This window comes from Nuphar pumila, chromosome 2 (genome assembly GCF_984573655.1).
Source record: "Nuphar pumila chromosome 2, dmNupPumi1.hap1.1, whole genome shotgun sequence".
Classification (NCBI taxonomy): domain Eukaryota; kingdom Viridiplantae; phylum Streptophyta; class Magnoliopsida; order Nymphaeales; family Nymphaeaceae; genus Nuphar; species Nuphar pumila.
In genome coordinates this window covers 112,489,830-112,561,918 of record NC_143250.1, presented here as the reverse complement: position 1 = coordinate 112,561,918, position 72,089 = coordinate 112,489,830, and the positions used below count along the sequence as shown (strand labels likewise).

The window sequence follows — 72,089 nt, the reverse complement described above, 5'->3', positions numbered from 1 at the left end:
AGATCCCACCTTCTCGTATTGAAACTCGTATACAGTGTCCTTCACACTTCTAGAAAGGATTTTAGTGAATCTGTATAAGTCCCTTCTTTCTTTATTCAAAAATTTGTTGTAAACAGTTATATATAGTATAATTCTGCCCATGGGTTTCCAAGGCTGATTTCCTACACCATGGGTTTCTGCCCATTGATATCATGATGCAAGAGTGGACCAGCAGGATCATCTGGGTCTGAAGGGTCCATTTGGATCCTGTTATAGTTTAGAGTTTTTATGTTTTGTATTTGGGTTTTTTTTATAAATAGATCTTTTTATGTAACAGATCTATCTCAAATCTAAAATATCACTAGGGTTTTATTTTGCTATAAATATTATGTAGGGGCGGTTAAGAGATGGATGATTGAACCTATTATTTTCTTTGAAATATTTCTTGCTTTCCTTCAATTTTCGTGTGAAGTAGTGTAATGTATAGATTTTCTGCATCTTTTGAAGGTGCATCATATTGTAAGGAAACAAAAAATATAATGACAAAATAAGAGGTTTGATTGTCTAATTTTTCTTTTTTTAGCCTACTGGTCTCGGAGTCACAAGTTTGTTAATGCCAACAAAAACTTTAAAGGTGTGTTTAGATACAAGGGAAATTGTGAAAAATTGAATTCAGATTATCTGCCACTTTAGATTCTTTTGTTTGGACCTATTTGTAGGTAGGATAATTAAAATTCTCAATCTCTTAGGCTCCATTTAGAAACTAGTAGATGGATGGAAATTATGCATTTGAAGAAGTGGCAACTGCCAAATCCTAGATTCGACAACCACCTCTTTGTGTAAATGCAAAGGTGAGAGGACCTCACTTCCCATCCCAAATACAAGAACACCCATCCCAGCTACCAGTTTCCAAATGCCAACCACCAAAAGTAGTTTGACCAAGTATTTGCCAATTGTGTTAATTCTCATCCCAGCTATTAGTTTTCAAATAGAGCCTTGAAATCTCTAATTAGAATTCCCACCTCTTCACATGGAACTCTAATTCTCAAAGCAGTTGGGTATGAAGATCTCTCTCTCTTTGTTTGATATCTACAGACAAGTGGCAGTGGAGGAACCACCATGAACACCTCCACCAGTGGAGGAGGCCCAAAGCTAGCAGTTCCCCACCACCAACAACAATAGTAGGGGTCCACCACCTCTCTCTATCTATGCCATGCAGAAGCGAGGTGAATGAGACCTCTTAACGAATGTGTGTAGTGATCATGCATACATTTTACATTTTATTCATCTTATTTTATGCATGATCCATGATAAAATCGCATTAACAACCTATCTTTATCGTTGTTTTCAAGGTTTTGTTTTCAATTGAATTTTTCGGGAAAACATTGTATTTTCTGATTCAGTCCTACATTTTGAGTATTTTTATTAGTTTTAAAATTTTCTTAATTGTAGTTTAGATAGATTAGGCTATAATTAATTAATTTTAGTTAGTTTATGAATTTTAATTTTAGAAAAAACATGTTTTAAGAAGAGCTCCTTTTTTGAAATTATTGAAAAATCATCACTCTTTTTGAAAATTAGTGTTTTAACCTAAATAAGGATTATAAATAGTTCTTTTTCAGCAAGAGAGGACATTTTTCCCTATTCTGAAAACACACCCTCTCTCTCTCTCTCTTTCTCTCTCTCTCTCTCTCTTGATTCCCTCTTCTCCACCTCCTCCTCCTCTTCTTCTTCTTCTTTTTCTTCTTGCTTCTAGCCCTTCTAATCGTCGGCAACATCTTCTTCTTCGTTGGAGAGGCATTCGTGCAGCCCAAGATCAACCATACTCTCTTTTCAACCCATCTGTTAGAAGCGGATCGTCCGGTTTGCTTCTTCTCCTCTGTTTTACCGTGGTTTTAGTTTTGCATAGCATAAATCATAGCATTTCATGTAGTTTTAGTTGATCCTTGCATATTTGGCATATTCATGTGATTTAATCTAGTTTAGTATAGTTTTCTTGCATCTAAAAATATAAAAAGAAAAATATATATATTGTTTGATATAGTGTAGATGTTTCATGAATTGTGCATAGAATCTAAGTAGATCGATAGTTTTAACATAGGATTTTCATATCTTTTCTTGATTTTCATATTAGTTTTTAGATTAGATCTAGTTTAGAATAGACTGCAACACATTTTTCTTTGGTGTTTTGTTTATAGATCACGTGAATAGTTTTTTTAATTTAGCCGATTTAGCTAATAGGTAATTATGTTTTAAATTGGTTAGTTTAAGTAATGTCAATTCTTGTTTTTGCTTTCAATAGACTAGTATTATATTCTGTTAATGTGGTTAGATTAATCAAATTAGTTTAAGTAAGATATTAGATTAGATTAATTAAATCAGATTTAGCCGAGCTATACTCTTTAGCTGATTTTTGTTTTCTTGATAAATAGTTTAGATTATAACTTTTTTATGCAGTCGTGTTTTGCTGTAGGTTAATATTAGTTTAGTTTAAGTATTTAATTTAGATTCATGTTAATTTATTAGTTTTGGTTTGTCAATTTAATCGTGCGAATCTTGCAAATTAGTTAGTTTGTTAAACATTAGTCGATTCTTTATTTCATCAATGATCAATTAGTTAGGTTAGCTATGATTATTGTTTCATGTTTTACATTTTGTCAATATCGTACAACTGAGTTAGATAGGTTAGTTTATTAAATATGTATTCTTGATTGTTAGTTAATTAGTTATTAGGTAGTTTAAATAATTAGTTCAAATCTTGTTATTCGGTTAGAGTGAATTCTTGATTTTTGTTTTTAGTGAGTTTCCCATTTAGTTAGTTTTGCTAATTCATCCTCTAGTGTAGTTAGTTTGTTTAGTTTACTTTAGTTCTTGCTGATTTAATTTAGTTTTAGATTTGGTTTAGTTCTATTCGTTCTGTTGTGTTTTGTTTTGATTTTTGCAGGGAAGCGATCAAACGTGCGATGAGCCCCATTTCGAGCCCCCAAAGTGCCCTCTGAGGTCCCCTCGAAAGGCCCCTCAAGCCCTCAGAAAGGCCCTTAGAGAGCCCTTAATCAAACCATGCAAAAGTGCTCAACATAGAAGATGTAACGCCCCAAATATTTAACTCAAAAATTCTGGAATAATTTTTTTTTTTAAAAAACCACAACAGAAATATTTTATTAATCCTTCGGTCAAATAATTTCGGCGGGTTACATGTGATAACACAAACACAATATCATTAGGCTCATTAAAACCTTGCCTTAAAATATTACAAGTGATAAATAATATAATTAATGAATTTAAAGTCAGAGTTCCTCAAGACATCCACATAATATATGGTCTCGTGGCAGTGTCTGCAGCAACGACCGCAATTGCCCCGATATCTTTATTTGTTTCTTTAAAAATAATAATTTAGATGGGATCAGACTACACCCCGTCTGAGTAAGAAGCATAATATCAATATGAATGTGCTCAGTGTCATATGTACAAGTATATGTGCAACACATTGATATAAGAAATGCCAAATATTCAAACAAGTTCTAAATATACAGTCTATCCAATACAAATATTTCATGATTTAATATGTAAAGGAAAAATATTAACGAGCGACACATCATATGAATGAATCACATTTTTGTTATAACAATTTTGAATGTAAAGGAAAGCATTACTAAGCTATGCATCACATGAACGAATCATAGTCATACTATAACAAATGCAATATCAAGCATTGTGTGTATACTTAAAAACTCTCAAATGTGTTTTGACTTTATGTTTCTCTTATTAATTACCCTGTGGGTATGCACAGGCATTTGACATCGTAGCAGACCAAGACCACACGGGGGTCTATTATGCTTTTCCAATTAATACCCCATGTGACTAGCCGTACGGAGGTCTAAAGGGGATGGTTCACGATCGAGAGAGTACTCCTCAATGGCTAAAACTAGAATTAGGATGCACCTTGATAACTTCTACAGAAGACTTGGATCTACCACCTAGAACGTATTGATAGTCTTGGTTCCCCAACTTTGAGGACTAGGGACCGAGTGAGACTCTTAGCTCTCACAAAAATATAACTGTTCCACGGAGTTTGTACCATCTACCCTCTCCAAGGTAGACCATGGGTTCGATAACATACACCATCTTTCAGGTGTACCCAGAACCCTGGAAAACCGGTAACATATACCATTTTTAGGTATACTTAGAATCTCAAAAAATTGGTAACATATACCGTCTTTCAGGTATACCCAGAATCTCATAGTTAGGTCATATATGCATATATTAAATCTTGTTTATTTCTTTTGTGTGAGTCATTGCACTACAAGAAATTTCTAAAATCCCAAACCCACACTCGGGGTGATCAAGTGTATGCACTTTACCAACCCAATGCACATTAGGCACCAACAACAATTCTCAGAATCATAAGCTCATATATGCGTCGAGCACCTATACATGAAATAATCAATTTTATAAGTTAGGGTGTACGTATCGTACCCCGTTGGTCTTTTTTGACCGCATGCCCAGTCATGGGTAAAACACATAGGTGCAAGTATCATATCATTGCATCATAACACATGCATAGCATGCCGCACATAGAAATCTCATAAGTGTTCGGGTGACACTATAAAGGTTCTGTGGAACAACATGCTTGGTTTCACGCTTTAGTATACTCATGACCCTGAAATTTTTATACTATGCAAATATTAAATACATGCATTTAACAATAGGCAGTTTAACCCCTGAATCACATACCAAATTTATAAGTGAAACAAATAGCATTACTGATTCCTCATTATTTCGCAAAGCTCAGTAATAGCATAACATTTTGTTCATGTGCATGTGATAAAAATTGCATTGGCGACAACATACACGGGCACAAACATACCAAAATAAAATGGACAAACAATAAAATAATGTTCTTATATCATTTTACCGGGTTTTTAAATGAAACAACCACCCTGTTGAGTACGCAAGACCCTCTTTTAAGGATTCCAATCCTATAACCCATTTTTATATTAAATGAATGTTTTATAACTAGAACCATGGTCATGCCCTTCACATGTGGAAGATACATAATCTCATGTGTTCAATGGATCAGAGTCCGTGAGACTCGATCCTGCTTGATAAACTTCTAAAGTAAATGCAATGGAACTATCCCTATAGTTCAAATGTTACGAGTTCCGAAAAACAAACATTCAATGAAATAATGCATTCTCTTGAAAATAGTAAATTGAACTAACTTTGCAAAGATCTTCTCACATTTATTATTTCGCATGAAATAATACTCAATACTATCATATTTTTTACCTTTATCTATGTCATGGTCAAGATCACGCATTCTTGACATGTATTTAGTGGAATTTATGCATATTCAATCATATGCAATAAATTAACAATCATTGTTTGTGCTAATTTAGAACTCGCCGTTTGAGACCTACATAATTCATTTTGAATATATGTACCCTTTTATATTCTGTATTTTACTTTCGTCTCCGGGCTAGGGTGTATGCTTTCGTACGCCCCCATGACATATGACTCTTCATAAGTGCTTCCATGGCACTATAACGGTCATGTGAAGCCGTAGCGACAAATTTTTTTTCTCTTAAAATATTTTACCATGAAAAATTTATCTTTTGACCGTACTCGGGCTGCAATGAGCCATTGACGAGCCAATATTTCATGGCTGCCACCCGAACAGAGGCGACCAACCGAGCATAGTCAATCCCAACGGTCTGCCCTTTTTTAAACTCATATATATATATATATATATATATATATATATATATATATATATATATATATATATATTCAACTTTTGTTGGCCATGGTAAACCCCTATCGGTCTTCAGCCTATCACAGGCGGTGAGCAACAACGCACCCACTGCACCAGCAGCACCAGCAGTGTGCAACACGCCCTGCCCTGCAAGCTGCGTCTAGTACATGGCCAGCCTAACTCGGGTCACACCGACGCAACTCAGATCAGGCTGGGAGCAGGTCGACCAACAGGGTCGGGTATGTCCATGGTTGAGAAGGCACCAAGAAACGAGGCTGGGGTCAAGCCGACCCCTGCCCATTCTCCATTTCCATCTCATCTCCCAATAGATACTCACATTTTTTTTGCAAAAATACGGTTGCAATTCATTGCACATCATGGAATATTGTAACAATAGCTTCATGGTCCACTTAACAAGAAATCATTACACCATAATTGGAAATGATGAGCATATTTATATGCACCGTTTTAAATCATATCAATACCATTCAGTGTACACAACATGAATGGTGTATCTATATTTTACACTCACAGAAATTAGAAATCATGTATACATAGTTTTGAAATCATACCAAAACAAATCAATATATGACATGAAAGGTTTATTAACTCATGAAATCAAAATTCAAAGAAATGAATCCCGAACAATAATTAGACTTACATCGTCCCACCATCTTGAACAAAATTTCTAAATAGCTAATAACATTGTTACTTATCTCCAGAAACATGCACAAGAGAGTTGCCAATTAACTTTATAATATCCCACACTCTTGAAACAGATTTTTTTCAATTAGCCATTAACATTGTTGTGTCTTGAGCAACATGCATAAGGCTGAGTATTCACATATTTATACTCACAATAATTTCTCTTTCTTTCAGTTGTATGCATTAATTACAGAATTGTCATGTGTGGGAAATATGGTCTATTCCATAAAAAGAAACATGGCAAAATTTATTACATGAGTCGATTAGGTAAGAACTCTTGTAGGATCAAATGAGACTATATATATTTTGCAGTTGCATAAATAAATACTGAATCGCCATATGCATGAATTTTGATATTTGCCAATGTAATTATATATATATATATATATATATATATATATATATATATATATATATATATATATATATATATATGAATAAATGAACTTGGCCATGAAATAAATATAGGACTACACTAGGCGTGAAATCCAACTTCATAAATTTAATCATCATTCAAACATATATGTACAATTTTTTTAAAAAAAATGAATCATACCAACATGAATATGGTTGGTGCCTCTTTCTTTTGGGGTCGGACAAAACTGCATTCAATCCAGATCATCATTGGTTACTAAATATATGTATCGAATGCATATGGTTATACATCGATCAATGTCCGAGAATACCTAACCTGCTACATAAACATACAGATCAAGGTACCAACATCGACTATGGCTAAAACCATGGCCATTTTACGCAGCTAGATGTATGCATTTTCATACATACCTTTGAGAGATGTGCAACATATATGTGCTACGAGGCACCAAACACACACACAAAGATACAAGGCCCCTTACCTCGATTTAAAGAACCGTGTCCCGAAAACAGTATTGCTTGTCTTCGTTTTCGGTTGGAGCTTTCTCTTAGTGTGAGAGGGCTAATGGTGGTTCTTGAAAGTTTAGGAGAGGGTTTAGGGAGTAGAAAGAAGAGAGAGAGAGAGAGAGATCAAAATCACATGTCACAATTTTGGTGTAGTGCCCCCCCCCTCTATTTTATCTCCCTTTTGTTAGGCCTTCAAAAATTTTTGAAAGAAAAAAGTGGAAACCGTCCAACGCATCACACGATTTCCCTTTTGTAACTCTAACTCAAATTTCCTATGTTTCTCTTCTCCCTTCATGAGCATTTGATTTCTCAACCGTTTTTTTTTTCTTTTGTGGTACCCTTCCTAATCTTGTGGTGCAAGACTCCACTAAAATCGTGGAGAGTGGGGGAGATATCTTATCTTCTTAAAAACTTTTAGCAAGTGGTAACTCTCCACGTTACCACTTACTTTTTGATATAGCAAAAATGTAGGAGTTTAGTCTCACATTTTTTTTTTGTAAAAAGGTTCAAAACTCCAAAGTGCAAAAAATTGTGTGCACTGGGGGTTTCAAACCATGGTCGGTCCTCAAAGGGGCAACGAACCCCACCACTACACTAAGTTTCATTTTGTTGCAATTTGTGTATCTTTTAAACTATTTATGCATGTCTAAGCCTCTATGTGTTTTTGTCGAAAAGAAAACATGTTTTTTTCAAAAATGTGTATGTGGGCATGGTGGGATTTGATCATGCGTCAAATTCCCAAGAGGTAATGAGCCTCTCCACTAAGCTACACTCCATTTCGTTGTAAGTTTTGTCTGAATTAATTTAGATAAACTCTTGTTTGACATTTTTTCCTAAACGGCTTCGCCTTTCTCAACTGAATTCTTTTGACTTTTCTTACACACCTACGAAACTCTGTTAATTGTTCTTCGGTTCTCGAATAGGGACCACAAGATATTTGGATGCATCAGGATCCAATTGCAATCACGTTGAGATTCGGATCTTAAGTTTGAGTTGGATCTATAATATACTTTAGATCTTCTGAACTCTCTAACTAGATTTTCGGATCTTGATTGAAATTCGACCATATTTGGATCCATTAAGGTCCAATTGAATTCTAATTGGATTTTGGATCCATCAAGGATCCGAATCCACTCATCCTAACTGAATCCAATTACTGGATTTATTTTATCTTATTCAGATTCAAGATCCATTTGGATCAAATCCATATCATACTTTGTATTTATTTTGAATAATTTTAACATTTATTTATTTCGATAATTACCAAAATTTTGCAGGTTTTACATCCTTTCTCCCTAAAAAGGAATTTCGCCCTCGAAATTCATTATAAGGATTCAACAAATAGATTGGGGTATCTCTTCTGCATTCTAGTTCTCGAGTTGTTCTTGTATGTTCTTTTATGAGAATCTTTTCGGGCAATGTTAAGAGTAAAAATACTATTTTTATTCGTTTTATATTTCTTTATCAATAGTTATATCACTACGATAAGAGAAACTTGACCCTTTTTTAATGAATAATGTTCTTACAAAAATATCAAAAATTCTTGGGGTTTACATCTTCTCCTCGTAAAAAGGAATTTTGTCCTCAAAATTCATTTCAAGTACTAGACAAATGGACCAGGGTATCATACTATGTGTTGATACTGACTAATAATTGCAGCCAATATCTAACTTTAAATCTCATGTCTTGTTTAGAGTGCATATAATTATATTCAAGATATCTAAAATCTTTTTCTGAATTTATCTAACAGGATGTTAAATATGACCTAAGGATATCAATTAGGCTTGGTATTATCACATCTCTAATCTTGATTCATCAAATCCTGTATTCCTGATAAAATTTAACTAAAGTTTGGTGTTGGTTTTAGGATTTATTTTTGCATGAGCGAATTCTACCTCCGACAAATCTTAGATATCAATGCATGAGATTATAAGAATTTAAATTAGTCAAATCTAAGTGTTAAGAATTATAATCATCCAATTGAAATTCAATTCCAAAATATTCACCTTTATTTCCAAAGAATATAAATAGCAAAAATTCTTGGATTATATTTTTATTGTAGTTCACTATTTAAAGATTCTTTGTTATTCATCCTAACTTGGCATTGTGGTTGCTTATTGTGTCACAGCCTTAATTAGGTTGTTTAGTGAATCAAGGAGATCATCACACCTAACTTTCCAAGACATCTACTCGAACAAACAACATAACATAAGTCTCTCGCCTATCTTAATTACAATGTATATCGAATGATGTTCCCAGCAATATATCTCGGTTCTCGATTTTTACACAATAAATCATTTTTTTCTAGCAATAAAAATATAATTCAAATACTATATACTTAATGAGCTCTTGGAGGGTCGCTGGAAGGCCATGAACCATATATTCTTTTTTTGCTCTGATACCATAGTTGTACCGCCCCAAATATTTAACTCGAAAATTTTGAAATAATTTTTTTTCTAAAACTACAGCAGAAATATTTTATTAATCCCTCGGTCAAATAATTTTGGCGGGTTACAGGTGATAATACAAACACAATATCATTAGGCGCGTTAAAGCCTTGCCTTAAAATATTACAAGTTATAAATAATATAATTAATGAATTTAAAGTCAGAGTTCCTTAGGACATCCACAGAATATATGGTATCGTGGCACTGTCCGCAGCGACGACAACAATTGCCCTGATATCTTTATCTGTTTACTGAAAAATAATAATTCATATAGGGTCAGACTACACCCCGTCTGAGTAAGAAGCATAATATCAATATGAATGTACTCAGTGTCATGTGTACAAGTATATGTGCAACACATTGATATAAGAAATGCCAAACATTCAAACAAGTTCTGAATGTATAGTTCATCCAATACAAATATTTCATGGTTTAATACATAAAGGAAAAATACTAATGAGCGACACATCATATGAATGAATCACATTTTTGTTATAACAATTTTGAATATAAAGGAAAGCATTACTAAGCTATGCATCACATGAACGAATCACAGTCATACTATAACAAATGCAATATCAAGCATTGTGTATATATACTTGAAGACTCTCAAATGTGTTTTGACTTTATGTTTCTCTTATAAATTACCCTGTGGGTACGCACAGACATTCGACATTGTAGCAGACCGAGACCACACGGGGGTTTGTTATGCTTTTTCAATTAATACCCCATGTGACTAGCAGTACGGAGGTCCAAAGGGGATGATTCACGATCGAGAGAGTACTCCTCAATGACTAAAACTAGAATTCGGATGCACCCTAGTAACTTCTACAAAAGACTTGGATCTACCACCTAGAATGTATTGATAGTCTTGCCCCCCCCCCCCCCCCCACTATGAGGATTGGGGACCGGGTGAGATGCCTAGCTCTCACAAAAATATAATTATCCCACAGAGTTTGTACCATCTACCCTCTCCAAGGTAGACCATGGGTTCAGTAACATACACTGTCTTTCAGGTGTACCCAGAACTCTGAGAAACCGGTAACATATACCATTTTTAGGTATACCCAGAATCTCGAGAAATCGATAACATATACCGTCTTTCAGGTATACCCAGAATCCCACAGTTAGGTTATATATGCATATATTAAATTTGGTTTATTTCTTTTGTGCGAGTCATTGCACCACACGAAATTTCCAAAATTCCAAACCCACACTCGGGGTGATCAAGTGTATGCACATTACCAACCCAGTGCACATTAGGTACCAACAACAATTCGCAGAACCATAGGTGTACGTATTGTACCCTATTGGTCTTTTTCGACTGCATGCCCAGTCATGGGTAAAATACACAGGTATAGGTATCACATCATTGTATCATAACACATGCATAACATGCCACACAGAGAAATCTCATAAGTGTTTGGGTGACACTACAAAGGTTCTGTGGAACCACATGCTTGGTTTTGCGCCTTACTATACTCATGACCCTAAAATTTTCATACTATACAAATATCAAATACATGCATTTAACAATAGGCAGTTTATCCTTTGAACATGGTCATGACATTCATATGCGAATCACATACCAAATTTAGAAGTGAAACAAATAGCATTATTGATTCCTCATTCTTTCGCAAAGCTCAGTAATAGCATAACATTTTGTTCATGCATGTGATAAAAATTGCATTGGCGACAACATACACTGGCACAACTATTCCAAAACCAAATGGACAAACAATAAAATAATGTTCTTGTATCATTTTACCAGGTTTTCAAATGAAACAACCACCCTCTTGAGTATGCAAGACCCTCTTTTAAGGATTCCAATCCGATAACCCATTTTTATATTTAATGAACGTTTTATAACTAGAACCATGGTCATTCCCTTCACATGTGGAAGATACTTAATCTTATGCCTTTGATGATCAGAGTCAGTGAGACTCGATCCTGCTTGATAAATTTTTAAAGTAAATGCAATGGAAATATCCTTATAGTTCATATGTTACGGGTTCCAGAAAACAAACATTTAATGAAATAATGCATTCTCTTGAAAATAGTAAATTGAACTAACTTTGCGAACATATTCTCGCATTTATTATTTTGCATGAAATGATACTCAATACTATCATATTTTCATGTTTATCTATGTCATGGTCAAGGTCACACATTCTTGATATGTATTTAGTGGAATTTATGCATATTCAATCATATGCGACAAATTAACAATCATTGTTCGTGTTAATTTAGAACTCGTCGTTTGAGACCTATATAATTCATTTTGAATATATGTACCCTTTTATTATTTGTATTTTATTTTCATCTCTGGGCTAGGATGCATGCTTTCGTACGTCCTCATGGCATATGACTCTTCATAAGTGCTTCCATGGCACTATAACGGTCATGAAAAGCCGTAGCGACAATTTTTTTTTCTCTTAAAATATTTTACCATGAAAAATTTATCTTTCAATCGTACTCGAGCTGCAATGAGCCATTGACGGGCCAATATTTCATGGTTGCCACCCGAACAGAGGCGACCAACCGAGCGTAGTTAGTCCTAGCAGTCTGGCCTTTTTTAAACTCATATATATATATATATATATTCAACTTCTGTTGGCCATGGCAAACCTCTGTCGGTCTGTCGCCTATCATAGGCGGTGACCAGCAGCACACCCGTTGCACCAGTAGCACCAGCAGGGTGCAACACGCCCTGTCGTGCAAGCTGTGTCCAGTACATGGCCAGCCTAACTCGGGTCACACTGAGGCAACCGAGATCAGACTGGGAGCAGGACGACCAACATGGTCGAGTATGTCCGTGGTCGTGAAGGCACCAAGAAACGAGGCTGGGGTCAAGCTCACCCCTGCCCATTCTTCATTTCCATCTCATCTCCCAATAGATACTCACATTTTTTTTTGCAAGAATACGGTTGCAATTCATTGCACATCATGGAATATTGTAACAATAGCTTCATGGTCCACTTAACAAGAAATCATTACACCATAACTGAAAATGATGGGCATATTTATATGCACCATTTTAGATCATATCAGTACCATTCAGTGTACACAACATGAAAGGTGTATCTATATTTTACACTCACAGGAATTAGAAATCATGTATACATAGTTTTGAAATCATACCAAAACAAATCGGTATATGACATGAACGGTTTACTAACTCATGAAATTGAAATTCAAAGAAATGAATCCCGAACAATAATTAGACTTACATCGTCCCACCATCTTGAACAAAATTTCCAAATAGCTAATAGCAGTGTTACTTATCTCCAGAAACATGCATAAGAGAGTTGCCAATTAACTTTATAATATCCCACACTCTTGAAACAGATTTTTTTCAATTAGCCATTAACATTGTTGTGTCTTGAGCAACATGCATAAGGCTGAGTATTCACATATTTATACTCACAATAATTTCTCTTTCTTTCAGCTGTATGCATTAAGTACAGAATTGTCATGTGTGGAAAATATGGTCTATTCCATAAAAAGAAACATGGCAAAATTTATTACATGTGTCGATTAGGTAAGAACTCTTGTAGGATCAAATGAGACTATATATGTTTTGCAGTTGCATAAATAAATACCGAATCTCCATATGCGTGAATTCTGATATTTGTCAATATATATATATATATAACAAATGAACTTAGCCATGAAATAAATATAGGACTACACTATGTGTGAAATCCAACTTCATAAATTTAATCATCACTCAAACATATACGTACAGTTAAAAAAAAAATGAATCACACCAACGTGAATTTTTGAAGGAGAAAGAAGAGAGAGAGAGAGAGAGAGAGAGAGAGAGAGAGAGAGAGAGCATGTTACCATTTTGGTGTAATGCCCCCCCCCCCATTTTATCTCCCTTTTGTTAGGCCTTCAAAAATTTTTGAAAGAGAAAAAAGTGGAAACCATCCAACCTATCACACGATTTCCCTTTTCTAACTCTAACTCAAAATTCCTATGTTGCCCTTCTCCCTTTATGAGCATTTAATTTCTCAACCATTTTTTTTCTTTTGTGGTACCCTTCCTAATCTTGTGGTGCAAGACTCCACTAAAATTGTGTAGAGTGGGGGAGAGATCTTACCTTCTTAAAAACTTTTATCAATGATAACTCCCCACGTTACCTCTTACTTTTTGATATAGCAAAAACGTAGGAGTTTAGTCTCACATTTTTTTTTGTAGAAAGGTTCAAAACTCCAAAGTGTGAAAAGTCGTGTGCACTGAGGGTTTCAAACTAGGGCTAGTCCTCAAAGGGGCAACGAACCCCACTACTACACTAAGTTTCATTTCGTTGCCATTTGTGTATCTTTTAAACTATTTATGCACATCTAAGCCTCTATGCGTTTTTGTCAAAAAGAAAACATGTTTTTCTCAAAAATGAGTATGTGAGAATGGTGGGATTTGATCCTACGTCAAATTTCCAAAAGGTAACGAGCCTCTCCACTACACTACACTCCATTTCGTTGTAAGTTTTGTCTGAATTAATTTAGATAAACTCTTGTTTGACATTTTTCCTTAAATGGCTTTGCCTTTCTCAAGTGGATTCTTTTGGCTTTTCTTACACACCTACGAAACTTCGTTAATTGTTCTTCGATTCTCGAATAGGGACCACAAGATATTTGGATGCATCGGGATCCAATTGTAGTCGGGTTGGGATTCGGATCTCAAATTTGAGTTGGATCTAAAATATACTTTAGATCTTTCGAACTCTCTAACTAGATTTTTGGATCTTGATTGAGATTCGACCATATTTGGATCCATTACCCATCAAAGATCTGAATCCACTCGGCCTAACTGAATCCAATTACTAGATTCATTTGATCTTATTCATATTCAAGATGCATTTGGATCAAATCCATATCATACTATCGTATTTATTTTGAATAATTTTAACTTTTATTTATTGCGATAATTATCGAAATTTTGCAGGTTTTACAGAAGAAGATCAAGGAGACTAAAGACTCAAGCACTGAGGACGTTTCTTTTCTTTTTAGCTTAGGGTTTTCTTTTATTTAATTTAATTAATTTGGGTTTGTAATAAGGTCACTTTATTTTTGTTTGTTTCAACCCTCCGCAGAGGGCCGCACTCTTAGACTATTTCATTAATTAATTCTTTTTATTTTTGACAATAAAGAGTAGTTAATTGTGTGCTTCAATACAGAGTATTTTATGTTCCCTGAGTTCGACCCGGACTCCACCACTAGTGTGAAGTGGTTTTTTTTATAATTTGATGCACAATTTGCACAAACGTTTTTATTGAAAATATATTTTTAAAATGCTTTATTGAAAAAAGTCGCGTCATGTGGCTCCATACCTTCATCATAAAATCTTCTTCATGACCATCTGTCTATATGTTGAACCAGATTTTAGAATGATACAACTTCATGAGTGATGCTCACCAATTGTTTGATGTAATGATACATCTGAATGTATAAGCTCAAAAGGTCTCTTAGACTCTCTGTCGATCATCAATTCTGGGTGATGCTATGTGAAATTTGTGATTGGTTAAACATATAAGGAGGTTATCATTCTCCCTAAGTTGGAGAAGACTTGCCGCGGGTCTGGCTCACTTTCATTTCTTCTAGTTTCGTGCAACTTCTACAAACCACTGATCTAATGCAAATTCACTCACATGCGGACCCGCTAGGAATAGATTTGGAAGACTTGTTAGTGGTAAGATCCGAACCATAGTAGCCCTAAGTTCGAAGAGTAAGATAGTATGATCCATTGGTGGTTGATTTAAGATGGTGTCAAAGGGATCTTCATATAAGATTTGGGTCAAACTAGAAAGGTCCATTTGAAAATGTTTTTGGATCCAATTATGTAAGATTGGGTCTAGATGTTCTTTAGTTGGGTTTGGGTGTATGACTGATTATGGGACAAGTCTTGATAGCGGCTTAATTGATTTGGGTTTTAGAATAGAGGATTCACAAGGCTTAACTTGGTTTTAGGTTAAGAGGGGGTCCGTTTTGAGGTTCAAGTATGGTTTGGGATCCAAATTTGTTTCATTTGGATCTAGGCACCTAATAGGATTTGGTATAGGTTCCAAATGAGATTTATTTGGAATGAGTTTCTGTAAGGTCACATCTATTTGGTTCGGGATAAGGTTGGGAATGGGATCATACAATGGACCATCAATGAACCTAGTCCTTATTAGTTGCTTGAATTTATCCCATGTTCAAATTTTTTTTTCTTGTGCTTGACCTTCATAAGTGATCATCCACCAAACTTTGGTTGCGCCATGGAGTCGAGCAGATGCCAAGATGACTCTAGGATGATCGCAAATCTGATGCCACTCGAATATGGTTTCTAGTGCATGGATCCCAACTAAAAACAAATTTTGCATCACATTTACCTGTGAACTCTAGAAGGCCCAAATTGATGGCATAAGCTTCATATGGATCTAGACAAGTTGGATCTGCCATGTGCTTGCCTTAGGGACAGGCAGGAATTGGAATATATAAACGGACCTATGGGATGTTTTGGGTCTGCGGTATGGTTTGGATCAATTTTGCACCTTGGGTTTGGTTGAGGTTAGAATATGTAGGATGATGGGTTGATTTAGATGTTGGAGCTTGAGGTTATGTTGGATCGGGTTTATAGGGTTTCGAGGCTGATTTGGGTCTAACCTAGGGGGGGTTTGGGTATGTATTTTGGTGGAATTGGGTTGGGTTTGAGGGATTATTGAGTCGATTTGGGTCAAATTCATGGATTAAAGGAGGATGTGGCCTGAAGAACTGGTTTTGGATATAAGAATTGGTTTGGTAGGTCATGGAAAGGGGAAGAACCAGGTTTTGAGATGAATACTGATCCAAAACAAGGTTATGATAAGACAATGTCATTTTTGGATAAGGTTTTGGGTCAAATGGGGTAGAATTGGGGTCAAAATAGGGGTTTAAACAGGTTAAAGGGGCTTCGAACCGGCTCTGGAACTCTGAACCGATTCCAGAAGTTAGGTTACATGGAAGGAAGGGACAGTGTAGAGATTGAACTGTCATACACCATCTCACAATGGGAGGGGGGATGGTGATAGTTAGAAGTGGGCAATGCGTTGGGTGGCCTGTGGGCCGGGCCAGCCCAACCAACCATGGTTGGGCTTTTGGCCCAGCACGACCCAATTGGGTTGCATCCCTGCTTGGCTTGTATATATATATATATATATATATATATATATATATATATATATATATATATATATATATATATATATAGGCTCGGCCCAACTAGGCCTAACAGGCAGGCGGGTTTTCTCAGTGAGCTGACCCAAACTGGGTTTTTGGCCCGGCCCAATCGTCTTGGTCCATTACCAGGCTGGGCGGCCCGTTGTCCACCACTAGTGATGGTGAGGGCTAGGGTTTTGGAACACACCCTCACTCACCTTCCTTGGGATAGTCATAAGACATATGATTGATTGATGCCATTCTTCCGGTTCTATAGGATAGTCCCTCAAACAAATTGAAAGGTATTGATACCAGCTGATGCAATTGGATTGCCCGATTCACAAAGATCTATGCTACAATCTACAAACTACTTCTGGGTTCCACTAAAGAAAATTGAGAGCTAATGAAAATATGTGCAAACTGAAAAAAAAAATACTCAACTCATTCATTTATTTCTGAAAATAAAAACATCTACAAGAAGAATTTATAGAAAAAGCATAAAACCCTAATCTAATACAGATCCACAATGGATCCAAGCCACAACTATAATCCAAACACAAAATGGATCCACTTATGGATCCTGGACCCGGGTATACCGTGCTTCAGCCCTGCGTCAAAGTGTCATCTATGCAATGGTTGCAGCATACTTTTGATATAGTGAACTGCATCGTGGTCTCAAACTTTTCCAAGTGGACGTTTGTCGTGCTGTCTCATGTAATTCTCAAAGGAATTCTTGGGTATGCTTGAGTTATCCAAACAAGAGAATTTTAATGATTTAGATTTGTCTTTCTTAATATTTTTGTAGAATGAGAATTCACTTTCCATGAGAATTCAAGTCCAAAGTATCCAAACACACCCTAAAACAAAAAATTGGATTCCTCCCTTATTGCTACAAACCTAAGCATTATATATTATCCAAATTGACTCTGAAATAATATTATAAACCAGCATATATTCTTAGCTTAAATGTCACCATTTATATGTTTTTAATCTACTTCATTTCATACCATTAACTTTTTTTTTACTATATAAAAATACATTTCTATAAAATAATATTAAAATTATTTACAATAATAAAACCATGCAAATGGATCGGATTTGACTGGACCTCCAATGCAAATTCAGATCATTATTTTCTGATATGTATCTCAAAATAAAATCTCAATGTGGATTTGGATCTTACCGGGATCTCTACATAGGACAAAAATACCCTAACTGAATCCAGATCCAGCAGTGAATTTACCATAGCTGACTTGACCCGTGAGGTAATTGGGTCTGACCTGATTGGCTAATCGGATAGTTTGCACTAAGACCAATCCTCGGTCTTATAGGATCTGATTCTGGCCAGTATCGAGTCGTATCCACATTCTATCCAACCCCATATTGGGCCGAACTCTTATCTGCATACGTGTTCCCAAGAGTGCGTTTGAATGCCTTTGTTCTTAAATTTCATGAATTACAAATTTGTGCATCTTTGGTCGAACCCAAGCACCCAGACGGTTAGACCCAAGATCAATTTGCACTGAAAAATGAATCTCAGGTCCCTGAAAATTGAAGACTTGAGGGTTGCAGTCCAAATTGACTGCATGGACTGATTCGATCCAAATTTAATCAGGTGTGGATTTGGCTGAAATTTGTGAACCCATATGGGTTGGTGGGCCCAAGGGCTAAGTTATCATGAGTCAGGTGTAACTGAATAAATTTGAATCTGAATCATATACAATGAGGTAAGTTTGAATGCCGATCCTAAATATATGTGAATGTATGCAACTAATATTTGTAATTGGATTAGTCTGTGATATGAATATGATCTCACATTCAACACAAAAATTGATGGAATTTTCTCAAAAGAAAAAACTGATTGCAACCCAATTTAGAATAGAAAAAAGATCCGGCTATGGAACTTTAAATCCAATCCAATTGCATATTCGTTTTTTTCCTGATTCAATCATGCTTAGGATTCTTACAAATTATGTAATTATACAACCTTTCCCCAGCTTATCGCCATGTGTACCCTTTCTCCGGCATGCTGCCAGGCATCCTCACTAGGGATGGGTCCAGCCTGTGTCAGCCCAGCACGCCACTGGCAGGACTTGGGCATATAAATTAAGTTCAAGTTCGACCCAAACAGGGCCGACACGGGCTGGGCCGGGGGCTGGCTCATATATATATATATATATATATATATATAGAGAGAGAGAGAGAGAGAGAGAGAGAGAGAGAGAGTCACTAGAATATGAGAACTATGTGTGAACAGTTTTCTTTATGAATTTTTTATTCTTTTCTCTTGAATTGATGTGATCTACATGCTTGGTTTGAACACTCTCTTGAATCATCCAATTTTGATGCATAAATGAGATTTTGTTAAGGCTTTAAAATCAATCGCTCATATTCTTCATAAATGTTCATGCATTCAAAAATCATATTTTTCATAAAAAATACACAATTCAGTGGATGATTCCAAGCAAATTCATCATGCTGAGCACATCCACATGATTGGATGTGCAAAAAAAAAGTGCTGAAAATGCCCATATTTCCAGTTGTCATATTTTGGTTCTCATATTCTAGTGATTATATATATATATATATATATATATATATATATTATATATATATATATATATATATATAGAGAGAGAGAGAGATGGTAAATATTGACTACTAATAAAGGTAAGAAACTTAGTAGAAAACTTGTTTTGAATCATGTGATTATGACAAGTAATTAGGTCTCTAAAGGAATCCAAAAATCAATGGCCTATAATGTGCCAGAATTTCATAACTCAAAAGATCAAAGTTTTACATTAGAAAATCACAATGAAAGTTTTAATCCTTAGCAAACAAACGATGTTGAACACATCCATATGGTTAGATTGAGTTTATACAACTTCCGCCTATGATTTATAGTTCATTAGTTTCTTACCTTCATTAGTAACAAATATTTTTTCATATAATATATAGGGTTAATCTAACATTAAATTAGTTAAATAGACTCAATCTTATAAAAATAATTAAAAATACCTTTAAAATAATGTCATTTTTAAAAATGCAAGGTTACATTTTTAGGCATTATAAGTCTTTTGAATTTGAACAGAATTGAAAAACACCTTTTTCAAAAAATTTGCATTACAAAGATATTGAAGTTACCTTATAAATTTATCAATATGTTTATGATTTTCATTTTTTAAATATTGATAAATATATATTATTTAAACCTTCTTTTATCATTACCATTTAAGTTATCTTATAGGGCCGGGCTGATGATCCAATATATATATATATAAGAACTAGAAGAATGGGCATTTTCAACACTTTTTTTGCAAATCCAACCATATGGATCTACTTGGCATGATGAATTTGCTAAGAATAAACTGGATCATGTATTTTCAATGAAAAAATCTGATTTTTAAATGATTGAATATTTAAGAAGATTATAAACCATTGATTTTAAAACCTTAAAAAATTTATGTATATGCATCAAAATAGGATGATTCAAGAGCGGATTTTTGTAAATCCAAATATGTAGATCACATAGTTATGGTTAGATTCAAGAGAAAAGAACAAAAAAAAACATAAAAATAGCGGTTTACAATTAGTTTTCATATTTTCAGTTTTCATATTCTAGTGATTATATATATATATATATATATATATATATATATCATGTAATCGATGATGAAGTAGGTGGGCCCTACAGGTCTAGTGTGGTCTCTGGCTCTTTATCATCTGGGCCCCACCTTTTGGTCATTGTTGCCTCTTCGCCTTGCTTGAAGGCTGAGAGCAAAGCTTTAAAATAAGAACGAAAAAGACACGGAGTGAAAATGAAAGGAAAATGAATTAAGGGCTCAACAAATGGTATTTGACCATGACTTTGTAACTTTGACCGGATAGCACCAGCCACCCGTGTTGGATGTTTTTGACCAGTATACTATGTCAACTTTGATGATGATGATGATGATGATGGAAGTGGTAACAGTGAAATGGGTATGATGCTGAGAGATGCTCCTACATGTGCATCATGACTAATGATGATGATGAAATGGTTGTGATTGTACATGATGTAGCCTTGCATGATGACGATGATGATGATGTAGGAAAGGGCACCCAGATGAAGTCCCAAATGCCTGAAGCAGGTCCGGCCAAAAATAGCAACCTGGCTGTTTATATTGTCCCGGCCTTATACAGATGGACAACAGGACAAGATCGGGTCGGGTTGGCGGGTTGTGTCAGCAGGTTGGTGGGTCAGCATACCTCAACACGAACCCGAACTGTTTATTAAACAGGTCGGCTGTGGTAAACACGAACCTGACCCATTTATTAAACGGTTAACCCGACACGACACGGTTAACCCGTTTAATAAACTGGTTTGGTCGGGTAAACGGGTTGGCGGGTTGGCATGTCGGGTTGGTGGGTGGGTCAAGTTCGGGTAAACGGGTTGACTCTCCTGCCTAACCCGTTTATTAAATGGGTTAAGCGGATCAACCCGTTTACGACAAGAACCCGTTTAAGCCAAACCCTAACCTGCCTAAGAAGCGGGTTTTGGCGGGTCGTGTCAGATTTTGCCACCCCTAGGGTGGTGGGCCCACAAGAAAATCAAAAGATACACCCACAAAATGACATATGCTAGTTATGAACTCTCATTCTGTTCCTTGCAAACCGTTATGATGTGTTGGCCTTTTGATGTGGGTTTCCAAGAAAATACCCAAACTCAAAAAACACTAGTTAGGGCTGTCAATCGGGTCGGATCAGGAATGATTCGGATCCACTCATATAACTAATAACTGGGTTCGGATTTTTTTTAGGTCACAAAAATAGAATCTTCAAATCGGATTTGCATAATTTTAAAAATTAAATTTTTAAAATTATGGTTAGGGATGACATGACAGGTATCACGGTCGACTGGGACTTACTGATGGGACCCACACTGTAAGGCGCGACGCCAATACAAAGGACACGTGTTTAGCTCCATCCGTCGGAGGACCGCGTTCCAGCTGTAAAACGCCATGATGTAACCAGCTACGTCGGATCTCTCTCGACCGATAAAAGACAGTCCCCGTGCTCTCCCTCTTCCACCCAACAGAAGTGTGCCTAACAAGATACAAGAGAGAGAGGGAATGACCAACAAAAGGGGGAAGCGTCCGCATAAGGAGCAGACGCCGCCGGCCGGAAATTCCACCGGAGTCCGGACATCGGCGTTTAGCAGGGACGAAGAGATGAGGATCATGGTGGAGACCCTCAAGCACGTTCTCACGGGTGGCGGCAGTGACACATCCCTGCCGGAGGCTGTGTTCAGCCCAACCCCGAGCCAGAGCCAGAGCCAGAGCCAGAGTCCCCCGGAAGAAGAGAACTGGAAGAAAGCCGGGAGGAGGAAGTACCGTGGGGTGCGGCAGCGGCCGTGGGGGAAGTGGGCGGCTGAGATTCGTGACCCCAGCCGCGCCATCAGGGTGTGGCTCGGCACCTTCAGCACGGCGGAGGCGGCCGCCCGGGCCTATGACGCGGCTGCGATAAGCTTCCATGGTGCCCGCGCAAAGCTCAATTTTCCCGAGGACGCCCTACCCCAGATTCAGGTGGAATCCGAACATCAGCATGTTCAGGTTCAGGCCCAGAATCACATTCATAACCATCATCAACAGCAACAGCAAGACCGCAACTTTGCTTCGACATCGGCGAGCGGCAGCAATGCCGGGGTTGCAGTGGAGTCGAAAAACGAAGAGTATGACTACATCTGGGATTTCCTGAATGAGAGCAATGAATGCGGGCCGAATGGCAATTGGCCGGGTGATCCGAATAGGTCATTTGATTTCTTTCCTTGATGACTAGTCCGGATCAAGAAGGACGAGTTTTGCATTCTACCTTCGTTTTTTAAAGAGGGGGAATTGGTGGTCATAGTTTTTTTTTACTTCGACTCACTTCATTTCTCACTCTGTATTTGAACGAGTGGGAGTTGGGAGTTGAGCTGACGATCACATTGCTTATGTATCAATAAATTCATTTCCTAGTTGAAATACTTTCTTGTTTATTAGTGAATCAAGTTATTCAGCATTGACAAAAACATTAAAAAAAAAAAAAGGGGAAGCGTTTAGACTGGGATGGATAGGCAGCAGAATGAATCGGATTCAACTGATTCGCAGTGTATCGGGAACAGACAATTGGCTCGGTTTAGAATTGACCAGTTTCCATAAACCGGTCCAGTTGATGCATGGGACCCAGTCAGAGTAGGTTGCAGTAATGCAGTCGTTTAGTGGTTAAGGGTTCGTTTGAATCAATCCGATCTCAAGGCGAATCTCGGCTCTAAGATCCGATTATCTTTAATTAGTCCACCATTTTCCTTCCCAATTGGACTACAGATCCATGGATTTCAAGCTCCGTTGGCTTAATTAATCGAGGATCCCAAATTTTCTGATATGAAATCTATTGTTTGAGAGCGTTCGATCAAGGTGTGGGGCCCATTACATCTCTTACCAAGTAGAAGGAGGGCCTCTCCTCATGTTTGAAGTGAGATTAAGTGCCATGTGATTGTAGACTTTAAGTATGCTGCAGCAACTGATCATCCATCCATCATCTGCTGATGGGCCCAGGTTGTATCCCAAAGATGGTGGGTGATCAGGAGCCACAGCACAATAAAAGTGTGGAATCACATAGCACCCGATCTTCCCGCTTCGAGTGTGAACCACAATTTTCATATATTTGTCATTCTTTTCTCTTGAATCTAAGCTTAGTTGAATCATCCAATTTTGAGGAATAAACAATATTTTTTTTTAAAGCTGTAAAATCAATAGCTCATAATCTTCACAAATAATATTCAAGCATTCAAAAATCATATTTTTTTTCATCAAAAATATACACAATCCAATGGTTGATTCCTAGTAAATTCACCATGCCAAGCACATCCACATGGTTGGATTTGCATAAAAAGTGTTGGAAATGCCCCCATATTTCACTTCTCGTATTCTACTCTCTCTCTCTCTCTCTCTCTCTCTCTCTATATATATATATATATATATATATATATATATATACTTACTAGTATGAACAGTTTTCCATAATATGAACACCCAATAGCTTCCGGTGCCGTTCATCCATGGTATGAACACTTTTCAAAACAAAAGGTTTGAGATTTAGTTTCAGCCGTCCATTTTGTAAGCTGTAGATGCCCTTTATTTAGAGCATCAATGGCTTCAGACAATTTGTGGAGCTATCTAAAATACAAATTAAGCAAATGTTGTTAAAATCAATTCACTAGGTGAATCGTTTACTTAAAAAAACAAAAAACTAAAAAATCTAATCAAATTCTTTGTGGATCTGAACATTTTAGTTTTTTTATTAAAAAAAATCAGATAAATATTTAAAAAGAAAAATCAGATAAATGTTTGGTTTTTTGGAAGGCCGTTCATCTTGTGGATTTCCTCTGACGTCATTCGTTACAGGGGGGGCCTGTCCGTGCGTATTGTCGGGTTGTGGTCTGAAGTACATCCATACGTACAATAAATTCAAGGGTTACGTGTTATTCCTAAACAGGTCAACGCTCACGTTTGTCGGCCCTTGTTAGACTCTCATCAGGCGCTCCCCCTTTGGACGGTGTGACCACGTGAGCAATGACGTCATTTGCACAACTGGCAAGTTTCTGACGTCACTCTTGAGAGAGAAACGTTTGGAAAAAACAAGCCCTGAAGGTCCCCTACGTATTGCTAAGTGCTATTGCAACGTTAGGGAAAACATAAAATTTGTAGGACCGAAGTGGTATTTGCCGACAACCAGATTCACGTTTGAGCTACCTTCGACGCCCTAATTTTTTCTGTTTTCTGTTTTCTATTTTTTGTTGTATTTCTGTTTTGTGTTTTTTTGAGATTCTATTTCTGAAAATCTATTTTTTGGTTTTTTAATTTATATTTTTTGTTGTTTTTCTATTTTATGTTTTTTTGAGATTTCATTTATGAAAATCTGGTTTTTCCTGCTTTCTGTGTTATATGTTTTGATGTTTTCCTGTTTTGTGTTTTTTTGAGATTTTATTTCTGGAAAATCTAATTTTTTTTGTTTTCGGTTTTATATTTTTTGTTTCATGTTTTTTTGAGATTTCATTTCTAAAAATCTATTTTTTCTGTTTTTTTGTCTTATACTTTTTATTGTTTTTCTATTATATATATATTTTAGATTCTATTTCTGAAAATCTTTTTTTTTTGTTTTCTAATTTTTGTTGTTTGTCTGTTTTATGTTTTTTTGAATTCCATTTATGAAAATCTAATTTTTTTTGTTTTATATTTTTTGGTGTTTTTATGTTTTATATTTTTTGATATTATATTTTTGAAAATCGATTTTTTTCTGTTTTATATTTTTTATTGTTTTTCTATTTTATATTTTTGATATTCATTTTCTAAAAAATAAATTTTTTTATTTTATGTTTTATATATTTTTTTTGAGATTTCATTTTTGAAAATATAATATTTTCTATTTTCCATTTTAGATCTTTTTTCATATTCTATTTCTGAAATTCTAATTTTTCTATTTTTTGTTTTATATTTTTTGGTGTTTTTCTTTTTTATGTGTTTTTAGATTATATTTCTTAAAATCTGTTTTTTTTTTGTTTTATGTTTTTTGAGATTTTATTCATGAAAATATATTTTTTTATTTTTTATTTTTTCTTATTTTTCTATTTTATGCTTTTTTGAAATTCTATTTCTGAAAATCTAATTTTACATGGACCTAATTCAATCATTTTGTATAAGAAAATCCATACCACTAGGTCACAAGTCAACCTAGTCAAAACAAATTCTAAGCCTTAACCTCTCAAAAAAGGAAAATACCATATTTTCATATTTGTTTGGAAACTGGTATCTAAAGAGGGAACTATGAAATCTAATTCTTTTTGTTTTTTATTTTTATTTTTTTTCTGTTTTATATTTTTTGAGATTTTATTTTTGAAAATCTAATTTTTTTTGTTTTCTGTTTAATTTTTTTGTTTTTTTGTTTTATATTTTTTTGATATTCTATTTCTGAAAACCTATTTTTTTATTTTTTGTTTTATATTTTTTAAGATTGTATTTCTAAAAATCTATTTTTTTCTATTTATGTTTTATATCATTTTTTGGTTTTATGTTTTTTTATATTCTATTTTTGAAAACCTGATTTTTTTCTATTTTATATTTTTTGTTGTTTTTCTGTTTTATGCTTTTGAGATTCTATTTCTGAAAATATATTTTTTTCTGTTTTCTATTTTATATTTTTTCTTGTTTTTCTATTTTATGTTTTTTGAAATTCTATTTCTAAAAATCTAATTTTTTATTTTATATATTTTATTATCTTTTTATCTTATATTTTTTTTTGAGATTTCATTTCTAAAAATCTAATTTTGTATCGACCTAGTTCAAGCACCAGGCCATTGGGTCACAGGTCAACCTAGTCAAAATTAAGTATGTGCCTTAACCTCTCAAAAAAGAAAAAATATCACATTTTCATATATGTTTGAAAACTGGTCTATAAAGAACAAACTATAAAATCCACAAATCCTCCCAAATAACTTCAAAATCCATTATTTATGATATTCAATTAAAATAACTACCAACGACAACTACTTTTAAAATCAACTATCAATCATAAATTCTTAAACCATATTCAATGATTGTGCACAATAATCCCTAACTATGTTATACCAACATACAAATATTGAATATTAATTAAAGGTCAAGAAAACAAATATAAATCATTTACAACAAATATATATAACTCTAAACATAGTAAACCATAAATAATAAATTTGATGGCTCATAGTAAACCATAAATGGTAAATTCGATGGCTGAAAAAAGTGACAACAACACAGAAAAATATAAAAAAATACCCATAACAACAACCAAACAAAAATATACATAGGGCTATTAAATAGTTATATATAAAAAAAAAGTTTAGAATGGGAAACAAGCAATATGCACAAACATACACACATAATATATATATATATATATATATATATATATAATTCACCTTTCGAATTTGTAGATGGAAAAGTCGATGACAAAGATGATACCTAAACCTCCTCGAAATGCATCGCCAAATTACACAAAAATTATTGCAAGGGCCTGGAACAATGTAAAAGGTTTTATAGGGAAGTTCTTTGGAGACAAATGAAAAAAAGAAATCCTAAGTACAAAAATGATTTTATATATGATTCATGAACTCTGCAAAAAATAAAAAAAAATCTCATATATGTCATAATTTCATAAATATTTAAGGACAATATTTGCGATATTGCGACGTTCAATTAAACTAAAGTGGAGGTTCGCACATACCTTGCGAATTCGTGAAGTATATGCGAATAAGTAAAAGATATTTGCAATTTTAATGGTTGCATTTTAATTGGAGGTTCGAACATATGTTTATGTAAATTCATGAATATATATGAATAAGTAGGATATTTTTAATTTTAGTGGTTTCATTTTAATCAAAGGTTAATACAATATTTGTAAAGTATATATGAATAAGTAGGATATTTACGATTTTAATGGTTTCAGTCTAACCGAAGGTTCACACGTATATTTATGTGAATTCGTAAAGTATATTCCAATAAGTATGATATTTGTGATTTTGGTAGTTTTAGTTTTACCGAATTTTCACAAATAAATTTATGCGAGTTCTTGAGGTCCACGTAAAAAAAAGTGTGATTCTAGATTTATGTGAGAGTTTACACTAGTCGACGAGCAATACAATTTTATCGCAATAACCCGTCAATCCGCAATTGCAAACAGTAAAAAGGTCCTAACGAGGTTAGGTATTTGTGATTTTGGACATTGGAGAATAACAAAAATTGTAAGATTTTTAGAAAAATATGTCAAATTAGTTGGACGATGATTTTGTATTTCTATTATCTATTCTTTTTAGTGCAATGGTAAAATAGATCCATTTAACCCCAACTAGACTATCAACAAATACAATTTTTTAGCCATCAAGTTACAGTGTTTGTAAACTCTTACAACCAGAATCCTTCCAAACTGGTATTTGATCCATTAAAGTGTAGCCCAACCCGCCGCCCAAATAACAACTTGCAATATTCGGGTTTTACCGGGTCAAGAAAATGAATTTTTAAACTCGTATCCATAACATTTCAGGAGATCACCTTTACTAAAAGTAAATATAAAATACTCGGATAAAAGTGGGTCGGGTCAAATATCCGACAAAAATCATAACTCAAAGCTAGCCCGCATATTACTCAGGACGGGTTTATTTTAATTTATACATATGCCTGAAAATTTAGTTCTGGTGGAGTATCCAATTCAAACCTGACCCATTGGCAGCCCTAGGTGAACGAGCCCAACAAGATAAGCTCGGGCTGTCCGGGCTCGGCTCGTTAAGGGTACATCCTTACTCTCGTCACGAGCTGCAATCAGACCAAGCTCTTTGCAAGCCGAGCTTTACAAGCTGATCACGAGCTGGTTTGTATTCTAAAAACAAATTTATTTGTAAATTGTTTTTAGAGTTTAATAATATATAAAAATATATAATATAATGTAATACATCTATAAAACTTACGTAATATCATATATATAATATACGTATTAAATATATAATATATAATATGTGAAACAAGCTTATACGAGCTGAGCCTGAGCTTGCCATGTTCGTACTCGGCTCGCCAAGCTGCTCCAAGCCAAACGGCAAGCTGCTCGTCTCTTTTTCCAGCCCTAACGATGTCACAATATCGCCGATATTTTTAAAATATCAGTAATTTATTGCAGTATTTCTGCAACCTTGTATAATACCCAAAAAACATGTTTTCAAAATAGTGTCCATCATGTTTTTAATCGCAACACATGATAAAATTATTTTTGTTATATATATATATATATATATATATATATATATATATATATATGTTGCATTTCATTCCCATATTCTCGAGATTTTTTTAGAAAAACATCTGATTTTCCAAAGTATCGCGAGATTTTCCTTTACCGATATTTTCCTGGGAACTAGACTTGTGACATTGGTTAAGCCACACAACGTCATCAAACAGTTGACTTAGCAACGAAGGAAAGGTGAGCCCTCGACGCTCACCGGCCATATCCGGTCTCCTCCCCTCACGAAACCGACATTAGCCCGTCACCATAAAAGCCTGAGCCCTTAGAAAAAAAACCTATTTCTATTCATTTCTTTTTTTTGAGAGAGAGAGAGAGAACATCTCTGCATTTTCCCGTTTCCGCTCTGAGAAGAATAAGAAGAAGAACGCCAGCGAGAAATCTCAAGTTTAGGGTTTTTCTGTTCCTCTTCTCCCCTGATTAGGGTTCTCTCTCTCTCTCTCATGGGAGGATCTCATAGTCGGGACGGAAATCTCTCCGAATCAGAAGAGGAGGAGGCAGAGGAAGAAGAAGAAGAAGTGCAATCGGAGGAGGAGAAGAGGGAGAAACGAACCCCTCCTCCTTTCAGAACTCCGAACCCTAATTCCCCTTCTTCGTCTTCGTCCCTCGACGATATCAACGCCACGCTCAAGGCGCTCAAACTCAAGTACGCCAACACGCCCCGGGTGAAGAACGCGGTGAAGCTCTATCTTCACATTGGGGGGAACACCCCCAACGCCAAATGGGTCATCTCCGAGAAGCTGACAACCTATGCGTTTTTCGACGAGAACGAGGATGGCGGAGAGGACTCGCTTAAGGTCAAGGGCAAGACGAAGTTCCATCGGAGATGGGTCCTTAAGGTGGGATCGAAAGTCGGGGCGCTGGTGTCGCCGTCGTTGCAGCTGAAGATGTTCCATGACCAAAGGCGTGTCGATTTCCTGTGCGAGGGCGTCTGGGCGTTGAAGTTCTTCACGCAGGAGGATTACAGGGTCTTCCTCGCCGAGTTCGAGAATTGCCTGTTTGAGAATCTGCATGAGACGGAGGCGTCGAACAGGGAGGATGTCTACGGGAAGGACTTCAAGGGTTGGCTTGATCCCAAGGAGGCCGACGATTCGATGTGGGAGGATGCGGAGGAGAGCTTCAAGGAAACATATACGCCAGTACGCGACAGGCAGGATCTCTTGGAAGAGTTGGAGGAGGCCGCAAACGGGGGGATTCAGGGTATTGCAATGGGCGCCCTCGATTACAGTTTTCTAGTAAGCGATTCGGGTATTGAAGCCGTTAAGAACTTGAGCCATGGTATTCATGGCAAGGGGGTTTCTGTGAAATTTAATGACAGCAAGGGTAGGTTCCGAGGGTTGGATTCTCCTTCTTCGTTTGAAACCCCTAAGAAGGCCCTCCTGATGAGGGCAGAGACAAATATGCTTCTGATGAGTCCTGCAAAAGAAGGGAAACCACACGCCACGGGGCTCCATCAATTGGACATCGAGACAGGGAAGGTGGTGACGGAATGGAAGTTTGCGAAGGATAACACCGAGATAACGATGAGAGATATAACAAATGACAGCAAGGGCGCACAATTGGATCCATCTGGTTCCACATTCTTGGGTCTGGATGATAGAAGGCTTTGTAGGTGGGATATGCGTGACCGCAAAGGGGTGGTACAGCAGCTGGATGGTCCTGTTTTACACTGGACAGATGGGCATCAATTTTCCAGTAATACCAAATTCCTGTGCTTTGCCACAACCGGTGAAGGGTGTATCGTAGTTGGCTCGGCCGATGGCAAGATCCGTCTGTATTCAGATCGCACTATGAGGATGGCGAAGACAGCATTTCCAGGACTTGGATCTCCCATTACTCATGTCGATGTAACTTATGACGGGAAGTGGGTATTGGGAACAACAGATACATATTTAATCCTCATTTGCACGTTGTTCACAGACAAAGATGGGAAGACCAAGACCGGTTTCACAGGCCGTATGGGTGATAAGATTGCAGCTCCACGGTTACTGAAGTTGACTCCTCTGGATGCACATTTGGCAGGACAGAACAATAAGTTCCATGGTGGCCAGTTCTCCTGGGTAAGATCATTGCTTGCTGCTGTTATTTAATAAACTGATTTATTAAGTAGGTTGATGAGGTTCTCTTTGCTTTAGCTTCATACCTGCTGAAATCAACATAGTGAACTATATCCATCTTTGCACGTTTTGTGTTGGCTTTTCACAATAGATTTTTATGATATATTAAATGATCATGTTGGTGTCTTAGAATATATTCTGTTTAACGGTCTGGCCTTATCTATATGATGTTATGTTTTCAAGCACCAGATAACTAAGACATTTCATGCAAATTTCTGATAGGTGTTAGACTCTGCAGCGTTATGCACCTTGTATAGTGAGATTTTCACTTGGGTGTCTTAAAGGGAAAAGTGGGAAAAATGCTCCACATTGTGCGCATAGCAATCTTTTTCTTCTTTTCCCTTTTTTGCAATGCCATTCTTTTTCACCTATCTTTTTCCCTTTATAAATTTTGCAAAGCTTCAGGTGGTCATGAGATTATTTGTTTTTTCTTTGCCGCAATGCGTGTATAGATGACAGGTTGAGATAGGTGTTGCAAGTTTTATGTTTTGGAGAACTTGATCGGCCATATGCTGAAGCTAACCTTTAACACACCCACCCCACCCCCACCCCAGAATTTACGACTGAATTGGTAGATATAAATTAGTTTAGTGCTTCAAATAATTTATTTATTGATATGAAGTTTTGATACTGAACTTAGAATCTCCTTTTTTTCAAAGGGATATTTGTTGTATCTTAGCTTGTTTTGATATTCTTCACTCTGTTGTTCTTTTTGTGGAAACTACTTGCATCCAATATCTGCAATTTGACATTCCTCAATGCCTATGGTCCCTCATCCTTCTCAACTCATGATGCCAATTTTTTTTCTCTGTATGCCTCTTTGACCGCAAGAAATAGTCAGTTGTCAGCTTACTCTCCTTTATTTGTGCATCAATCACTTATTACACTCAAGGAATAACAAAAAGGAAATTTACATTAGCAAATCAGATATCCATTGCATGGTTGTTGATATGTAGATGATTTTTATTAATGATAAAGAATTATCTCTTGCCTCTCTTTTTGTTGGTTTAATTTTTTTTCCTTTCGTTTTTTATTCCCAATTGCAATGGGAGGAATAAGAGAGCTGGTGAAGCTCACTTCTTCTTCTTTTCATTTTTGATCTCAAAAGCAAGGAACTGGTTAACAGCGTGTCCCTCTTCAGAGAACTTGATTGGAATTGGACTTTCTTTTCTTTTTCTTGAAATTCAAGCCTCCAAAACAAAAATACATTGGGGTAGATGCCAAATCATCTTTACTTTTTTGTCCATATCCCATAAACTCGCTCCGACCTAGCCTCTATGTATCATTCCCTTTCTCACTGTTAGGACAAATTCCTCCATAATCAACTTTTGTGATATGTTTAAGTGATGACTTGCCATGGTCAACCCTATCAAGTTACCAAAGTACGCTTCTTTCTACAAAATCCTCTTTTATCTTCAAAGGAACAGGAACCTATGATGTTTTGGCCCCAACTTTACTATAATTCAGTCATTCAATCTGTCACTTCCAAAACTGTCAGATGGCAAGTCTTTTTCAAACTCTGGAGTATAGAACAACCCTGTGTGTGTGTGGCTGTTCAAATGATAAAAAGCCCGAGTCGGATGTGTCACCTTCAATCAGAGATTTGTAACTCAATGGCAGCTCTCCCCTGTTTTCGTGGTATGCTGTAGGCTAGAATTCACTAACTCCATCACTTCGGCTGCTTGTGTTTGTTGCATTGGAAAACACAACCCATCTTGCTTTTTCTATTTTTTTGTTCTATGGAAAGTCACCATTGGCAACTTATTGTTGACCCTTCTTCCTCCGTTCTCTGTAAGGGACTTTCATCCTTATCATGTTCATTTTCATTTCTCTTTCATTTTCTATATAACAAATGGTCAGTTTGATAAAAATATTAGGATTATTTTCAAGGAAAAGGTTGATCTGACAAAATATTAGGCTTTTTGTGTCTCAAAAAAAGTAAAACTCTTGAACTATGTCACATGGGTGCGGGTGCGGGAGCGGGTGCGGGTGCGGGGATTCGGCACTTCCAAAAAACCCGGGTGCGGGGGTGCGGCAGGGGCAAAAATGTAAAAAAAAAATTATATATATATAATTTTGAAGTTTTAACAGTTTAACATTTAACAATAAACATTGTCATAAACTCATAATATGATTCATCATGCATGCAGTATATCAACCTAAATATCAAATTATCAATCAAATAAGTAAAGCAATTACATAAATCGACCTAAATATCAATCAAATAAGTATGCATAAAAGAACTAAATTACATACCAAAGTATATCCTGATGAAGTAATGGATGCTAATAATTTTCTTCTTCATCATCAAATGCATCATTAGAAGGAATACTGGGCTCAGCTAAATCCATGTTTGTTACGTTGAATTCATGTTCTCCCTCGAAGTCACACTCTTTTGGGTTTACATCCCCTGTCGACCCAAAAAAAAAAAAACAGATGGGGGAGGGGCTCGGCCCCTCCCCTGTCGACCCAAAAAAAAAAAAAGATGGGGGAGGGGCTCGGCCCCTCCCCTGTCGACCCAAAAAAAAAAAACAGATGGGGGAGGGGCTCGGCCCCTCCTCTGTCGACCAAAAAAAAAAAAAAAGATGGGGGAGGGGCTCGGTCCCTCCCCTGTCGACCCCAAAAAAAAAAAAAACAGATGGGGGAGGGGCTCGGCCCCTCCCCTGTCGACCCCAAAAAAAAAAACTGATGGGGGAGGGGCTCGGCCCCTCCCCTGTCCACCCAAAAAAAAAAAGATGGGGGAGGGGCTCGGCCCCTCCCCTGTCGACCCCAAAAAAAAAAAGATGGGGGAGGGGCTCGGCCCCTCCCCTGTCGACCCAAAAAAAAGAGGTAGATGGGGGAGGGGCTCGGCCCCTCCTGTGCCGAAAAATGAGGGAGCAAGGGAGGCTCAGCCCCTCCCCAGCCGACCCAAGAAGACGAGAGACATACCTGCCAGCCGAGAGGAGGAGTCTGGGAGGCGGAGCTGGGGGCGGCGGCGGAGCTGGGGCGGCGATGGGAGAGCTCGAGCTCAGGGGGAGAGAGAGGAGAGATTAGGGCAAAAAAAAATTTTTGCCCTAATCCTCCTCCTTTTCATCGGGGGGGGAATTTTTTTTCGCCCAAAAATTTGGACAAAAATGACCCTGGGTGCGTTGACCGCACCCAGGGTCGTGTTGACCGCACCCGGTGCCGCACCCGCACGCGATCCCGCGTCGCGTCGCGTCGACGCGGGTGCGGCACCTGTTTTGCCGAGTCCCTGTGACATAGCTCTTGAATGACACAAACAAGTGATATGGTATTATTTATCATGTCACTTATGTTACAGTTTCATGATTACTTTTAAGAGTGAAGTGCTTGAATTTCTGATTTGTTTGCTTATTTTTCTAGTATCAATATATAATTCATGTATTTTTTATTCTCATAATAAATTACCAAGTTGTCAGCCAATTCATGATGGTGGGATCTGGCTGATCCTAGACCAAGTGAAACCAAGTGCGGCAAATATGTGTTAAGCTGGTCATTAGAATGTGTATTGCTGATGTTGGTACTGAGTTGTAAAGCAAAATGGAGCTTACCAAGTAAGCCCGATGAAAGGGAAAGACAAGATTGTCAAAGATTAGTTGAGGTCAATGGGAAGATGGTGTAAAACTTATGGCCTAAATAAGGGTTTTACTGGTATATTTTGACTGTAAAATGGAGGGGGGCTAACTGAGAGTACTTGGTACCATTTGTGCAAGGCAAGGGGATATATGGGAACTGTTTTTTTCCCCGGCCAGGGTGGTGTTTGGAGGTTTAGTATTAGACCCAAATCTTAGGAATCATATGGAAGTTGTCATATGATGTCCTGGAACAGAACCTAAAAGTCAAGTTGCATCATGCCATGCTGCCCTTAGCAGAAATTTGAAGGAAATATTAGAAGAAAACTTTCATAACCTACTCGTGTCAGGAGACTGCTCAGGGCTTTGTTTCTTGACACTCTTAGCTGGGAGAAGGAATCATTGTCCATATGGAAATTTCCATTAAAAAGAAATTCGCAGTTGTGGACAATGTGGAGATTTCAAATACTTGTCTCCATTGCTGGAAGATTTAAAGGAAACAGAGCATTTTAGTGTAACTGAAGTTGATGATTCCCCTGCCAAATAACCTAGTGTAGTCTGTGCTTATGCAAGAAAATTAATTTTGAATTTTGTTTTCTTTTCCTTGTGATCAATATTTGCAAAGTGGCTCATTCTACTGCCAATGTCTCTTTTCTTTGTCTTATCATAACTGTCAATTCTGATGCAAAGTACATTTGTTCTTACCTCTACAACTTTCGTTCTAAGGATGGTCTACTTACTGTTGTGGTGTTTTATCTTCAAGATGTTCAACTTATTTTATTATGTAGCCACTCTGTACAGCTCCGTTCAGACTGAACTCTGAAGGCTATTCTGACCCTGATCCTGACACATTGTCTTTTATAATTTCTGTAGATCACAGAGGGTGGGAAACAAGAGCGGCACCTTGTTGCTAGTGTTGGCAAGTTCAGCATCATATGGAATTTCCAGCAGGTGAAGAACAGCTCTCACTAGTGTTACTGGAATCAGGAAGGTCTGAAGAGCTGCTATTGCTACAAGATTGTTCTAAAGGATGAATCAATTGTGGATAGCCGTTTCATGCACGATAATTTTGCTGTAGCCAATTCCCCAGAAGCTCCACTAGTAGTTGCCACGCCAATGAAAGTCAGCTCTTTCAGCATATCAAATAGAAGATGATTCACTGGACGTTGAATATGGAATTTCCAGCAGGTGAAGAACGGTGCTCATGAGTGTTCCTGGAATCTGGAAGGTCTGAATTGCTACGAGATTGTTCTCAAGAATGAATCAATTGTAGATAGCCGTTTCATGCACGATAATTTTGCTGTAGCCAATTCCCCAGAAGCTCCACTAGTAGTTGCCAGGGCAATGAAAGTCGGCTCTTTCAGCATGTCAAATAGAAGATGATTCGCTGGGTGTTGAATCTCCTTCTCAGCCTGTTTGAGTTGCAAGGGAGGTGAAGATCTCCTTATTCCTGACTAAATTTTGGGGGTTCTGAGATTCCTCATGTATTTGAATAGTTTTTTTTCCTCTTCTAGAGACACTGAAATTTGTTCATGTTCCACTTACTGAAGATTATGTTGTGTTTCTGTACAATTTAGTGTATTTGAATGGCAGTTTCAATTAACTCCCTTTCTCTCTTCAGAAGGCATTGAATTTGTTGATGTTACTGAAATATGGTGTGTTTCTGGAAGCTGAAGTTGCTTCATGCATTGGCACATTACATGCTTCTTTGCTCCTGTGCTTTTGTATTCGTTCCAACACATTATATTGTCCAATTAGGTGAAAGATTAAACATAGAATGGGCCATTTACATTGCTTTGGTCTTTTTAGCAGCGAAGCGTGGAGACTCCCTGGGGGAAAGGGGTAAGCCCACGGAGTTTTACGCTGCCAGGATAGCGACCGAAAGTGCGGCAGGTTAGGTCTCGGATCCTTTGGGCGGCTTCTCCATGTAAATATTAAAAAAATTACTTTTTATGCTAAAAGAAAATGTCAAAAATTATATCTCATCATTCCTAACATTTTCTTATCCATTATTATTTTAATGTGTTAAAAGAGAGAATTGGTTTGCCTTTTTCAGAAAATTAGTTCTTCTGTTTACCAGAATGTTAGAATTTTTAAAATGACGCTGAAGAGTTTTTTTTTTTAAAAAGAAGATTTTTTTTAACAGCATTAAAATTTTCTGAACCAAATAGCGTTAGTCTCCACAATTGAGGCAACGAATGGTAATTCTGTGAAAAGAAAATAAGCTGAGAAAAACTTGTGAAACGAAGAAACAAAGAACTTGAACACGATAAAATCTGATTGGATTCATCTGAATGTTTGCATGTCTTATGCTCTCTCCTCCATGTTTTGCTTTGGAGGTGGCTTGGATCTTCTTTGCTTTTCTCTTCCCATGGAATCTATTTATCAAATAGTTGGCGTGAGTAGCCAAATGGCTGAGAACACATTGGGCTTATTGAGCCGTCTAGCCAACTTTGATGTGTTAGTGACGTCAAAATTGATTGGTGTCATAAGACCCCCAAGCCATCCCTATTGAATTTTTCAAGGGATAGCGAATTTCTTAGGGCATGAAGCTCAACACGGCTGGATCACTGGTGTCTATACCAAAACCACACAGAAGCTATTAAGCCTCTATAAACATAACTAGTTTTTTTTTTATATATTTACATGGAGAAACCACCCCCAAGATCAGAGACCTAACCGCGCTAGTTCTGCCTGCCGTACTCACGGTCGCTGACCTACAGCCTAAAACTTCGTTTCTCAGTTTTTTTAATGGAAATATTCAATTCATTGGCATTAGATCACAAATTTACAATAGAAGTAAAGGGGACGAGAAGTCACCCTGTTGCCAACAATGAAGCATAACAGCGAAAAAGCTAAAGAAAAAAACAAAAACTCTCCAAAATTATTGACGAAGGATTGGTAGATCAATCCAGTTAAGATCCGAGTCCATCCATTTGAGCTTACATCGCTGACAAAGCTCTAGCCAAACCGATCTCCAGGCAAACGGTCCTTCCATTCCTGGTTTCTCAGTTATACTTTACTTTTCTCCCAAAACGTTCAGTCACTTCAAGCACAGGGACTTGGTGAAAGTACAGGTTTGGTATGAAGCTGGTGCTATAGATTTCCACTTTGCTAGCACAAGGACTTTTATCATTCAACTCGTTCTCATGGACCAAATGGAAGGAGAAAAATATCAAAGCCCTAGTAAAAACATACAAGTTAATGGGAAAATCAAAGCATCATAATATATTCGCTTGAACATATCAAAAGGACCACAATTTAAGATATTATTAGATAATAAACTTCCAGAGTTTCTCTAAAATGATGAATACTTGCATGTTTCAGAAAAGATTTTTCAAGAATGGCGCTTGCATAAGCAGACATGAAGATTGCACTGTGCCTCATAAAGTCCGCTATAAACATTTGGTTTGGATAAAAAAGATAAAACTATAACACTTGCAAAAGAACAGACAAAAAATGTGTAGATCCCTCTCCCACTCACTGAAAAACTATCAATACACACCGCCACCGCCTCCGAGCCAATACACCTCCCTTGCTCCAAAATACGAGCTTTCGGCACTAAAAGGTTTCTCACCCCAACCTATCAACGTGGTGGAGTTAGCAATCTCCATGGAAATTTCTCAGAATTTCTCTCTTCAAAGCGCTGACGTACCATTTGATGCTGGTTTAGCCACATAGACCTGTTTCATTTTAGCAGTGAAGTTCTTATCACCCCCTCCAGCATGGCTCCTGCCAGTATATCCAGTTCTCCACGGCCACTCACTACCAGAGCCCTTCTGAGAGGCCCCACTACCTCTCTGTTCTGTGAAACCAATCGGATTCAGGTACTGTTGAGTTGAAGAAGTTTGCGGCTGGGCGGACTGGGGTTTAAATGTAGAGCTAGAACTTTGGCTTCCATGCATAGTGGCATTGATGCCACAGCTGCTGCTGGTGCCATTGCTGCTACCACCAATACCACTGCCCTCACCACCACCATTAACAGTGCTTTTGGATGAGTTTTTGCCACTGTTCTGCACCTTACCACTCACAGAACTGTAGGAACTTGGCCTGCTGGTTGAAACATGAACAGAATTGCTACCAGATGATGCATCAGCAAGACCCAATTCATCAGGGAACCGAGACACTGCATCACTTGTTGGAAATGTTTTACTGCTGTCTGCAGGCTTGGAAGGATGGCCTTCGTGGAACCTACTCCCAGTTGACTCGACTGTTGCTGTATGGTTGAACTGTTGGGGTAGAACAACCTCTGCTTGCTGCAATGGCACTGATATACCAGATGAAAGAGGAGAAACAGAATGAAGGGATGGTGCAGGAATGTGAGACCATCGAGCTTGCACTGGTAAGTCTGCAGAAGGCTGTATTATGAACCGGTTTTTAACATGTCAGTTATTCCACGTAAGTAGACTCACAGTGATTTTATAGATAAAGGAAAAGTCACGTTCTGATAGCAAACAAATATCATAACATTTGCCATAAGGCATTGCACATATTTTCGTAAGCCTGTATTTTTCAACTTAGTAATACTGTTCAGCATGAAAAATTAAGCACAAATATTCAACCTAAATCCCTTATGTTTGAGGTAAACCTAACAAAACACCTTGATCCTTGTCCCAATCATTTGAATATATTTCATTTCTAAATAAGTAAAACACATTATGACAAGATGCTAACCTACCTGGAATGGTGACATGTCAAACAAGCCCAAAGGAGATGCAATTGACACAAGCGGAGACCCAGGGGCCAGATGCTGGATTGGTACAGGCATGTTGGGATCACATTGACCAGACACCATATTCAAATTGTTAAAGTTATTATCATTAGGGCCCATCGCTGTAGAAGACGAGGAAATATGCTTCCAATCAGGTTGCTTCCCTGTTGGAACATATGCAGTGCCCATCAATCTTAGACCCATTTGCCCGAACTGTCCTACTGGTGCAAAGTGGTTATAAACAACCATGTGTGGAGGACCTTGAACGGCTGGGATGGCTCCAGGAGGGCTGATGAAAGGACCAGAAAAGCCTGCTGGAGGGCCATAGAAGGAGTCTACACCTGAATGGTAATGTTGCCAGGCCCCAAGCGATCCTGAACCACATGCATTGCTCTTTTGCACCTGTGGCAGGCCATTAGCTGACTCATCATGTGGACCAAAAGCGAACATAGGACCGCCCAACATTGGGTTCATTTCAAAACAAGGAAAATGAGAATGTGGTGCCCCAGGAAAATGAGACAGCATCGGACTGGAAGAGCTCTGTTGATTGGCTAAAGGTGGCCATAAGAATAGGCTCGGAGTCTCAACAGAAAGATCAGCAGGAAGAGCTACAGAGAACGATTCTTCGCTTCTTGATTGACTTGATAATGGCAGATTGCTAGCTACAGCTGCAATAAGATGAGAATATCACATTAACAAAATGGCAGTTTCCAACAAAGTGATAACAAGAGATACATAGTTTTGTTAATGAAGTGTGCAAAGGGTCTCATACCTCCTGCAGGTAATGCAGCAACATTGGCCCCTCCATAGCTTTTTGTATTAGTGACAGATACAGAATCTGCACTCAGCCCATTTCCAACTGGTTCATCGCTGCTGATAGCAGCAACAGCAACTGCTGAAGCAGCAGCTTCAGCCTCAGCTTCAGGATCTTCCAGTTGAGCACAAGACTCTTCAGAATGCTTCCCTTTGTCAAAGAACATCATGCAAGCACCCTCTGCTGTAGGAAGATTCCGTTCAACTGACACGTCTGACATACATGAAACAGGAGGGCCAATACCCTTCAAAATAGAAGAGCTGCCAGGGGCAAAGACTGTGGGAGAAGTAACAGCACCTGACACGGAGACACATTATGTCAGAAATTGCACCAGTAGATCTTAGTTAAATCATCCACGGAAGTAATGGACAAAAAACATATCCTCACCAAAATGAATTTTCTCCCCAGCAAGGAGTGAATTAAGAGAGCTCGCAGAGGCAGGGAATGATTTATCCTGTGTCAGAACTGATGTTGCTCCCTTGCTAGCCTCTAGAATCAAGTTGTTACGATCAACTGGAGGAGCCACACAAGCATCAAATCCTGCAGGCTTCATAGCCTCATCAAGTTGGGTCTGGGTCAATGTCATCACCTGAAGGGGAAAAAAAAGTTATCAGATAGATGGTGCAGCAGAAGCATAATTAGTGCAACAAAGAATGAGAGGTCAGATGCAGATTTCAGAGATTTCAAGTTGCTAAGGTAGCAAATAACTTGTCACAACAATCGCGTTTGCTTTGAATCTAGGTTGTGTTGGATTATTTCAAGAAAAAGAAACAAGCAAACCATAAACCCTCACACAACAGTCCCAGTCTTCCAGTTTTGATGAGATCCACCGTAACAAAGTTTCTGCAAAATTTAGATACTCAAAAAAAGGATGGGATATTACAAGAAAACCTGTCTCACACAATCAGGCATTCCATTACAGACTCAAAAGGACATAGAAACATGCCCATACTTGCAAAAAGATGTTGCCACTAAAGCATGTAGGCAAAAGCAGAAATGAGTCTAGGGATGCTGAAGAGAATCGGCATCCCCTCCAAAGTACATCAAGAAGAACGGTTTGCTTTAAGAAAAGTATTGAAGTCTCCATGGATATAGAACTGAAATATGGTATAGTTCCTGTAGTTAAAGAGCTCAGTGACAAGAAATTCCTGACAGTTGATGTTATATAACCAGAAAGCTCACCTACATGCAGCAGAAGTCTACCTCTAACATGTGTAAATTGCAAAAGAAAAAATTGCAATAAAGGTGACATCCCTCCAACTAAATGACTATATGGAGAAGCAACAACCCCTAAATACACAATTACAAAATAGCATGTCAAAGGAAAAAATATAAAACTAGCCAGAAAACTGGGATACCTAGTAACTAACCTAATGAGACCTCATTTTTTGGTCGTGATCGCTCTCAATAAAATTTTACCTTTGAAGAAAGACTATTGAAACATCAATTAAAATTATATAAAGAAAAAGATGGAAGCATTAATAAAAACCAAAAAGAGAGTGGCCCACTTAGGACTGAAAACTTACACACTGACTAGCACATGCATTATTCCATGGACCCAAAGAGGGTGCTGCATTTTCCAGAACAGCATTGTTATTCTCAAATGATAAGCCTGGAACCATGTTTCCTCCACGACCAGGCATAATTGGGAAGGAACTTGCCCGAAGAGACCTGCAGAAGAATGCATTAGGACAATAAGCACTGAAAATATCACACAATATAGTGAAGCAGTGAGGCATACTTCATATTGACAGGCCTTGTATCAGCTTTAGCATCAGTATTCACAGCAGGTGTGCCAATAGGAGGTAGGGGCAACGAGGCACCACCACCAGCACCAGCAACTGGCATTGATACTTCAACATTGTTTTGAGATAAATCCCTTCCACCAGTAATGGCAGGTTCACCATGAACCCCATCTGCCGCTGATGATCCACCATCAGCACCTAAAGACATGGGGGTTTTATTAAAATTGAAAGACCCTGCATCAGTCTTTGAAATTGATCGAGGTTTCCGAGATCCCTGGTACATAGAAATCATTTAAATCCAAGTCAAAACATATCATTCCACTTGCAAGTAGTTAAAAGTCATAAAACTATGGTGATGACAACATGAAGATGATGATCATGATGTTAAAGATGGCAAACTTCAAACTTCCACTCTATTACCAGAAAATGATGGATGGATTACCTTTGCAGCTCTAGACTTTGCCTTGATTTCTTTCTCCCTCTGCTCACGCCGGTCATTCAACATCTGTCTCTTCGATCGAACCTCAATGAAATCATCTTCATCACTAGGTGTCTCGATACCTGGCTGTTTAAAAACACGAACAATGCCACTCTGCAGAGGAGCATCATCATCTTCCTCACGACCTATGCTGTTGGGGTTTGAAGAAACTGGTCTCTTTGATGGTACTTCTGTACCAAGTATCTTCTCTATTTTCCCTTCAGAATTAACAGCATGATAACTAGGGTAACCTGGACTTCCAATGGTTTCAGATCGAACTGATTGCTTTGCAGATTTGTGTGTACCAAAATCCTTCTTTCCAACACCTTTTAAGGAAAAACTGGCTACTCTCAAATTGGATTCTGACACATCTTGGCCAGCATAGCCAGAAGAACCTGAAGCAGCTGCATGCCTTCTAACAGTATTCTCCCGCACCCTGAACTCAGTGCGGTGAACAGCCCGCTGACCCCTTCTCTTAAAGCTACCACGTTCTGCACATGAAGCTTCAGGTACTGGAAGTGGGTGTCCAGCACCAGCATTGGTAGTATTATAAATAACTGTTTTCCCTCTGTGATGGGATATTGTGCCTGGAAACTGCATTCCACTGGTAGCTGCCTCATCAGAAAAACCATTAGATAACATGAACTCACCATGAATTTGACCTTGTGAATCTCCGTTATTATTAATGATGGGCTTGTGTATCTTTGTGACTGCAACTTTGTTGCCATGATCCCCACCCTTAGGCAGTGGTTCAGTCCTGAAGTCATTTGCACTAAAGAATGAATTTTCCACATGATTGTGATATTTATCACTCACAGTTTCCATATAGTCTATTGTTGGCAATGAGGTGGGTTCAGTGGATAGATTTTCCTGCCTTAGGTCCACATGTTTTGGTTGCTTGCTTTCCAGCCCATCAGATGAGATTTTATCTGTTGAATGTGTTCCATGTGAGGAAGATCCATCACCAGGCTGACTATGTAGAGACACTGTTGGCTGCTGGCTTATAGGGTAACATGCTGGAGCATTGGGGTGAACAAAAGATACTGTGTGAGGAGCCATGGGCAAGAGTCCTTGAGAGATAGATGCTGGGTAACTCAACTGACCGAATTGGAACATGGGAGGCTGCGAAGGGTGCAATTGAGTAAGAGATGGACCAACCTGAGAGTGTAGATGGAGGGGCATTTGAATGGACCCAATTTGAATGGCAGGCAATGGAGATGGTATCAAGGAAGGCCCGGAAAACAGGCCAAACTGTACATGAACAGGGACCTCCGTCTGTCTTGGGACGGATGAAACTGCAGATAAAGGTGGCTGCACTGGATGGGTAGAAGATGCAGGGGTCATCACTGATGTCTGCAGTTGCTGGGCAGATGAGATAGAATCAGACACCACCATTCCATTGTCCACATGATTAGCAGACGATACCTGCCCATTGGAAGCATTCATTGGATGAACAACCAAATCTCGATGTGCCTTTTCAGTTTCTTGAACCAATGACGATGAGGCAGAGAACTGCACCCCAGAAGAGTCATTCTTAGGATGATGGTCATTTTCATTAATATTTTGAACTCCCCCTGCAAGTAGAGCCTCAGATACCCTTGGTTCTGGTGCAAGATCGGGAGAAGCTTGTTGAAAGCCAACTCCACTTTCAACAACATCGTTGCGATTCATTAACCTATCTTTGGCACCATTCAAGGAACCCAAAACTGGTGAAATGGTTTGAACCTGCTCTTCAAGATGCAAAACTCTGAAATCCTTTGCCAGGTCAAAGTTCACTTCACCTTCATGTACTTCATCTTCTTCTTGACATGCATCTTCCTCTTCATCGTATTCTTCCTGCTCCTGCAGTCCTTCATTGTCTTCAACCACCCAATCTTCTTCACCATGAGATACTGAAGTTGATGAAGCTGCAATGACATTGTTTGCTGGCTCTGATGCCGAAACGGTATTATTATTGTCAGACATAACAATCTGCTCATAGTCAGCATGCAAAGCATTTGAATCTCCAGCCTCCTCTATGTCATCATGCGAAAGATGAGTGGGAGAATTAGGCGGACTTGAGACTGACAATGATGACTGAGAATCACACCTTAATGTGTCCTTATCCTCGTTTTGCTTCATAGAGACCAGGTTCTCTGGTGGCATGTTCACCAACTCAGATTGCTCACGTTGCTGATGAAAAGCACTTCCATAATCTGTATCGACAATTTCTGCATTTTTTTGCGCAGGAAGCTGATGTCTAGGCTCACCATCTAGAAAGGTCGAAGAGCTAGACCTTTCACTATTGATTCTTGAAGAACTTCTATTCATGGAAGTTAATGATGGAGGTGGAAGAACACGAGGCTGCCTGACAGAATGACGTGACCGTCCAAAGGAAACCCCATCAATATCGGGGTTCTGAAACAATCTTTCTGCATATGGCACATGAGGACCACCTCGAGCACGACCTTGTCCCCAACCAAGGTCCCCAAATTTCTCCATCGAATTCTCAGAATATTCTACATCTGTATCAAAACTCCTACTACAACGATCATCCCCTGCAAAGTTCCATTTCTGACCTTTCATTTGAGAGAGGTCATCAGTCATCTGAGCTTCTGGTAAAGCCACTCTTGATAATCCTCTATTTTCCATAAATCCTGCCCCCACATGAAATTCTCTCCTTGAGAAACCCCTTCCCCCAGGAACCACATCGCAACTTGGATTATAATAATCATTATCGTTATCTTGCTGGAAAATTGTTGAAGCACTACCAGTATCATGCCCATCCCTTCTCCAAGAGCCTGCATGTTTCATTCTCTCCATGCCAATAGCATTACCGTTCCTTGAGGAGTGAGGCCGAGAACCTGTATCAGAGGATGGGTTGAGGCCAGACTCAGAAGATGCACAACTTGTAAGTCGCTCCACCATCCTCTCACAGTCTTCCCACTCACCCGCATCAATTGCTCTTGAGTGCGCTCTATCTTTCAATGGACCAGGCATTGTTGCCTCACCTGTTTTCAGCAACTTTTCATCTTTTGAGGCTTCTGCTTGCCTCCTTGCTATCCTTGCCTCCAGCTCCAAAAGCTTTTGTCTAGCTGCTTCTTTCCTTCTCTCTTCCTCCAAGATCATATGTCTCTTCTCCTCTTCTCGGGCCCTCTTCTGCTCTTCAGCTGTTTTAGCAGCTTCCAACCTCTCCTGTTCTGCTCTCCAGGCAGCTTCTCTGGCCTCCTCTTCAAGTTTTCTTCTCCGTTGTTCTTCTTCCCTAGCCAACCTCTCCCTCTCCTCCTCTGCTTTCCGTGCAAGCTCCAGAGCTTTTGCCTGCTCTTCAAGCACCCGCTGACGTTCCTGCTCTTGCATTTTCTGTACCCTCTCAAGTTCAGCCTCAAACGACTCTCTAACAGGATCATCGAAAACTGCATTCTTTAGCACGTCCTTCTTCCTCTTAAATACTCTCATATCAGGAGCAAAAAGATCTCTACCATCAAAAGCAGAACTAGTAAGATCCTTCATGAAAGAATCCTCAATGCATGGCTTGCCATTCTGTGAAAAGGAACGCTTTTCTTTGCCAAAACTGAGAATTGGATCATTGATAGGGAGCCCTTTTGCCCCTGAAGAAAATGAGGAGCTGGATGTCATGCTGGTCCGAACTACATCACCAGCAGAAGCTCTAAGCCTGCTGGAAGAATCACTGTGCCTGCTATGAGAAGTTTGCTCAGCACCCCTGCCAGCAACTGCTCCCATAGATTGGTTACCCTTCTGAATAACCTGTCTATATGAATCTCTATTGTAACTCTCCCTCAACCTAGAATCCTGAGACCCATTGACAGAAACACCAGAACCATCCCAAGCATCATCGCTGGCCGATGTCTGCAATGGATTCCTCCTGTATGGTACTCGACTTTTCACGTTATCCTTAATAATACTTGGAGGCAACATCGTATAAGCTCCACCATTTTGCACCATTCCCGTATCTCTGGCACTGTGCCCATCCTTTTGCACAGTCAAACCTCTCCAAGAGATCTCATCTCTTCCAATTCTGTTACCAGGCAATTGCCTGCCGTATATATCGCCTCTAATGGCATCCCTCGATGCAACCCTATCAGACTCAGTAAGGGCCTTGTCTCGACCGTTGCGATCAGAACTCAATGCATTCAGTGAGCTACTCTTGTGAAATGAGTGAAGATCATAGCCACCGTTACTACCACCACGGGGAATTCCAGGCCTAGGAACATCCAAGTCTCTATCCCTATTACCATGAATCTCGTTCCTCAAGTACCTGCGTTCCCTATTGTGTTCTGGCCGATAGCCAGTGTCACGTTCATCATCAGCCCAATCTAACGAGTAACTCAATCGAACCATGGGCAAAGGCCCGGGCAGGATCCCCTCATCCTTCCTTGCCATCTCACCATCTTTAAGACCCACTGGCTTCCGCTCCGACTGACCATTCTCATCAGCACTACCGGCATTAGGCCGGGGCTTCATCTGGGGACGCATGGGCAACGACAACGGCAAGTCCGTCCCGCCATCCAAAGGCTTCACTCTCTGCTCTTTCATCACATCATCGACATGTTTCTGCTTGTGCATCTGCTGCTCCTTCTGCCGCAATGGTGATTGAGAAACTGGCAGAGATGCTCGCAGTGAAGGAAAGTCTTCACCCCGGAGCACCACCGCCTTCTCAACCGGACGATACCCAACATCCGGCGGATTGGGCGCCTCGGCTCCAGTAGCCCGAGCGCCAGGAGGCGTATACGCACTACCCCTACCGCCTGCATCCTCCCCAGCCGAACCCAAGTGCCGGTGAGCAGCCGACCCATCGGTGGAGGCGATTCTCCCAGCCTCTGAAAGCAGCCCAACGTCGCCCTCGCCCGTCTGTAAAGGCCGACGCTTTGTCCAGCCCATGCCAGACGAAGCGGAGCCCGGACCAAGTCCGCCACTGCCGGGGCCAGCCAGGCCACCGGAAGTCGGATCGATCTTCTCGTGCTCCTTCCTGAGGGACGGCAGGTTCAAGGGGGGTGGTACCGAGAGGCGAGGACCCTTCTGCCCGGAGGAAACCAGGCTTCTGGGTCTCGACAGAACCACCATGCCGCCGTGGCCAGGCGGCCGAGCCCTTCCACCACCACCAACCGACCCATTCCCACCACCCAAAGAGCTAGGTTTCCCGTAGGACTTGTTCAGATTCGCAGAGACGAACTTGCTCCGGACGCCGGGGTTCGCCATTTGCGGGCGGCCGAGTTCGCCCACAGCATGAAAACCTTATAAGCGCGGCCGGCCCGCCCCTACCAGCCACAGAGCCCCAACCCCAAGGATCAAATTCCAGACAATCGAGAATCCACAGCTAAATCTACAGCAAAAAAATAGGGTGCAGAGAACGAACGGAAAGACGTGCGGCCGGACTATCCAGAAGGATCGAATCCGATGGAGGTCTGTGCCGATCGTGAAGTTCTATTTGTGAAGTGTTCTTTCTTTCAAAAAAAAAATTGTAAAGTGTTCTGGGGTCGCAATCGAAGCTCCTTGCGAATCGAGAGAGAGAGAGAGAGAGAGGGTTCTGATGGAGGGAGATTGGGCGTACCTCTGCACTGCAGGCAGGAAGACGTTGCTTTGGTGGTGGTGGAGATGGCGGCCGCCGTGGAGGGGTGAATGGGACAAGGATACCCAAGCAACGTCGCCCTTTGCAGAGAGAGAGAGAGATTTTGGTGGCTTGTATAATCTATTTCGTTCCCTTCTCTCTCCTTTTTTAATTAATTATTTTTTTTCTAAGATGATAAAACGAAATCGGAGGTGAAAAGAAAAAAAGGCACGACTTTTGTTTGCTTGGTTATAAATATATATATATATATATATATATATATATATATAGGGTGGTAACTGCCTTCTTTTAAAGGGTTTTTTTCATTTTTTTTTTTAAATTGATCGTACATACGTATTATAGATGATTAATTGCACGAATCTCTCTAATCGTTCAATCAGACACGCAAGTAGGTTTTTGTAATGTTTAAAAAATCCACGATTTAAGATTTTTATAAATATATAAGGCTTAAAAAAATATGTTTTATAAAAAAAATATGATAGGTTTTTATAATGATTTAAAAAAATCAACTATTTAAGATTTTTATAAATATATAAGGCTTAAAAAAATATGTTTTATAAAAAAAATATGATAGGTTTTTATAATGATTTAAAAAAATCAACGATTTAAGATTTTTATAAATATATAAGGCTTAAAAAAATATGTTTTATAAAAAAAATATGATAGGTTTTTATAATGATTTAAAAAAATCAACGATTTAAGATTTTTATAAATATATAAGGCTTAAAAAAATATGTTTTATAAAAAAGATATGATAGGTTTTTATAATGATTTAAAAAAATCAACGATTTAAGATTTTTATAAATATATAAGGCTTAAAAAAATATGTTTTATAAAAAAAATATGATAGGTTTTTATAATGATTTAAAAAATCAACGATTTAAGATTTTTAGAAATATTTAAGGCTTAAAAAAATATGTTTTATCAAAAGGTTTTTATAATGTTTAAAAAATCATGAGTTTATCAATATTTTAGGCTTAAAAAATTATGTTTTTTTCCAAGAGTTGTTTGGATAATGTAAAACACATATGTAGGGTCAGATTTATTGAAAAAAACACTCACTGGTTCGTGACAGGCTGATGGTATTGCAGAAAAGTGATAGGCAGCTACCACTTTATGTATAGGAGATGGATGTATATTTGGTATAATCATTTGTATGTTCATTTTAGTTGAAACATGATGATACAAGTCTTAACTCAATCAGAAGAGATCAAATATATATGTTATCTTACCCAATTTTTAAATTTGATTAAATTAGTAATTAAATTCGGATTAGATATAAGGATTTCATCACCAATTTTGATGGATATTCAATTTTGACAAATATTTGTACTTTTTTAATTTAGCCTTTTCCCACCCAAATAGTAATATGAATCCAGCCCAATTAGCCAATATTGGATTAGTCGGAGTCGGAGTCAGATTCAGTATTTGTCACAGCCCACCCAAATACTAATATGAATCCAGTCCAATTAGCCAATATTTGATTAGTCAGAGTGGGTATTGGTCACAGTCGACCCAAATCTGAACTAGTTACATCCATAAATCTGAACATGCTCAATTTAACGGGGATCAACCTTTGAATCAATAATGCAAAAAAATATCTATGAGGTTAAGTGTTATTCAACATAAAAACATGATTTTTTAAGTCATTAATATGGGTACATTTTTTGTTATGATGGCAAACCCTCACCGAGATTCTAGTCACTTTTGGACTCTTTATTTATGTAATGATTCAATTAATTATGAGCCTTTGCATTGGGATTGTCATTTAATATTGATGAATGATGGGTTCTCATATTCAAATAAGATCCTAAAATGATCAAAATTAGGTTTGAATTGGAGCTATTTGGATAGGGGGCATAGTGGTTATTTTTTAGAATTTTATATTTTTTGGGCAAGCCACATGCCCAATATTTTGGAAAAAGACCCTGAACATTTTTGGCTTTGAGATATGTATATAAATTACTGAAAAGAGGCTGGTTTTAATGGCAGCAATGAAATCTTATGGGCAGCAAAAGGTATTTTGGCTATGAAAAAGATATATATATATATATATATATATATATATATATATATATATATATATATATATATATATATATGAAAATAGTTTTGAATGCAAAGGTAATATGGGTATATTGCAAGAATATTTGACCTTTGAGGGTGCCAAGCGGTGCCCTCTCCTTTCACATTGCCTTGGTGGAGCTCATAGACATTGCCTATTTTTTGGTGTTGGTGGAGTTTTTCAGCTAGATGGAAGTTTCAGTGTTGCTTAGGGTGTTGTAGCCAAGTTGCAGCTAAGATTTAGCTTTTGGATTCTTGGGTATTCTAGGTATGGTCCATAACCTCTCATATTTTGCTTGCTAACGTGCAGCGTATGAGTAAATATCAAGGCTAAGATTTGAAATTCATGTTTAGAAGATGTTGATTTTGGAAAAAACTTGTGTAGATTAGTTTGGGATACTCCTTAAAACATTGGGGTGGATTTTCATTTTAATCGAGTGTTTAAACCCCTAAGATTTTCAGGTTTCAAGAAAGAAAACCCGAGTTGATAGTTATGAGGGGTCGACTCCTGACACCCTGCGTTTTTGGCTTGTTTTGGTTGACTCGAGGGTCTTATGCATGAGCTTCACTAAGATTGAAGGTTCTTATGCATGAGCTTCACCAAGAGATGGATACAACAAGTAATTAGTAGAATTTCCATGCTAGATTAGTAGTCGCACTATCTTGATGGAGGCCATGGGTCTTATATCCTGCTGGAGGGTATCCCCCAGCCTGCCTATTTGCAAAAAAAAAAAAAAATCAAAGCATTAATACCACTAGGAGTCATAATCCACATTAAAAAATTAATAATATTAAAGAGTTACTATATTCAACATTGAGAACCAAGGATAGATATTGAAAATGCCATTACTTCAGTAAGAATGATCAATAACATGGTAAACTGATAATCTAGTATATCCCAAGTGCAAATTTAGAATATACAATAGTCATGGTAAACTGATAATCTAGTATATCCCAAGTGCAAATTCAGAATATACAATCGTCACTTACTTCCCATGGAAATAAGGGAAACGAGAATGTTTCAATCTATGTCACCTGGGTACGGGTGCGGGTACAAAGGGTGTGACACGCAATTCCAAAAAATATGAAAATATCGTGATATTAATGCTAGAAATTGAAAAAATGATATTAATGGCAAAATATCGGCAACTTAATATATATCGCGATATTGTTGCTACTGCAACCCAGCCAGAATCATAACGTGAAAAGAAAGAAGAAGGAAAAAAGGAAAGAAAAAAGAGGAGGGAAAGAAGGAAGAAAATACAGAAAGGAAGGGAAGAAAGAAAAGAAAAAGGAAGGGAATGAAGAAAAAACAAAAAGAAAGAAAAGGAAAGAAAGAAAAAAAAGGGCAAGAAAGAGGGAAGAGGGTTTTACATTTATTTTTTCTTATTTTTTATTTATTTTTATTTTTTAAATTTTGAGATTTTCTTCAAAATTTATTAGAAAACCAATAATATCCATATATTAGACCTCGCCGAGATATAGCCGATACCGATATTTGTGACTATGATACAAACTTGTATATACGGAGGGTAAAATGGTGTGTCTAAGTGTCAACGCGTGTCAACATGGGTACGAAGGGCAAAATGGAGTCTTAGGATACCATAGGTTGCAACTAGAGGTGGCAATTTCTGACACGACCCACCAACCCGCTTCTTAGCCGGGTTCGGGTTTGGCTTAAACAGGTTCGTGTCGTAAACGGGTTGACCCGCCTAACACATTTATTAAACGGGTCGGGTTCGTGTTAGGGGTATGCCAACCCGTTTAACCCGTATATTATGTATTTGCTTCCCTCTTCCTCCTTTCTCTTCATCTCGGTCGTCCATCGTCCTCTCCTGATCTCTCCCCCATCCTCGCCTTTGTCTCCAGAAACCCTAAGTCGTCGTTGCCCAAGTCGCACTCCACATCACTCCCGGTTGGGAAGTGCCTCAGAGCCTTAGGCCCTCGTCGGGCCTCCGTCGGATGGCACGGGCCTCCGTCGGATGGCACGGGCATGGGATCAACCCTGTCTGTGCAATGGATGTGTCCGTCTCCAAGCAGCAGGGCGACGAGCCATCGTCTGTCGCCGATGACAGTCGAAAGTGGATTCTGATGGTTCTGCTTGCTGCGCTGCCCAAGGGGGAGAGGAGGGTCATCATCCAAAACAAGGAGACAATCCTGTTCTTGTGGTACAAGGATGAAATCTTCACGATTGAGAACTGGTCGCCAGTCGAGGGCGCCTACATCGAGCGAGGGCCTCCTCAATGCGAAGCTCGCGCAGGTTTTTTACCCGTTTACCCAAACCCGACCCGCCAACCCGTTTATTAAACAGGTTAACCGTGTTGTGTCGGGTTACCCGTTTAATAAATGGGTCGGGTTCGTGTTTGCCACAGTCGACCCGTTTAATAAACGGGTCAGGTTGCTGACCCGCCAACCCGCCGACAGGACCCGCTAACCCGACACCATTGCCACCCCTAGTTGCAACCCAGCTCTTTCATGAAATGGATGGAGAACATAAAGGTTAATCATCACTTCCTTTTGAAAAAGTTGCAGAAATGAGTATTTCAATGAAATCAGCTATCAAAGCCCTCAATAGATGCATTATAGTGTGGGCAACTTAATTTATGATGTGGAACCTTCATAAGCTATGTCTATATCCCAAATATTAAGGGTTGTTCTCAAAAGTTATTGGCTGTCAAAAAAGCTTCATTCATTCACAGCACTTTGCCTCGTTATGGCCTGATGTCCTGATCAATTTGGTCTGGTGACATTCAACTTAGAGACTATGTCACATAGACGCTGGTGTGAATACGGGTGAGAGTGCGGGTGTGGATGTGGCAACGTGTCACTTCTAAAAAACTAGGGGGCGGGAGTGTATATATATATATAAAGGTTCTGAATGTAGTGTGGATATGATCAGATGGACCGAGTCTGAATTCTAAATAAGAGTCAAACCAGATCGGGATCTGCTTTGACTCAGTCTAAATAAATGTTAGTTCATATTCATAATGGTGAAATACCCAATGTTCTTTTGAGCTATACAAAAAATCCATTAAAGAACAAGTGTTTAAGTCATTCAATTTCAATATATTCAAGGGACACTCTTTTAGTTCCATATCGACGGTGAGAGGACAAAGAAGCCAATGTCTTTGGCTATAAAAGGTCTTCCTCCCCCCTCTCAGGTTTTAATAGGGATGGCAATGGACCGGGGCGGGGTGGCGGACAAGGTCTTCACCCCGCCCTGTCTCAAAATCCGAACCTCCATCCCTGCATTCATCCCCGCACGGGGATGAATTTTAACCTCCACCCCTGCTTCCATCCCGATTTCATGTTCTCCATCCCTAGTCCAAATGGGGGTGAGGCGGGGCAAGGCCCCATTTCCCCTTTGTCTAGTGTCATCCCTTGGAAGGATTGGGGATGGGGCGGGGCAAGGCGGGGATCGAGATGGGGACGGGCGGGGCATGGGAAAGCATAAGTTCATCCCCGTACGGGGATGAATTTTAACCTTCATCCCCTCCTTCATCCCTGTTTCATGCCCTTCATCCCCAGTCCAAATGGGGCAAGGCGGGGCTCTGCTTTCCCCCGGTCCACTGCCATCCCTAGGTTTTACTATCTAAATTCCTTCACTCTTACCTATGTGTTATAAGTCTCTCACCATTTTTGGGGTTCAAGGGTCATGCTCGCCTTTTGACATTCTGGCTTGGGCTCATTGAGGGTGTTGATTGGATTAAGAGAATGTTGATCATCCACCTCCACCAAAGTGTCGTTCGAATTGTCCATGGCCACATCTGATAAGTAGCCCTTTCCAATCCATTTTAAATCCACACAATATAGAAAATAAGGAAACTTGAAAGAAATCTACACATCACATTCCATCACCACCATACAAGGAGTATTCCATAAATTCTTCGATGGGGAATTAATGTCAGTTAGTCTTCAAGAGTCCTCAACAATCTCAAGAAGAATTTCGAATTGATGCATTATAAACTTTTTTATTTCTATTAAAAAATCCATTATGAAAGTCTAGGTTCAAGATCTTGCAGGGACCCCTAGTTGATGCTTATATTCCACCTCCAATGAATGCCACAAGTTTTTTGTTGAGAGAGAGGTAGCTTTTGATGAAGAAAACAATGAGCTTCCTCACTTGAGAAGGAGTGCTTTTTAAAGAATATTTTCCTTGACCCAGGTCAAAAAGAGTTCTACGAAGGATGATGAGAGAACCAGTGTCGCCCCATCAAAGAATCTTTCAACCACTTAGGAGTCCTACGTGATTGAGGTAACTAATAGACCATTAGCTAATCAGGACTTTTAATAGAACTTGAAAACTTCTTAAATAATTTGACTTCCCACCCTATGGCATCAAATTTACTTAATTGAATTAGCTAAAATTTCATCCTAATTTGATTCAAATAGAATCCAATCAAAGTTAAATTCCTAAACTAAATTCAAATTTTATTTAAGTTAAATTTCTACCTAATTCAAATACAAATCCAATTAAATTTCCTATCCAAATTCAAATCCAATTAAGTTCTAAATTTAGATTCACATTCAATTGAACTCCAAATTCAAATTCACGTGTAATTCAAATCAAATGAAAACTCAAATTAAAATTAAATCTCAAATAAAATTCACTCCAACTTAAAATTAAATTTCAAATGCAATTTAAATAAAATTTTAAATTCTAATTAAAAATAAAAATGCAAATTAAATTCAACCCACAATTAAGACATAAAAAATCATTTTTATTTATTTAATAATTAAAAAAATTTGTAGGTATTATACAAGTTATGAAGCCTGATAAGGACTCTTCTCAATTACCATCTCAGACGTCCCATATGGACTCTAGTAAGTCATTGAGGTCACATGGCCTACCTTGAATATGAGTCTATAAAAATCAATAAAGGCAACCCCTCGCCGTGTGAGTGTTGAGGTGAGGGATATTGTGGATGTAGGATCACCCTGATATGAACCATATTAAAATCTGTGTATTTGTGTGTGTGCCTCCTGCAACTCATTTTAGAAACAACTTGGTCAAAAGCATGTTTTGTGGTTAAAAAGAAAAAAAATCATAATAGTAACATTTGAGACAAAGCAGGTTATATGTTCCCCCCCCCCTGAATAGGGCCGGTACTCCATCTCATGTTCGGGTGTTCCCAAAGAGCGCCACGTATAAGATGCAGACCGACATGTATCCCCATGTGTGTCTGCATCATATTGCATCGTAATTTGGTGTCGTCGCAAAGACTTAAGTACCCTTTACCGCCATTCTCTTCCTCTTCCTCGAACGGACATAAATGCCCTCTATCTAGAAAACTGAATCGACGGTTCGTGAAAAAGACAAAACTGCCCTCCATCTTAATCGTGCTAAAATGTTCCGCAAAGTTTGTGTATGTAGCAACCTGTATGTTATAGGATTTAAATAGTTCAAAATAATTCATTCTCGCCCTAAGTAGAAAACTCTACCGAAGCATACTTTGCTTTCATTTGTTGTCGCCGGAGCATCCTTTCCTTTGTTCTGCTACCGCCAGAGCATCCGTTTTCGTCTTACGCGCAGTCGCAGCATCGTTGCCACCTTCTGTTGCGTATTAGTTGTTATTGTTGCTTACTCTACAGTTGGAATATCCAAAATCATATCGTTTCGGTGAGTTTCGTGTAAGGTTTCGTTATTCAATCTGAAGGTTGCTTCTTATACAACGATTTGTAAGTTTGATAAATCTTACAACGATGTGTACTTATAAACCCAAATATTCCGACAATTTCTAATCATGATGATTGTTTAATATGTTGTGTAGGTTAGCAATGTTTGTGGCTCATCAGAGAAGAGATGCCTCGTCGTTCTATGGTTTGTGTATTAGAGAAGTGATCTGTCAGTCTCATCTATCTAAGGTTTTTGAGAGGTACCAAAATATACTTAAGATTTAGAGCGATCAAGACAGTGCGAAAGCCTTGGAATTGTATTATGCGGAGGATTATCCCTCAGATATCGATGTTGCAGAGCAAATGAGGAATTCTGAAGAACGAAAGATGCAGAAGAAGGATGACGAAGAGAAGGAAAAGCAAAGAAATAAGGAGGATAATAAAAAGAGAAGGCGAAGGAAGATGGCAGAGCAGAGGGAAAGGCAAAAAAAGAATGAGGAGGAGAGGGAAAGGGAATTTGACAATCGAATGAAGGATGCTGAGGCGGAAATGGAGATGATGTACTTAGAGCTTAAAGCAAGACGAAACAGGGTAAAGCTACTGAAGGAGGCGGAGGCAAATGAACAAGGAGGAGGAAGAGAAGGAACGGAATAAGCCTCAGGATGAGGAAGAAAGGGAAATGCGAAGGAGGGAGAAGGAGTTTGAGGAAGGTAAGGAAATGCAAAGGCAGAAGAAGGAGGATGAGGAAAAGAAGGAAAGGCAACGGAAGGAGAATGAGGAGGATGGACAAAAGGAAAGAAAAAGGAAGAAGCAGGAGGAGGAAGTGCAAGAAAGAAGGAAACAAGACTTGGAAGAGAAAGAAAGGTGGCGGAAGGAGGAGGAGAAAGAAAAGGAAAAAGAAAGGAAAAAACATGAGGAGGAAGCGCAGGAAAGAAGGAAACAATATTTTGAAGAGAAAGAAAGGCAGCGGAAGGAGGAGGAGAAAAAAAAGAGAGAAAGGAAGGAGAAGGAGAGGGAGAAAAAGAAGGAGAGAGAAAGGAAGGAGAAGGAGGATGAGAAAAAGAAGGAGAGAGAAAGGAAGGAGAAGGAGGACGTGAAAAAGAAGGAGAGAGAAAGAAAGAAGAGGTTGAAGCCGGAAGAGAAGGAAAGAGAAAGGCAGTGGGAGACAGTGGACCAACCTGAAAGGCCTAGGTTGGAGGGAGAACAGGAGAAAAGAGCGACCAAGGTAAATAAGTTTGTCCTGTCTGAGAAGATTTAATAATATGTTTAGCGATTTTGGTATAGTGATTATTGTGTTAAGTATTAATATGTATAGCGATTAATGTGATAGTTTGTGTACAACCAATATTATTTATAGCGATTAGTAGAATATTATTTATAAGTACAAATGAAGCTAATTTACAATTTGTAGGAATAATATATTATTTTGTGTTATAGGGAGGTCACAGGAAAAGTAGAGCACCAGGTGAAAAGCTCGGAGGTCGGTGTCAATGGCCTATAGTTCTGTTGTGGTATGATCAACTGAGTGCATATCAGAAGGACCGATTATGAAATATGCACTTCGGTGGCCTTTTGGATCAGCAATATTTTGAAACTTGCTGGAATACCATGACCCACCTGGTAAATAAGTGGAATGATAAGACGAACACATTCCAGTTTGATTCTTTTGAGATCACCATGACTCTAGAAGATGTGGTGAGGATCACTGGCCTTAAGTGCGATGACAGTGTTGTCCTATTACGGCATTCAAACTATAACGCAAGGGAAAAATGCATGGCCCTTTTAGGAATGTTGATGGACGAATTAAGTCAATGTATTTCTGGTGGAATGAAGTCCACATCAATGAAAGTCTCATTTTTTCGTAATAAATGGGAAGGCCGCTCTGCTACTTGTGCATCTGAAACAGCTGACCAAGAGTTGTGCGGCTTCCTTCTTTATTTTTTTGGTCTTACATTATTTTCTGATTGTTCTGGTTCAAGAATAAGTTCCATGTGGCTGCAGTACCTTGTAGACTTAGACGAAGTCGACAACTATGCCTGGGGTGCCGCCATGCTCGCACACTTATACAGTCAACTCTGTCGTGCGAGTAATGGTACGAAAACAGTTGGGGGATTTTGGCCATTTGTTCAGGTATTTGTTGATTACATACTTAGTAATTGTAGACTAATCTCATTGAAGGTTGTAGTGTTACTAATAATATTGTTTTTGTTAAGCTTGGGCGTGGGAACATATTATCCCATTGCGTCCACGTTGTGGCCCTACGATTTGTGCTTTTCCAAAGATCAGTCGCTGGGCTAGAATAAACGTCATAGTTCATAATGCTAAGTCCATTTTAGATGGGTTGCAACTAAATGAGGTAAATGTTCTAAAATTGTTTACAATCGTGTCAACATTTATCATTGAGTATTATAAATCGTTGTAATGTTTAGCATTCTTAAGTAATCATCGCTGCAAGATTGTCTTCTGTAGTACATATCATTGTCGTCATATCATGCTTAAGTAAATTGTAATAAATCTGCCACTCGTTATTAAAAAAAATTACCAATGTATAGGTTTTATGGAGACCTTATGGAGATGGGGAGGACGATGACCGAGATGTTGTTGCAGAGGCTGCTAGATTGTCTGACCGCGATTTGTGGCTGTTTTGCAATTATGAAGCCGAGTTGCAGCATGGTAGTCGAGTTTTCCTACAATCTGGCTTGGGGCAGTCTATCCCAAATAAGCCTTTGGAAGTGAGAAGGAAGATGAATAGTGGTGGGGGCAGAAACGTGAATTGACGCGATCGCTACAGGGACGAATTATTAATTTGGAACTCAGATGGTGTTTGTGTCGTATCGTATGATTATAAAGGAGGACAATTTGATCCCTTCTAATTCGAAAGGTATTGAGAACCAATGCGGCAAAATCTGAAGGTTGAGAAAATTGTGAACCCATGCCTCCCAACTGCCCCCTCTCATGTTGCAGCCCAACCTCTACAACCAAAACATCGTCTCTCTGGTTACAACAATGATTCCCTCAGTAACAAAGCGTGATAAAGAGCGAACACTTGCTACAAAAGAAAACATTGTCTCTGCCGCAAGGTTCGAACTTATGGAGATGGAGAATACGAAATTAAGGACAGAAGTAAGCAATATGGGGATACAATTGAACTCAGTGGTAGAGATGATGACCAATTTTTTTAGTAAGATGGACGCAACCAAGAGGCCACCCAGAATAGACAATCCACCAATAAAAAGAGAGAGACAAGTCTATGATATTGCATCTGATTCGTCAAGTGCCACGGAATAAACCCTAGGTATTTTTTTATCACAATAGGTATGTGTTGTAATTGTATAATTAATTATCGTAACGTGACATTCTTTTATTGTTTAATTCTTTATTATTATATCTAACAGACACGTTTCGTCTGTGGATCTCGTAAATAAATAAACTTTAATCGAAAATAGATGTCTGTTGTTCAGAAATCGTGGCAATTGCTGTTAGGAAATGATTAAGGTCGCCATCGTTATGATAGAGCATTTCTGCTTAGCAATCGCTGTATTTGTCTTCGCCTTGATAGAAAATTGCAAAAACGTCGTCTCTCTTCGGTTACAACAATGATTCCCTTAGTAAAAAAGTGCGATGAAGAGCGAACACTTGCTACAAAAGAGAACATTGTCTCTGCCGCAAGGTTCGAACTGATGGAGAGGGAGAATAAGAAATTAAGGGCGAAAGTAAGCAATATGGGGATACAATTGAACTCAGTGGTAGAGATGATGACCAGTTTTTTTAGTAAGATGGACGCAACCAAGAGGCCACCCATGATAGACAGACCACCAATAAAAAGAAAGAGACCAGTCTATGATATTTCATCTGATTCGTCAAGTGCCACGGAATAAACCCTAGGTATTCTTTTTTATCACGATAAGTATTGGTTGTAATTATATAAGTAATTGTCGTAACGTGACATTCTTTTATTATTTAATTCTTTTTTATTACATCTAACAGACACATTTCGTTTGTGGATCTCGTAATAAAATAAACTTTAATCGAAAATAGATGTCTGTTGTTCACAAATCGTGGCAATCGCTGTTAGAAAATGATTAAGGTCGCCATCGTTATGATAGAGCATTTCTGCTCAGCAATCACTGTATTTGCAGGGACACCTTCAAAGCAAAACGCGAAATAGGATTGCAATTCATGAGGTCAGCAACGCAAACGCCAATGGCTTGTAATAATCGGCCTTTGTAAATGGTGTAAGTCAACATCAATTTGCGGTGTTAAAAAATTGATAAGAAAAGTATGTGGCATGAATATATCGATGTATCCATATATGATAATCAATACAATAATCGTCAAAGATTATGCATACCTGAAAAACGGGTTTGGTCGGGTCGGGTCAATCTCCCACTCAACTATTGTTGTAATATGAAGTCGAAACGACGGCTTTTTAATTATTTAAAACGTAATCATTTAATTTGTAGGTGGTTTTTAAAAAAGGGCGGCATGTGAAACAACGAGTTTTTAATTATTTAAAACGCAATCATTTAATTTGCAGGCGGTTATCGAAAAAGGGCGGCATGTGAAAAGACATATTTTTATTTATTTAAAACGCGATCATTTAATTTACGGGCGGTTTTCGAAAAAAGGCGGCATGTTAAAGGACATTTCCTTTATATTTGACTGACGACGTCGATTCCGTAGCTGCATTGCATGTGGCATCGATATCTTCGTCCAGGCATGGTGTCGAAGAGGACGATGGGAGCAATACGACCAGGCATGGCACCGAAGAAGAAGACGATGGGAGCAATACGACCAGGCATGGCGCCAAAGGAGAGGACGATTGGAGCAATACGACCAGGCACGGCGCCGAAGAAGAAGACAACCACATCCACAATACCAGCACTAGCGCTTAAGGCGTATATTTTTTGAACCTTCTGACCGGTTTAGTCAACATTTGCCTTTTTCATGTCATATTTCGACTTGTGTTGTTTATTGTAGAAAATAATTTCAATGTCAAATTTTGTACTACGCTCATGGTGCACTCAGTGCAACATCCACAGATAAGGGTGGGCGACAACGCTCTAACGAGTTCGTAGATTACATCGAGCAGATGCAAGATGAATTTGTAGACGGGAACACTATCAGTAATTTTGTACGTATGTAACCACTATCATTTTCTAAGTCATCAGTTTGTATGTTTTGAAGTTCGAAATTTTTTGCAACCAGACAATGTGTGATTTTGTCAATTATATTCAAAGCAACGCAATGAGCAATACAGTACGCATCATCACCCCTTATTTCATGGTATGTCTGGTTTGCTATTGTTTTATTTGCTTTTATGACTTACTCATGTTTCTTGGTGGTTAAACCTTACTATTTCGTGCAACAGATGTACGTCCGGCGAAAGCCATACACCAGTGGATTCGTAGATGCACTACCTTGTTGGAAGTGTGTAGACTTTTCGAATTTTGAAAAGGTAAGTGAACAAACCTCTTCTCCAAGGTTTAGTCGTAACATCCCCTTCACAATATGTCCATGGAATTATAAATTATTGTATCGATTTGCAGATTTTACTTCCTACACTCTGGCGAAATCCAGAACATTGGGTCTTATACGAGATGAATTTACGGAAAAAATAACTATGGTGCTACAACTCATTGGACTGCCACAGTGGTGTAGAACGTGACACTATGCATTTAGTAAGCTTCTACCCATAGGTGAATCACAACTATTTGAGGTAGACCGAACTGTATTATATTATCCCTTTATCACAGGCGAGATTCCTAAACGACCTTTTGGGTGTCGACATTGCCGAGTGGATGTTGTTGTGTGATGACGATGCTCCTTTACAAAGTAATGGGGTCGATTGTGGCATATTCGTAATGAAGCATATCAAAGCAATATATAAAGAAGAAGAACCTTGTTTCGACGATGTATGAGCTTTGTATCCGCTGTTATTGGGGATTTCTGTTATATATTGGTTCCACATTACATATTTTGTTGCAGGAAGACATATCGGAAGTACGCGAGGAAATATGCTGAAATTTGATTAAGTTTAAAAAGAACGACAAACAACATATGTAATGTGAAACCTATCGATTGCTCTGTCTGTACAACCTAACAAGCTCTGCCATCACCGTTCTCGCCCTCCTCCTCGACACCAACTCTGGCAGTGCAGTCGCAACATGTTGAGGAGCGGTCGGCGGAGGTGGAGTTGGCTGACGTGGAGCTGCCGGCGGTGCAGTCGCGGGCTGGTGAGGAGCGGTCGTCAGTGGTGGCGAGGGAGCATGGGTTGGCGGAGGGATGGAGTGGCACTGGGAGGGAGGAGGTGGGTCTGCATGGAGAGGGACGCGGTCGGCGCGCTGAGGGTGGCCAACAGAAGCTCCACTGCGTCCTTTTCCTCTTCCTCGCGAGGAGGAGGTTTCAGAGGAGCGGTCGTTTCGGTGACGATGGTTCATCTCACCGGAATCTGAATCGTCTGGTTTCTGGTATCAACACAATCGAAGAGAGACAGACAGACTGGAGATATGTAGGAGAAGGACTTTCGATAGGCAAATTTTGTAAGACTACAATTTTTGTAAATCTGTTTCCGTTGAAATATAATTTGAACATTACAAAACACGCTTGTTAATCATTGTATTGTTTCATCTACAAAAATTAAATCATATCGAGAAATAGTTTTGTGTTGTATGCGCTTAACCAATGCTAGTAATGTTGCTCTTCAGTAATTAAAAATGATGTACAGCGAAAGATATTTTGTTGTTGTTCTGAAATCTTTGTATAACTCGCATTCCGTGAACGAAAAGCGCGAAAATAGATTTCTGCGATTTATGGTCCACAAAGGCACGTAATGTTCGCTTTGAACAAATGACGAAGTATTTATCGATAAGAAAGGTTTGTTCTCAGAAATCGTTGTATTGCTGAACTTACGAGAATGAATATCGTAATATATATGCCCTATTGTGAACGAATATAGTGCATATGAGAGTGACTCGGGATGACCCAATATTGAGGTGTAAGTTCGTAATGTACACCTAAGGCGATTTGTTGGGACACGTGTGGACAAAGTTGTGGATTTATATAAGACCAAAAAATATTTCTACAATCAAACACACACGCTACGTGCTACCGTGATTTGAACTATCAGGTCCAATCGCATTGATTAGTTTTGAGAATAGCTCTCTGACATGACATTGTTCAATTTCATTAATACGGAGTGTATTTTATTTGACATTTGCTTTTTGTTTATTAAAATTGTCGTATTTATTTGAAAACAGACGGAGGGTGATAGGACGTTTCATTAATATTTGAATGACACATCACACAGGTTAAGGATGTGTTCCACTTTGCATCGCGAATAAGGAACCGACAAACTGACAATTCCTGCATAAACGACTTGTTCTTGAATCAAGTGTATAGGCGGCTTCGACGCAGTTGAGGTATTCGTTTAGACTTATTTCATATGTCTGCAATATCATAATTAAAGGAAATGTCGTTTAAAATTAAAAAAAAAATTCAAATTCTTACACAGGATTTCATGGTAGTAGCAGTGAAGATGACGTTAGACCACCATTTCTGAACATCAAACCTGTCTTATCGCTGTGTACTATTCCTAATTACGAAACCGACATTAATGGCTCTTGTTCACTGCATTCATCTCGAATCTCTTCTACGATTTTCATTTTGTGCATGTCAGCAATAAAGCGATGTTTAAACATCAAACATTTCATATCAATGTTGACTATTATCATTTCGAACATTAAAAGCTTTTGTTCATTGCATATATCGCAATCTAATTCTGCGACTGTCAATCATGCGGGTTGAGCGCACATCTTTTATCAATTACAAGCTTTCATTATTTACGCATGCTTACCGTATAAATCCTATGTTTTCCTTGCGATTTGCATTAAATGACGATGAAGAATATTGCGATTTCAGAACAACAACCATTCCTTATCGCTGTTGAGTATTATTATTTTTTGGGCAAACATATACATTTTGTTGTAAGATATGCGCCCATGATAAAGGTCAATAGCGGTAAGATTTGTTTGCTGATCATGAATCACTCTTTTGCTGAGACACTTTAAATGCAAACCGCGAAAAAGGATTGTGATTCATGCAGTCAACAACGGCTTCTAATATTTGGTCGACATATTATAGATTACACACAAGTTGGTTGTATCGTCTCTAAAATCTACTTGAAATAGACGAATATGAAATTACTCTTGCGTGGTGGGCACCGTTGGTCGTTCCCTTTTAGATCCAAGTGGCGGCTCCATTAGTTTCTTCTACGCAATTAAAAAGGATGTCAATTTTTTGCAGAGTTCTTCGCGGAATCCAAATATATCAACCTGCAAAAACAAATTGTAATGTAGAACCAATAGACATGCATTTAATCCCCAATAATAGAGGACAAGAAATGGCATACAGTGTCAAAACAGGGTTTTGCACCATTGTATATTGCTTCAATGTACTTTATTACAAATACGCCGCAATCAACGCCATTATTTTGTAAATGAGCATGGTATGCTCTGCGATAAATTCACTCGTTAACGTCGACTCCCAAAATGGCTTTGACGAAACCGATCTGAGAATAATGCGGCCGAAAGTAAATTCATGACCCCAGTACACGACACGATACTCATATAGATGGAATCTTACGAGATGGGAAATGTCAAGCTGTAAACCACTGTCAACTTCCAACGAATTGTAACACCATAGTTGTTTTTCGTGTAAATCCATCACGTATAAGACCCAATGCTTTTCAGATTGACAGAGTGTAGGAATCAATATCTGCAAATGGATCGTAAAAATGTTGTTAGCATTGTTATGTTGTAACCTTGCACTCTATGTTTGTTTACTTACTTTTTTACTTGACAAAAGGTCTCTGCAATGATTACTGTTAACCCAATAAGGTAGGCTATCTTTAAATCCACTGAAGTATGGCAAACGGCGTAAGATAGTCTGCAAACTGAAACATTGTTAACAGCAATGTTAACATACGAATCAACTGGACAAAATCAATAACCAAAAACAACATAAAATACAACCGATATACCATAAAATACGAGTTGACGATGCTTATAGTCTTGCTTGGTGTGTTGCTTTTAATATAACTGACGAAATCGGATATAGTCTGTTTGCAGCAAATATGGTGTTGTTAACGTACGTACACATGGCTTACGTATATAGACAACTCCTACTAGTTTCATACGAACAAAATTACTGATCATGTTGCATTGTGCGAATTCATTGTGTATTCGTTTGATGTCCTCCAGGAGTGATTGACTAAGTTTTCGCCCAACTTCGTTGGTGGATGTTCTTCTGAAATGAATAAGGACATTGCAATGAACGATATTGAAATTACATTATATACTACACAACACAAATCACAAAAACGGCATGAAAGAGATGAATTTTGATGAAAATGGAGATGATGTGTAGACAATATACGCATGATTCGCCATTGTTGGTCGTGTAGCTTTCTTTGTCTGCCTCACTGACCTCAATTTTCTATGTAGCTGGTTACATGTTTGAGGGAGGAACTCCGGGTTTATAAAGGAACTGTCGGTTTGACTATTGTTGGTTCACGAAGTAGAAGATAATCACATCGTCCAGTACTTGTGAGACTATTTATGAGCCAAAAGATCTACTGCTCAACCACCATGATCAATGAATAATGTACGATGAATCAAATTTTTTACGATACATCCTTTGTTGTCTGTACGAAACGCATATGTGTATTGCGATTTGTAAACAACAAACGTTTTGTTCCTTACTAGGACAGCCTATTGAGGACCTATTTCCCTTTCCTCGTAGAGTACTGTGGAACATGCGAGGCGTGTAAGTAGTACATCGATTGGATGAGGTGGTCTTATGACCTCGATTAATACAGACGAAGAATAAGAGGAAGGAGAAGAGGAATAATTGCCATAGTCCACTGGATTTCAGGAAGGCCTACCTTACTGGGATAACGGTAATAATTATGGAGACCTTTTGTCTAGTGAAAAATTAAGTAAACAATCCTCGAATGCAAGCTTACAGCAAAACAGTCCTAACACCATTGGTGCGATCGATTTGCATATATTGATTCTTAAACTCTAGCAGTCTTAAAAGTATTGGGTCTTATAAGTGATAGATTAAAATAAAAAACAATTATGGTGTTACAATTCAAAGTTGTTTGTGATTGGTTTCCCTCCTTATTCACTTCTGCATGACCATTTCCAAGCGCGTCGCCTGATCATGTTGAGGTTGTCATTCGTATTCGCTGGACAACGATTTGTAGTAGTGATCATCAACTGAATGACGATTCAATTGTCCAGAAGTGTAAGCTTCGATTTGTGGTTATCGCTTGGAGCTGCGTAAGTCGACTTCGTATTCACTGTATAGCGAGTTGTGGTTATCGCGGGAAAGCGATTTGTGCTGTCAGCTGGACAACAATTTGTTGCCATCACTGGATAGTTTGTGTTGTGAGCCGGACACGATTTATGAGCATCGCTGGATAGTGATTTGTGGCTTTTGCAGGAAGTCGATTCATGACATCACTGAATGGCGATTTGTGGTTATCGTTGAATAGCAATTTGTGGCATCGCAACATAGTGATTTGCGGGTATTGTTGGAATGTCAATCTAAGCGGGTTGAGAAGGAAGCTCATTCTGTCTTAGACCGTCTACAAATAATTCATATTGTTCTATGAAACAAAGCATTGTTAAACATGAATACAGGGTTTTCTTCAGTGTGGCATGCATAGATTCAGCTCTTTGTGTGCTTATCATACCTGCACAAAGTATTGTATTCCATATGCCAATGCCCACTTCTCTTTTTCTGCATATAAATTTTGTAACCAAGGACAGTCTTTAAGGTCGTATATCTTAATCATTTCCTCCCAAATCTGACATAAAGGTGACCTCGTTTACGCTATGAAGTGCACACCTTTTAAAATTTTTGTCAAACTCTGTCTTCTGATTAAATATGTGTCTTATGTTCTTTGCTGCATTTTGAAAGATATGCCACAAACATAGGCGATGATGTGCATCTGGCCACATATGAAGCACTGCAGCCGCAATTGCGTAATCACCATCTGTAAGTACAGCTTCAGGTTGCTTCTCGTTCATTGCCTGTGTAAATACTCTGAACAACCACTCAAAGCTTTCCTTGGTCTGGTCATACAAAAATGTCTCGCCTAATATACAATTCTGTGTGTGATGGTTCACTCCGACAAACTGCGCAAATGGCCATTGTTCAGTATTAATCTTTGTTGTAGTATCAAATACAAGCACATCATTGAAGCATTCATAATCTACTCTTGACTTTGAATCTGCCCAAAACATATACACAGCATATCCATCTTCATCCACTTGTATTGCACTAAAGAAACCATCTTCATTGCTTGATTTATTCTGTAAGAAATCAACCAAAAAACATATTTCTCTATTCTTCATGTTATCTGTCATCTTCCTTCTCAAGTGGTTTCTTAGATCCAAAGGTGTGAATGGCATATTATTGCGACCACCATCTATGTGAGTAAACAAATTGTATGTCTTCCTTGGTGCAGTGTCGGCGTTATCGGCTATTTCAGCCATTGCAGCATGCACTACAGTTACTTTACGATGTGACCTTAGAGCATAGGAGTCATAAATGATGCAGATAAATCATGATTATGATCACTGATTAAAGTACGAACTATAAATTTCTCATTCGGATGTTTTCTCAAAACCATTCTCGCTTGACATCCACATCTTGATTCTGGCATGCTCCTTGTTGAATTTCCCATTGATTTCTTCCAACCTTGCTTTGAACAAACATATGTCTTTCTAACCAAGACACCATGTGCATTTTTTGACCAAGAAAACCTTCTCACACTGAAGCCAACTTTTAAGGCATAATCATTGTAAAATTTATATGCAACTTCCTCATTATTAAACTGCATTCCTTCTACAGGAACAAAGTCAAGTGTAATTCCATGTACATTCTCAGTTTCTACACTTTATTATGTGTACTAACATCAAAATCTACCTCATTATTGAATTGCATTTCTTCTACTAGAACATTCAAGTCAAATGTACTTCCATGTACATTCTCGGTGCCTACACTTTTATTATGCATACTGTCAAGGTAATCTACCTCATTATTGAATTGCATTTCTTCTACTAAAATATTCAAGTCAAGAGTGGGTCTAATGCCTGCACCCTTCTTTTCATGTGCATCATTAGTGCAGATGTTCAATTCTTCAGTTGCGTCAATAGTATAGATGTTCAATTCTCCAGATCTTTCAATTGATTGAGCTACATCATCTTTATTACAACCTGATGATAAGCTCAACAATGTTTTAAGCAATATATCAATTTGTGTTGGCAGCATAATAACAAACAAATCGATATTAACTAACAAAAATATATCTCACAAAAACAGAAGTTAGTTACTAATACAGCGGATTGAGATACAATGCATATAATGAGTGAATGTAGGATACCTGATGGGGTAGAGGCCCTTCCTAGCATTTGTAAACAAGCATTCTTGTCAACAGGTCCAAGCGTCTTACAAATATCGATAAGTTTCCAACCATCGTAAGAACAAGATCTACCTGCAATAACCAAACAGTGCCTTAATAGCACACAAGCTTCATCGATAGCATGATGAGATGGAAAGCTACTCACGTCGCCTTAATGGCACTGGTTGGAATGCTTGTGCATCATTGCTTTCTTCCATAATGCCTAACAACAACAAAAAGTAAGAGAAGACAGTGAAATGTTTTGTAAGCAATATATCAATTTGCGTTAGCAAGCACATACGTTTACTACGATTTAATCAGGATGCATATAACAACGGATACTGATAAGGTTAAACAAGTCAAAGCAACGATTTAATGAATGACAGTATTTGATCCTGCATATAATTCAGGGTTTATTAACATTTAAATATGCATGATTTTATAAAATAATGTTTCAAAAACCCAATATTATGTTAGTTTTTGAGTAAAAGTGCTAAAATGATTTAAAATTAGAAAATGAATAAAAAATAGTTTTATTTTACATTCTTATGCCTATTTTAGTTTTTTTAGTTGGTTTTAATTTTTATTAAAAAGAAAAAATAAAAAAAAATTAGAGAAAAATAGTTTTATTCATTTTAAGTGTTGTGTTTTTTTAGAAAAGAAGAAAAAAAAATTATAGTAGATTAGTTTTTGAAGTTCTTTTATAAATAGTTTTGTTTTTTGAAAATTTTTACAGTTTTCTTTACTTTTGAAAAGAATAAAAATAAAAATAATAAATAAAGAAAAAATATCTAAATAATAATACAAACAGGGTGGAACCAGTTTGTATTTCTAAAAAGAAGAAAGTGAAAACCAAACCGGCTGGAACCGGTTTGGAAGTTTTGAAAATAAACAATGGTTGTTTCAAACCGGTTCCAACCGGTTTGAACCCTTTTAAAAAGGGGCGTAAAGCAGAATCGGAGGGGTGTTTTTCATTTTCTGTGGGCCAAAATTTCTTTCCCTCCCTCTCTGATTTACGCCCTCTGCGAAGGGTATTCATTTGTTGTAATAGATAGTTGTTTTTACTTTTCTGAACATTTTACATTTCAATAATTCGTCAATAAAGAATAGTTTAGATTTATGTACTTGAATACGATATATTCCTATTCCCTGAGTTCGACCCGGTCTCATCCACTAGTGAGAACCGGTTTTTATTATTTGATGTCTGGTTTTCACATGTTTTTCATATAAAAATCTTTTCAAAATTACAACGATTTAAAAGAAGACATCAAATTTTTGGCGCCGTTGCCGGGGAACGGCACAATATTAGTATTCACTTTATTGCCTAGTGTTTGTGTTGCATTTAGGTTTAGAACCACGTATGTGCATATCTTAGAGACGAGCTTACTTTTCTGCACAGCCCACCTATTAGGATCCCCTTAGAGGTGACTGTGTACGATTGGTACCGTACACATAGATTTTATATTTCTCATGCATAATCTCTGTTATGTGTAACTGCGTGGTGTTTATTTAGTTTTTGTTGTTTTTAGTTTACTCGCTTTGTGGTTTGCGTGGTTTGGCCGCTTAGTACGTTAGTTAGGTAGAAAACCCAAAGTTAGGACGGGAGCGACACCGGTCTAGTAAGAGGTGTATGCAAGGGCGACGCTCACTTGACCCTGAGCTGGTAGAGTCGATTGAGGACCCCGAGTCCCTTATTAGGAGAGCCCAAAGATCTGCAACCATGGCTGAGAATCAGCAGATTACTCGTCCCCTTAGGGAGTACTTCATGCCTAACACCTATACTCCCGCCTCCTGCATCACAAGACCTGATGTAGGAGCAAATCAGTTTGAGATTAAGGCCAGTGTAATCCAAATGCTACCCTCATTTTATGGCCTTAGCAATGAAGACCCATATCGTCATCTCGATGAATTCTTAGAGATTTGTTCTACAGTGAGAATCAACAACTTTGGAGATGATGCTATGAGGTTGACCCTGTTTCCCTTCTCTCTGAAAGATAAAGCCAAACACTGGCTGAAGGCGTTAGATACAGTTCGAATTACCACGTGGGAACATATGCAAAGAGAATTTTTAAAAAAATATTTCCCAATCGGTAAGACGAATCAGTATCGAAAGGCCATCACCAGTTTTTCGCAAATAGAGGGGGAACTGTTCCATGAGACTTGGGAGAGGATGAAGGATCTTCTCCGCAAGTGTCCCCACCACCAGGTGCCTCGATGGCAACTGGTGCAATATTTCTATGACGGTCTTACTGAAAAGAATCGTCAAATGGTTGATGCCGCATGTGGGGGCACTTTCATGCTCAAGAGTGAGGATGAAGCGTGGTTGCTCTTTGAGACATTAAGCGAGAATTTGATGCACCACGTGACAGCTTCACAGTCTGATAGAGTTACACCTGTACAGGATAGCGCTAAGAAGGCAGGTATTTTTGAGATAGGGATGAACCTTGAGTTGAGCAACAAGGTAGACCAACTGTCCCAGAAATTAGATCAATTGTTGTTGGGTCCCTCTCCTGCCATGCAGGTGTGTGCGTTGTGTGCGAGTCCTGCACACCATGTTCTCCAGTGTCCAGCTGCGCCACAGTATCCTGAGTTTGTCCAAGAGCAAACTCAGATGGCTCAAAACTTCGCTAGGCCCGCACCCAATCCATTTGCCAATACTTACAACCCGGGCTGGCGAAACCATCCAAATTTCTCATGGCGTAACTCACAAGCCCAAGCTCCTAACCCTTCCCAGAATCAATCCAGGCAAGGTGGTTATACACCTGGATTTCACAGATCCAATGATTCTTCAGCCCAACCTGCTTATAATCAAATCCATTTTCAGGAGCCTTCACATAGTCAGTCTTTCGAGGACAAAATGCTACAAGCATTTTCAGATATTAAGGCGAATTTGAGCTCACATACCCAGTCAATTTCAAAATTAGAAACTCAAATGGGGCAGCTCGCTGAAGCACTTAGCAGGAGAAATGAGGGAGCATTGCCTAGTCAGCCTATAGTTAACCCTAGGGGTAAAGAACCTCTGCAGAGTTTGCATATGACAGATACACATCAAGAGCAAGCTCAGGCAGTAGTAACCCTTAGAAGTGGGAAGCAGTACCATTCGAGGGAGGCTGCAGAAGAAAGAGAGAAGATAAGTAAGAAGCAGCCTGTCCCTAATGTTGTACCTCAGGAAAGTGAGAAGGTTCTTCCATTTGAGCCTTCCATAACCCATATTCCTAAAGCCCCCTTTCCTGAGGCGTTAGAGAAACCGAGAGCATTAGGTAAGTCAGGAGTAAACATGCAAGAGATGCTTGAGATATTCAAGCACGTCCATATAAACCTTCCCTTACTAGATGCCATCCAGCAAGTCCCTGCATATGCAAAGTTCCTCAAAGAGCTTTGTACGCAGAAAAGGAAGTTGAGGTCCCATGCGCAGAAGAAAATATACTTGACGGAGCAGATAAGTGCAGTATTGCAACACCAGACTCCACCCAAACTTAAGGACCCAGAGACCCCTATCATCTCATGTGTCATAGGAAACATTACTGTTGAGCGTGCTTTGCTTGACCTTGGGGCAAGTGTTAACATTTTGCCGGGTTTCTTCTATGACAAATTTGGATTGAAAGAGATGAAATCTACACCTATGATGCTTCAATTAGCGGATAGATCGATTAAGGTCCCGAGAGGGATACTTGAAGATGTGTTAGTCAAGGTGGAGGATTGTTATTTCCCTGTCGACTTCGTGATATTAGATATGGAGGGAGTTGATAGCATCAGACAGACTCCTATTATTCTTGGTCGTCCTTTCCTAGCTACCACCAATGCGTGCATCAATTGCCGCACTGGTGAGATGGATGTTTCATTTGGAAATAGGAAAATGAGGATGAACATTTTTTGTGCATCGATGGAGTCGGATACTGAAGAAGCTTCTTTTGAGGTTGATATCATTCAGGATATTATAGAAGCTGAACATGATTGGTTGTTGAGTGATCCACCTCAAGAGGAGGTTGATGAATCATTCAAAGAGGATCGCCTTGATATGATAGATAGTAAGGCAGATAATGTCAGTGGGATTTGGCATTCCGAACCACTTCCAGAGTTAGCTGAGAAGCCTGCAAAGCCATCGATAGAGAGTCCCCCAGAATTGGAGTTGAAGCCTTTACCA

At 38.5% G+C, this 72,089-nt stretch overlaps 2 protein-coding genes across 3 annotated transcripts; one reads left to right on the top strand and one right to left on the bottom strand.

Moving 5' to 3' along the window:
- Window positions 1–29,091: 29,091 nt before the first annotated feature.
- Window positions 29,092–36,086, top strand: LOC149846772 (protein CYPRO4-like). Its single transcript, XM_089996561.1, has 2 exons — window positions 29,092–30,850; window positions 35,353–36,086. The coding sequence occupies exons 1-2, from the start codon at window positions 29,234–29,236 to the stop codon at window positions 35,449–35,451; spliced, it is 1,716 nt and encodes a 571-aa protein (XP_089852687.1). The 5' UTR covers window positions 29,092–29,233; the 3' UTR covers window positions 35,452–36,086.
- A 1,624-nt stretch (window positions 36,087–37,710) lies between these two features.
- On the bottom strand, window positions 37,711–47,873 carry LOC149846771 (uncharacterized). 2 transcript variants are annotated; one of them, XM_089996550.1, is made up of 8 exons: window positions 47,776–47,873; window positions 42,192–47,482; window positions 41,746–42,023; window positions 41,531–41,675; window positions 40,392–40,593; window positions 39,963–40,301; window positions 39,158–39,858; window positions 37,711–38,837 (listed from the first exon to the last, which is right to left on the bottom strand). In XM_089996550.1, the coding sequence occupies exons 2-8, from the start codon at window positions 47,421–47,423 to the stop codon at window positions 38,118–38,120; spliced, it is 7,617 nt and encodes a 2,538-aa protein (XP_089852676.1). In that variant the 5' UTR covers window positions 47,424–47,482; window positions 47,776–47,873; the 3' UTR covers window positions 37,711–38,117. The 2 variants fall into 2 exon arrangements, with proteins under 2 accessions (XP_089852676.1, XP_089852675.1); XM_089996549.1 differs by lacking the exon at window positions 47,776–47,873 and having other exon boundaries at window positions 42,192–47,566.
- Window positions 47,874–72,089: the final 24,216 nt, after the last annotated feature.

Bases quoted from the DNA above. Each gene is read 5' to 3' on its own strand.
- LOC149846772 (XM_089996561.1), top strand. From the start codon at position 29,234: ATGGGAGGATCTCATAGTCGGGACGGAAATCTCTCCGAATCAGAAGAG. The intron at 30,851-35,352 runs GTAAGATCATTG...TAATTTCTGTAG, and splicing joins ATGGTGGCCAGTTCTCCTGG to ATCACAGAGGGTGGGAAACA.
- LOC149846771 (XM_089996550.1), bottom strand. From the start codon at position 47,423: ATGGCGAACCCCGGCGTCCGGAGCAAGTTCGTCTCTGCGAATCTGAAC. The intron at 40,594-41,530 runs GTAAGTTTTCAG...TTTCCCCTTCAG, and splicing joins ATGCATGTGCTAGTCAGTGT to GTGATGACATTGACCCAGAC. The intron at 38,838-39,157 runs GTAGGTTAGCAT...TTCATAATACAG, and splicing joins TTGACATGTCACCATTCCAG to CCTTCTGCAGACTTACCAGT.